The sequence below is a fragment of the Camarhynchus parvulus genome, chromosome 1, assembly GCF_901933205.1.
Source record: "Camarhynchus parvulus chromosome 1, STF_HiC, whole genome shotgun sequence".
NCBI lineage: Eukaryota > Metazoa > Chordata > Aves > Passeriformes > Thraupidae > Camarhynchus > Camarhynchus parvulus.
The window spans coordinates 110,982,957-111,050,979 of NC_044571.1; the positions used below are offsets into that span (position 1 = coordinate 110,982,957).

Sequence of the window (68,023 nt, forward strand, 5' to 3'; positions counted from 1 at the left end):
AGGGCAGGTTTTGTATGGAATGAAGCTGTTTGTCAGTCACAGTAACTATAGACTTTTACACTGAGACTTAGAAAGCTGATACAGAAAGAGTACAGTAAAAATTTGAAATATTACAAAGCACTTGTCAGAGAGGTACTGTCTTGTGGAAGTCTTATAACTTGTCCAGAAGGATTTGAGTTTCTGACTTTTCTCTTCCAGCTGTGTTTTTTCTTGAGGTACAGAATGACAGGCATTTTCCAAATGCTGTAGTGTTTCTTAAACTTCGGTTCCTTGCAGCAGGAAAGAGAAGCCATTTCCTTCACAGGCATTGCCATTTCTAAATAACAAATATTCACTTTACATGCTGAGCAATTGCTGGACTAGGAACATATCCAGAGGTTTATTTTCCTGTGTTAATCAAGGAAAAATGGATGTGCTTTTTAGTAGATGTTTCCTTTACAAGATGCAGTAATTGGTGTTTCACTTGCTGAGTGTTTAAACTCTGTAGCCAATATGAAGCAGATACAACCTCTTTCTCGTGGCCAGCTGTGCAAGTTGCTATGGGAACTCGGTGGGGACTATCTGCAGATTACTGCTCTGGGGACCACACCTGGCTTATTTGCATTCAATTTAAGTTGGGGAAAATTCAAAAGAAGAAAAGAGGAGTGTAGACTCGCTGGTAGGCAGGCAAAAAAGGGCTTGTCATTTTGAGACTGTGACATTGGATGGAAAAGATGCTCGTATTCACACTTCTTGCAGGCTCATGCAGGGCTCTGAATTTTGTAACCTTTTTACATGCATTTCACCAGTGTTGGGAGGCTTGTTGGAACTGGAATGCCACAGAGGATTTTTTTTTTAATTGCCTCTGACTTAGTTAAATCCCATAGAATTTGCTAACTTTCTCTGCATTTATGCATTAATGAGTAATCTCTCTGTGGTGGTGAGGGATTGTGAAAGCAATGTGGAATACAGGTCCTTCTTTTAAAATGGCATGTTAGATCAACTCAGTGCAGTATTAAAATGTCAGTGCAATATTGAGTGTTGCTGGAGAGCTTAGCTTGAGGGGGTTTTTCTGAATACTGAATTGCTCTTCTTTCAGTGGTGACTGACTTCCTAAGAAGGCTGGGGAATGATTTTCATTCAAGTCAGCAGCGGTGGTCAGTTGGCAGCTCTTGGGCTGTTCATGGCTGGATTTTTGGGGATGATGGTATCCTGGCACTTAGGGGCTTTACTTTTTTTCTTGCTTGTTCATCTTCACTACAGCAACTTGCCTTTTGATCAAGATTGGACAAAAGTGATGAAAACAGCACTGTATGCTGACTTGCTCTTTATGTTATTTCTTCCACTGGGTTGGCACTGTTGTGGTACCTTTCTGCAGGAAAACAATATGTAAACTGTTTTCTGAAGAATAGGCTTAGAAGCTTTGAGAAATATGATATCACTACCTTATTTTAAAAAAACCCTAATATAAACATATTATATATATACTGTTTATAATATAGTATACATGTTTTATATAAAACATAAAATATGCATAAGTAAAAATGTATGTATGTTTATAGATCATATTCATATATACATACATATATATATACATATATACACACACATATATATACACATATATGCACATATATATATATATATTAAAAATTCTGAGGGTTATTGTGTGGCTGCTTGTAAACAGCTTCAGTTCTGATCTGTTGTTAATGTCACAGAGCTGTGGTGTCCCTTGAGAATTCCAGTTTTCAGCCTGGCTTGATGCTCTAGATCAGCCTACAGGGGTTTTATACAGAGGTCTCAGACATTTATGAGGTGTACTTGTTTAATTTCTGTAGATTGGTCTACTATGACATCTTAGAATTATTAGTAGTTATTTTTAAATTCTTATGTGAGCAGTTCCTTGAATTTGGGATTTAGTGCTCTGAGATGTGTCTGTGCTAAACTACTTACTTGTATAATTGTATTTGTTACTCTGCTGCTGCTTCTGTCAGTCAACAACTCCCCATTTTCTTTACTTTCAAAACCTTGCAATTCTAATGCCTTCTTCAATGCATCTGATGAAAATAAGTGATGCTGTAGTTAAATTTTATGGTGTAGGAATTACATTTCCATTTTTGAGCATGTAAATGGCCTGTGTGAGACCAGAAATCAGAGTATTCTCCACAGTGGCATTGGTGGGGTATGTGCATATGTAAGTGTATTTGATAAAAGTTGTCAGCATTAGTGCTGAAAGTCAGTGTCCCAAAGAGGAAATAAGTAGTTGTTGTGAGATTTTAATTTTTAATTTCTTCTGTTTGTCACACAATTTGCGTGACAGAATTCATAAGATGGATGTGTAACACAGGAGTGGACTGAAGCTGTAGACAGTGGAAGTTTTAAGGCAATATTCCTGCTGGAACCATCTTTCCCATTTGTTTGTTTCTGTGACCTTGCTGCCTTTGTGTTTCACTGGGGTAAACATTTCTCCCTTTAGGATTAAAAACCAGATTTGGGTTAGTATTTCTCCTTGCAGTTGGAGTAGTTTTAAGGCAGACCAAGTCTCTTGTGTAGCTGTGAAAGAGGCAGCAGGGCAGCAATGCTGCTTTTTGCTGCCTCGGCATTCATGGCCCATGGTTGTGGTACTGACAGGGCCCTAAATTCAGTGTCCTGGTTTTAATTTTTTATTTCTCTGTAGGAAAAAAAAGGAAATATGCATATATGAGACTTGTGTTTTATTGAGGAATTGGAAACTAAGAATTTAAGTATTCTGTGCATCACTTTTGAAAATTTTTAGTTAGGTCTTTTGACCTAATTTTTTCAATCATCTTCTTTTACTCTGTAATTTTTAAGTAGATCATGATTTTTTTTCTCTTGTGAGAGGATTCTGCACCTGTCAAACTAATAATTCCAATCCAAATAAATTACAAAAAGTGAGGCAGTGTGCAAAAGTTTACCTCTTCTCTGATTTGCTGGAGAAATAAACAAGACATTCCTGCCTTCAGTGGTGTGTCCGTGGGCCTGCAAATCCAGTGTGCATGTCTTCCCAGTAAATCCTCTGCAAACACAGCCACAGGTGTCAGTCATGCCACCCTTCAGCATTGTTTCTAGTAAACCCGTCTTGTGGTTATTTCATGGAAAAGCTGATCAATGCTTTTTCTGCTTTAGCGCAGTATAGGTGTTAAAATGGGCAAAACCAGGCTTGTGAACATCTCGTGGAAAAGCTCATGTGGGTCATACTTTATGTGTGTAGTCATCCTGTGGTTCTCACTTTCTGCTGTTCCTAAATTATTGGAAATTAAAGACCCAGATGCCCAAGCACTCTGTATTATTTTTTTCCCTGGCTGATAGCAAATACAGTTTTATGTTAGCTCTGAGCAGCCAAAATGATAGATTCTTGGATATGTGTGCTGATGGATGGAATCAGTGTCTGCACTGTGAATAACTCTGTTTCTTTCTTCAGATCTTGCATCTGGCAATTTTTTGTTCAATTTGTAACATACAAAGCAGCTTGTCTGGAATTTGGCCTTTTCCTCTTTTGAGATCAAATAATTTAAGCTTCAGAAAGAAGCATTCTCATGACATGTCTTGTGGTTCCTACAGGTGTTAATAGTGTCTGGATCAGTGTGCTGAGGGCATTAAAGCAATATCCTTCCTTGGATTTGAGATAGTTATTAAGGAAGAGAGAGCAAAAGCAGTTCCTGCAAAGCGTGGGCACAACAGCCGTGCAACTTCAATTCATAGGATGAACTGCAGAGATTTTGCATGTGCTTTTTGCTATTAATTTGTTTGTCAAACACTCTAATTAGCTAAGTAGAGCTAAATACTATCAGGGCTGTTGGTATTGATGAATCCAGTTGGCTCCAGCAGGACTCATTGCAAGCTTAAACCCGTGACTTTGATTTATGTATTTTGAGAGTGACCTGTAGTGTAGTTAATGACAAGTGGTGTGGAGGCTCTGGGTTTTGAGCAGCACTGTGTGGTTAAGTCATACACTGAATTAGTCTCTTCTTTGTAGAGCCCCTGTTCATCAAGCTAGACTAGTAATTGCTACTTTGGCAAAGTGGAGAGCAGGGAAACAGCGTGTTGGCATAAGGCATTATGTTTTGATTTACAGGTGAGTTTGAAAATAATGTTTTTAAGCTTTGAGGACCTGTCCCTGTTATGTGAGTGGACACAGGGAGGCAAAATTAATGCTTTTGGAATGCACATATAGTGATGCTTCCAGGCTGTAATAATTCATACAGCTGCTAAAATAAATATTTCTGTTCAATATTTGAGCTTGGCATAAGTACTCTTCTGTGTCAAGGCAAGTCAGTTGTGTTGTGATTTGCATATTAGATAATATTTATTTTTCTGAAATATTTGGTATATTTAGTGTGTATTGCAAAAACAATTTGAAACTACCTTCATTGCTTGGTGCTTTGGCAGTATGAACTGCATTTACCTTTCCCATTCAAATGTGTGCATGATTTCAATAGAATAGTGGGGAAGACACATTCCCATAAATGTCATTTGTGGGAACAAATGACCCACCTTAGGTCCTGGAGGTACCTGAGGATTGGCTGGTGTTCCCTGCCAGGGGAAATTTGGGGTCACCCCATTCCTCATGGGCCTGGTACCTGATGGTGCTCCAGGTTCTCCAGCTGCCCCAAGGTGTGCCATCCATAAAAGCTTGCAAGCTTTTCATGAGGTTGAGTTTTGTTTGGGGGAGGGGGGAGCTGGGGAGGAGGGGGAAGTAATATGGCCTCTTTTTTTCTTCAGTACTACTATAGCATAGACATGCACCCTTAAATCCCTTTTTTCCTAATTCTGATAAATGTTGAAGTTTTACTGATCTTGTTCTCCAGCCCTCCCTTGTGTTTTGTTCATGCAACTTCACATCAGTGTTCTTTTCAGACTTCATTTTGTCCTGCAGTCCTTTTTTGAAAAGCAACATGAGGCATGCAAATCCTGTGAGTGTAATAAAATACAAGAGGTGTTAACTAATAGACAAAATATACCTGCCCAAGGTGCTTAGTACTTGTCAGTGTGGAATATTTTGGATTTGACAAACCAATAATTTTAAAGGAGAATGAGACCCACATAAGTGGATAAAAATTCAAAACAGGTGTTTCCCATGGCCACATTTTAAGAAATTTTTGTGTGTGTGTTTTTTAAAACTCCTGCTTAAGTTTGCATATTACTTTTCAAATACAAGTTTACTAGAACAATGAATATGTAGTGGTATTGCACCATACCTGAAGTGTGGAGGAATCAGCATGATTTGTTCATTTTCTATGCTAACTTCAAGTTAAATTGGAAGGAGGTGAATGCCCTGAAGACAATCAAATGTGCTAATGTGCAACAGCTCTGTGGCAGGTGGAACATGGTAGTTAAACACAAATTGGTTTTCAAAGGTGTGGCACTTCAGGTTGGTTTTTGAATTTAGTTCCTGGACTCAGTGCTTATGACGCATGTAAATAAACAAAAAAACCCACTGAAAACAACATGAAAGAAAAAGTTTCAAGCCATTATGAAATAGTCATGAAAACCATGAAAACATAATGAGTAGAACAGGAGAGCTTAATTCAGGACATGTAAAGACCTAACATTTACTGCTCTTCAAAATATTCCATAATTTCTAAGTAAATGTTATGACAATAACATTTACTTAGATAACAAGGTTTGACTGCACTGAATTTGTATCCTTTGCTATTGAAAAGAAAGCATTCAACAGGATGGAAGAAAAACTTTAATGTAAATATAATATGGATGCTTTCTTACGTGCCATGGCTTGTAGGCAGTCAGGGTATGGCAAAGTGTTCAGGTGATACACCTGAGTGGCAGAATTAGCTGTGAGTTTCAAATAAGGTTGTTTGCTTGTGGACATTATAATTCTGTATTTTTTGAATAAGGGTATTTATTTTATTTCTCTCATCATATCTCTGCCCCCCTTTCTTCTTCCCTCCTTGTGTGGTGATATTGTAAATTTGTCATCAACACAGTTTTCTTTCTATGAAAAAAAAGACTTAATCCATGGTAGTTGCTACCTTCTGTGGACAAAAATAAGTTGCATTAAAAACCAAACCCACAAACAAACCCTTTTATATTAATGTATCAGGTGCTTACAAGTATCCGCTGTCCTGCACTGATAAGATAAATTAGCATTCCTGCTTAGCTCTCCATGTGCTTAATTTCCTTCAAAAATGTACACAAAGGAATTTTGAAAGGCATTTTGTGTGGTTGAAAGTTTTAAAGGATAGTTATGATTTGAGTTTGTGGGAAGTAAAATTAGATATAGACTAAAATTCCAGTTCACAGCAATTGCCTAATGACTGGTAAGTCTAAACCAGGCCAATTTTATTTGACTTCTCCAGACAACTGCTCTTTCTGGCTTTCAGAGCAAACTTACCAATTTTCAGATAAAATCAATTCTGTTAGCCACAGTCAAAGGTGGTGGCTAAAATTAGAGTTAGCTTGCAGCTCTAGCTATGAACAGACTGCTGTCTGTCCATAATTACTCTAAGAGGATTGTGCCAACTTTAATAATGGCTTATTTTGTTGAAATATGTGATTTTACTTTTTTTTTTAATAACACATTGGAGTTCTGCTTGTTGAAATTTTTGTTAGGTTTCATTTGGGTTGTGGGATGGAGACTTGGAAATGTCTTGAGTTACAATGTAGTACCTTCAAGGTAAAATATCTTAAGCATTGATACACTAATGAAAGCAGCATGCTAATGTTGCAGTTATTTCCTTTCCCTGTGTTTTGTACTCCATTTGTATGTGTTCCTTTGCACTCCAAGTACACTGTTGATAGGGGAAATAATGAGTTGGCTTATTGGGTAATCTCATCAGAAAGTGCAGCCCTGAAGTTTGCAAAGGTCATGCTTGTCACTGAGCTGGATAGGGGCAGAAATTTCTTAGCTGTCATGGAGGGCATGTAGTAAATGACATTTCAGTAATATAGGGAAACACATCCATATTAAAAAAGCAAGAGTTGCATAGTCTACAGGTAAAAATGATGTTCCCTGTCCAAAACCAGAGTTCTTAAGGAATCAGATATTGTCATTACAACTGAATAAAGAAAGTGACATACTTGTGGGGCAGACTGCAAAAGGAAGACATTCATTTGAAATGGTATGGTGTGGAATATTTGTACAAAGAGACAAAAAGAAGTGAACGGGGTAGAAAGAGTCTCTGAAACGTTATCTGCAGGTTCTGAAGTGTCTGGCTGAAGAAAGTCCACCTTTGTCATACCTGGCTCTGTGTTAGTTCCTTTGGTTTTAAGGAAGAGTTTGAATAGGATTATGGGGGACAAATCATTAATGTAAAAACTGTACAATTGGCTAAAGAGGAGAGACACATTTTTCGAGATATCTGTAGTTTCATGGGATGTGGCAAGCTTTTTACTTATCACAAAGTGCAGTATTTTCTCTTCAAGAGGTGCCTTTGGAGGAAAAATAAAACTGTGAGCAAGGCTCACAGTGCTGTTTTGCTTAAACATGAGTACCAGAAGTATGTCCTTAGTTCAGGGTGTTAAGTAACTTTTAATAAGTAGCCAGAAAGAATGGGCAGTGTTGTGGCAGAATCTAAAGAGAACATTAAACTAATATATTCCACCACTGGTTTTGGAGCAGAATGATAGGCACCATTCCTCCCCAGACATTTTCTTTCTCTACTAGAGCAGAGATTAAAAGACTGTCAATGGTAAATTTAAACAAACAAACACAAAAAAAACCAAACCCCAGAGCAAAACAAAAAGTGGATGCCCCATCCCTTGTGGGGGGTGTTCATGGCCAGGCTGGATGGGGCTTTAAGCAACCTGGTCTAGTGAAAGGTGTCCTTGCCCATGGCAGGGGGCTGGAGCTGCCTGATCATTAAGGTCCCTTCAAACCCAAAACATTCTATGTTTCTATGAGCTTAGATAAAAGGTAAGATAATAAAATTGTCATAGAATGAAGTGGTCACTGAAAGAACCATTTGGTTTGGGTTTTTTTGTGGCGTTTGGTTTTGGTTGGCTGGTTGGTTTGGGCTTTTGTTTATTTGTCTTCTTTTTTTTTGGCCAACTGTTAGTTTGACAGGTCAACACAACAATAATTTTTGACTCCAGTTAGGCTGTTAGTGGATGTTACAGCTCCAGTGAAGGTTTGTGTGGGGGTTGATGTTTGTGAGGCAGATCAGCCATGGCCGCACGCGTGCCCGGTTCTAACGGTCACTTCCTGCACCCTCGGGGCTGCACCTGTGCTCCACCACCCAACACCCTCTGCTTTGAGGAGAGCACTGCTGTCCTGCTCCGCTGCTGCCTCAGGTCAGCCACTTGCTTTGTCAGCTGCTTGGTTTCTTACACCATTGGTGTCCAGGCTCTTCAATAAAGCAAAGGGGTTCCAAAAGTATGTATGCAGGAATGAAGTTTACTGAAGGTCTGTGAACCATGAATGTGTCCCTCAGAGGACTCAGTGGGACACGTGAGTGAGTAGAAAACCAGGTATTAGGAAAACCTATTCAGCACATGTAGTTGTCTCCCTGTAGTAGGGAGCACCTTCTCCCTGTCTTCTTGCAATCTTTTTCAAGTGTAGATCACTCATGTTAAATATATAGCTGGGAACATCTTGTGTTAAGTAGAGATATGAACCTGAACAGAAGAAGAGGTCAAGCGTGGAAATAAATTCCAGTCAGTACTGGATGATTGAGAAGTCCCTTTTCTCTCACTCCCTCTTGTTTGTAGAGGTGGTGCTTGAATTCACTTGAGAAATGAGAAGAAGAAAAGTACAGCTATGGTATTTTTAAAGAAAAAAAAAAAAAACCCTTACTCTTTAAATTCACATTAGCACCTGGAAATGAGTGGCTCAGCCCTGTAATCATCTGCATCATCATATGGTCTTTCCCTGACCAGAATATGGAGTAATAAATTTTGTGATGGCCACATCATACTTGAATTTTTATATAAATGTTCTTACTGTTTAGGACACGAGTTCTTGAGTGGCAAACAAACTATTTGAAATGGTTTAATAGAGCCTCATAGTTAGTCCACGTACTCCTGTGGACCACTTTTGGAAAAGAAGATTGATTTCTCCATAGACCAAAGCCTCTTCTCAGTTCTCCAGTGTACTTTGTGGTCACAGCAGCAAGCGCGTTCTGGTTATCACTGAGTGGTTCAAAGATGCAACGTGGGTGTGACGTGCCCCTTTGAAAAACCATAGCTCTGCAAATAAGCTTTCTTTAGCCATATTGTGTACATGCTTGAAGGGATTAGTAATAGATTTTTGGGTTTTTTCTTGCAAGTCATTGGAAAGCAAAAGAATAAATCTATTTTGATTTCACTCGGGATAGATTAATGGGTGTCAAATGTTACACAATACTTGACATATCCACTGCTGCTAAGTTGGCCGTGGCAAAGGGATTACCCGATAATGAATCACCAAGCTCTTTAGCCATTTAAAGGGAATCGTGCCACTTCCTTGCCCTGGCAGGACTCTCTTCCCTGCCTGGGACCTTGCTGAGACAGTGCGTGTTCGCGTGTGGAAAACTCCACACAGATGTGCAAGGCTTGACAGCTTTGTGTTCAGCTTCTACCTTGCTAATTGTTTTCGTGGGATTATTTGGATTGTGTGGAAAGCTTTTTCCAAATCCCCTTTATTACTGATGTTATTGTTGCCAGCAGGAATAAGATTAAAGGTGCTTAAGTCTGTAGAGTTGTTTCTAATTTGTACGTGTCATTTCAGTGGCATTTGAACAGAACTCTGTCTCTTCCCCTCCCTGATCCCCTGTGGTACTGTGCTTGAGTTAGGGCTGAGAAGCCAAGCTATTGGAAGAAAATTCATTTTGTTCCCTAATTATTATGCTGGCACTCGGGAGATAATTTTTCCCTTCATGCACTGCCAATTAATATGCAAATGAGCTGATAAATATTTATACCGTGATTTAAATTATGCAGGGAGCGCTTTCAGTGTACTCTGCAAATGAATTGTTCATGGACTTCAAAGTGCTGGCTGCTGTGCTAACGAGAGGAGATTTGCATAAGGCCCTAATCAGGCGCATACTGATTAAGCTTCATTATGGAAACTGCCAGCTGCAATCTTTGTTTCTATTTTATTACAAAAAGGGGAACTTTTCACGCTTCAGTCGCCTTGACAATGTCAGACACAGCTAGTAGGAGAGACTAAAACTCCACACAGCAACTGAAGTTTCCCTGTTCAGTTGAAGATTGCTATGGTGTAACTGAAGTTGTATTTCTCCCCCCACCTCCCCACTCCCTTTCATGTTCAGTCAGAGCAGTAGTGTAGATTTGATAGAAATTGCCATTCTCCCGTTCCTTGGACTATCTGAACCTGTAGAGGATACCACAGCAATGCTGGACTGCAGCGACTACGTTCTAGGTGGGTACCAGCTCAGCTCTTTCTTGTGGACACCGAGGCTGGGAGATTGACTATGCATAGAGGCTTAATCACATATGCAGAAGGTATTTGTGGGGCTGAAGCTCACCAGTGAATCGGCAGCAAATAGCTGCCTGCTAGATGGATAGCTCGGTCTGTACCAGGGAAATACATGCTTTGGTTGGTTTGTTCATTCGTTTGTTTGTTTTCCTTCTTTTCCCTGGCTCCAGGAGAATTTGTTTCCTTTGCACAGACTTGGGTGATATTAATACAGACCTTTTGCTTTTAGGATTTCAGTCTGAAAAGCATTTGCCTTCTAACAAACACTGGGCTTGACTTGCATATCTGTGTGTTATGCATTTTAAAGCATTAAAATGAATGAGAGGGAGCCTAAGTGTTGAAGGAATTTAGTAACTGTATTGAGCCATTCCACAACAGAATGTATGTTATGTCTGTGTGTTTTTAATATAGCAAGGTTCTTCGTGTGTAATAGAAAATAAGGGGGAGTGCACAGTGGTTGCCATTGATACCGTTGCGAGCTGTGCTTAAGGTTACTGGGATAATATATTTCCTGTGCTGAGATTCCATCAGGACTGCAGAGCAGACATGCCATAATTCCTTCTTCGTGTCTTTTAAAGTTATTTATAGTAATGGATCATCTCAATTTTACAATAGGCTTTATTTATTTTCAAGGCTTTTCCCCCAAAGCTCAATGTGTATATATATACATATATATATATTTTTTAATTATTATTCTTTTCATTCTATCATATAAGTTCATGTTAGAACTTATATCTCTAAGTAAAAGAATATTTTTTGAATGGTAAATTTTAAAGCAGACGTTTGAGTATGTTTGTTTCTGAATATGATGTGGTTTTTGAAAATGAATTTCTAAATAATTCTTGTCATGTTTTCACTCACATTGAACTTTGTTTTTCCCATGCACATAAATGAATCATTGTTGCTGGTGCAAATGGAATATTAGGCAGTTCCACTTTAATGGATGAAAGGAAACGGTTAATGTTATATACCATGTTAAGATTTTCTTTGCTTTGCCAGCTGTGTGCAGTCTTTATAGTGCTTCAGGTTGGTCCGGTGTCCACTGCTTCTTTCTCCTGAATGCCTTTGGAAATGTTCCTGAGGGTGTGTGAAAGGCTGGCACAGCACTGCCTGGCGACACCTCAGCCCTGCTAGCAGAGTAGCAGCATGGAATGTATTCACTCCTGAGAGTTTGATTTCAATCATGCACCTGCTGCTTTCGATCCTTCCTTCTGGGGAGTTTGTTTTTAGATAATGTTGGCAGAAGTTGTAGCCCGGGGCCTTTATTTAAAACCCAAGGAAGATCTAAAGGAAGAAAAAAAGGTGAAGGCATTAAGGCTTGGGGTTTTTTTAGCCCACTTCATTTGTTTATTCTTTTAAGTTTGAAGCAGAAATTGCATGAGCACATATAAACCAAGTAGCCTTTTTATTCGACACAGAATGGATCGGTAGGTTGAGTATCCCGCGGATATGAGCCTGTTTTGCTGGTAGCAGTTTTGTGCTTCAGATGGATGTCATACCATTTGCAATGGAAATAGCTGCATTGTTCTTGATGCTTTACATGCAGAAGGCCCACAGATTGAACAAGAAATAGTCAGCTGGTGAAATAATGGATGCTATCCTTCGCTTGAACCTGAGCACAACCAGAAAGATGTTTCTTCTCCCAACTTGCTGCTTTTTTCGATAGCAATGTTTGAGGTCTTTGTTAAGGATGGATCTTTACAATAAAATATTCTTCATTTAGACAAGCTTTTGGTAGTTAAGTAAACTTTGTGTATGTCTAGTACTAAAAAACCTATTCTAGAAGGATGTATTTTGCAGCATAGCCTTACAGAAAAACATGTCCTGGCTTGCTTTTTGGAAAGAGATCTGTACAGTTATAACTTCATGTGACTGAGCAAACTTGCTCATCATGTAGGAAGGCTTCTTGTGTGAGCTTCCTCATGGGACAGAACAGTGACTGCCTTGCTTGAGTTCTGCGCACAGGACAGCTGTGTCCCCTCTCTGGGTTTAGTTTGTTTGGCTTTTTCCATCATTAGTAGCCTGCACCTTGGCTCGAATATTTCAATTCCTGCAACAAACTAGCAACAGGAGGGCCTCTCTTGTTTTTCTAGCATGAATTTTCTGAAGTGATTCAGCAAATGGATTCTGTGTTTCTAAGACAGCTTTCTCAACCTGTACTCTTCCCTTTTGTGGTCAGTTGTATCTTGAGTTCAAGCTATTCTTCTGCTCTGGGCTTAAAAATTACATTCTATGTCCAGCAGCCTCTTGAGTTAGCCTGGTTTCCACAATCAAATGTATTTGACTTATAAGAACTCTTTACTCATTTTCCTGTTGGATGAGGACTCTTCATATTTATGTCCAAAGCAAAGGACTCCCATTTGTTGTTCTCCAGAGTGAAATTTCAGTAGCCACCTGTGTGTAAAGGAATGCTGCTTATCAAATGCTTGTTGCCTATAATCATTCTAAACAAATGTGCTGTTGCCACAGCAATAAACTCGATTTAAGATATATACAATGTCTAGATAGAAGCATAGATCTCTCACCAGAGAGGGCCAAGTCAACAGCAGACATTTCTGTATAGTCAGTGGAACCCATGTTCTGTTTCTAGAGTGTGAATCATGCTATCCAGATGTGGAAAATGACAAAATAAGGAGTCTAGAAGCAATAGGTTCTGTACCTGCAACCTTAGCAGAACTTTTGTTTCTCAAGACTCTGAATTTGTAGCTTGAATGTGCTAAGGAGAGGTTGTGAAAAACAGGGCAAAACTTGCTGAAGTGTGCGCCAACAGCACTCAGCTGCAAAGTTTCTCCTCATTCCCTCCCCCTTTCACAAAGGAATTTAACACATCTGCCTTTATACTAAGGGTAACCCTGATAGTCCAGATCTCTTTTACACGTAGCTGAATATTTGAAAGATTTGAAGGAATAGGCATAGGAACTTTCTGAGGAGAGTTGAGGCTCTGGAGATGTTGTATTAGCCTGTCAGGGGAAGTTTTGTGGTTGTTAAGAGTCCTCTGAATTTTCAAGGCTCTGTTGGGTTCAACTGCCACAGTTGTTCATGTGGAAAATATATTAGTTTTAAAAATATTGATCACAGAATCATTGAATGGTTTGGTTTGGGAGGGACCTTAAAGATTATCCAGTTTCAACCCTCCCTCCAAACCCCCTGCCATGGGCAGGGATACTTTGCTCTAGATCAGGTTGCTCAGAACCCCATCCAAACTGGCCTTAAAAATTTTCAGGATGGAGCATCCACCACATCTGTGGGCAACCTGTTCCAGTGTCTCACCACCCTCACAGTAAGAATTTCTTACTAATATCCAGTCCAAACTTGCCCTCTTTCAGTTTAAAGCCATTCTCCTCTGTCAGTACATGCCCTTCTAAAAATTCCCTCTCCAGCTCTCTTGCAGGCTTCTTTAGGTACTGGAAGGCTGCTGTAAAGCCTTCATGGAGTCTTCTCCAGGCAACGCCCCAAGTCTCTCAGCCTTTCCCCATGGCTGAGGTGCTGCAGCCCTCAGATCACCTTCCTGGCCTCTGAACTCACTCCAACAGGTCCCTGTTTTTCCTGTGCACTGGTAGGAGCAGGTGATGGCACATGGCAGTAGTCCATCTTCTCATTTCCAGCTTTCATGGACTGCCAGGCAGTCTGGGCATTCTTGGAACTGTCTGGGGGAAAGATGCAGCACAGTTAATGCTGCTGCTGTATTCTTCTTCAGCCTATTGGTATTTTGGAAATCACTGCTTTGATGAAAGTACATGACAGAGGTAACCTTTTAAGCACCTAGCGAGAGAATATCCTGGAGTAAAGAGTTCATTTTAAGCTCATTGAAGTTGCTTTTAGCTCATTATGGGAATGGAAGAGTGTGCTCAAGGATTTGCTTACACTTCATTTTATGAGCTGTTCTGTCTTGAGATTCTTTTTGTAATTTTGGTTTGTGATAATGTGGCACACTGGGGTCGGTGGCAAGGAATGAGGAGGTAATAAGCTGGAAAGCTGATGCTGTACACAGAACATCTGTATAGATTCCTATATAAGGAAACTATATTCTCTGTCTGCCATCTGGAGAGGCCCTCTGCATTGCACTGTATTCAGCTGACAGGCTTTGAAACCAGGAACAGACTTTTCAATGCATTCATCCAGAGGGAGAAAGAAGAGGAATTATTTTATGTTTGTATGGTTTTGCCTGAATATATAGGAAATATAAAATAACTTAATGTCTGTCACATTCCAGTAAAATAGAAATGCAGTATTTGGAAAATGGCATCCGTTTAATTATAATGACTGAATTTCCTTTCTTTTGTTGGGGTGGGGCAGGGGGAACAAACACAAGAATAATGTAGGCCATGATGGTCAGACTTAATGTTTTTGAATCTTGGTGTAATCATTGTTCCTTCTTCCCCTCCTCCTTTTTTTTCTCCTATGACTTTCATTGTATTGAAAATTAAGTTTCTACCTATCATTGCCCTCCAGCATGCTGTCTTTTATTCCCTTAATACCATGTTTTCACATATGGGAATAATGTCATAGAAATTTTTGAAATAATATTTATCTGGAAGATTCAGTATCGTGTTCTGATTTTGGTTGTTCTTTTTTTTTGTGTTATAAATCTGAATTAGGGTAAAGTACATAGCAAATTTGTGCTGTTCTGTACTTCCCTTGAACAAAAAGGTATGAACAGATTTGGGGATTTTTTGCTGTATTGCTTTATCTTTCTTTCTGTTTTAATGCAGACTCAAGAATGAACAATCCGTCAGAAACCAGTAAACCATCGATGGAGAGTGGGGACGGGAACACAGGTAGGAAATGATCAATTGGTGCAGATGTATTCTGGTGGAATTGAATGGATATTAAAAGCAAAATTTCTTCACCTATTTAGTGGGATTTTAAAAACCCACAAAACGAAACAAATAAAAAGCTACACCCTTTGATTTCAGAGACCTGGGAATACTTTTGTCATTAACTGTACTGCATACAGGGCATTATTCATACCTACTTTATTGGAGCACCATCCACACTTTTTATATAAGATTTCCCTTCCCCATTTTTTAATCTGTAATGTTTCTGGTACTACCAAAGCTCTGGTGGCACTAGCTCTCCATAAATAGTCTCATTTTTTCCTGGCAGAGCATACCTTTGGCACTTCTAACTTCATCGTTTATTTTTGGGTTGAAATTTTCCCTGGCAGATGTGGGCCACTGCCTGATCCTGTTTCCATTTTAGATTTCATTCAAGCTGTCACAACAGTTCTCAAGAACAAGTCAAGCAGAGAAAGCATAATATATCAATTTAAAAAAAAAAATTAGCCAGCTTTATTGTAATTTCTTAGTGTGTTAGAACAGAACCTTGAAATTTGGTGGGGAAGAACAGATTTTGTGTCAGGGCCATTCCGCCTTTTGGCGCACTTTTAAGATGTGACCAAATTCTAAGCCATTGAAGAAGCTCATTGAGCCACTATAACTTGATCATGCTATCTCATGCTTTAGTTTCTTTCTGGAGATAATATAATGCTCATTCTGAATCTAAGAGAAATGACAGTTCTGAATGGAAAGTAAGTAGTTTAACCTAGCTCAGAATCTTTTCTCAGCTCAGAATAGCATTTGGGAAGAGAAAATTCTGATGAGAGGGAACTTGTTGCTTTGAGAGAAGTCTGGTTACCTTGTATGAGGAAAACAAGTTTTCTTCTTCATGGTTTGATAATAAGAGCTTTATTTTAAACTCTGGAGTTGTGATGAAGTTAACATTATTTAATTTTCTTTTTCTGAGAGGTTGGATTATTTCTGCCAATATATGGGTTCAGTGAAAAGGAATTCTGCCTGCTTATTACTGTGTGTTTTGTTGCTGGCATTTCAGGTTTTATAATTGTCATTGTATTTTAATGGGAGTGGTATCAATTTTTTTTCTGCACAGAAGTGTTTTATTATGTATTTAAGGGTCTAAGATTATATTAAACATTATTTCAAAAACATATGGGCTGTAAATATTTCATGATCATAAACAGCATCGAGGGAACAGTGGTTTTAAATATCCCTGTGGACTCCTTGTAGCTGGGGGTTGTGTGTAAACTTCTGAAAAAATTCAGATTTCCTCCCCTGTGTGGCCACAGTTCCCTGCATGTGCTTTCTCCAGAGCACATTCCCAATGCACTTATTTTAGTGCAACTTTAGCAGTTTCACCTCAAGTGAGCTGGTAAGGAGGAGGATTTGTTTTATTCAAAGGTAATCAGTCAATTATCACAGGAGCATTGCATTTACTTCAGCAGAACTCTGCTCTCTTAGGCAAATATTTCATCATTGTGAAGGTGGGGGTCATGACATAAAATGGATGGATTGTAAAGCTGCTTGTAGGTCCTTTCATATTAAAAGGGGATACAATGACTGTATTTTTTTATACTCTTAACATTATGTTAAAATTTTAACATTATGTTAAAATTAGTTATCAAAAAAGTTTGATTCTGACTGGTGTTTAAAACTTTTGGAATTTTGCTTCTTTAGTTTAAATGTTTCCAGTCTTTCCTTCCAGTTTTGTATCCTGATTTTTAAATTACATGAGCTAAAGTAATCTAGAATTTTTGAGGACTCTCTGTTCTGCAGTCATTGCTTTGTTTTAAAACGTGGTACTCTTAAACCCCTGGAGATAGTGATTGATGGCATTTGTGATGTTCTTTGGGAGCTCAAGCATCAGTTGTATTAGTCAACTTGGCAGATATTAGGCTCTGAAAGGAATACTCAAAGAATGTAATTTTAGGCTTCTGATCGGGGTACTTAGATTATGGTTCTGGGCTCAGTGCATACTTGAGTGAAAAGAAGTCAGCTTTCAGCTCGGATGCTGAGGAACTGGAAGTGCCATTGATTTTCTGTCAGTGCTTGTGCTCCCCAGATAATTCCTGATGATGATTTTTATAAACACTCGGAGTTCTTATTTTTGTTACTTTCTCTAACTGTCTGCTTTCCAGTGACATTTGTAAATCACTTGAGTCTGCTGTGTAAACACTAATAGTCTATCTTTTAAACTTCAGTGGATGCTTGTTTGGGTCATTCCTGTTTTAAACTGTAGTGAGATAATGTGTCTTGAAAATGTTAAGAGAAATTACCGTGGAACGTGAATTTACATTTGGCAGAGCTGGTGTTCTCAGGAAAAAAAAAAAGTTACCATTGGTTGAAGATGACAAAATCAGTAGTTTTCTGAACTATCAGCTAAGTTTCATGGAAGTTAATAAACTTGGGTTTTTTATTTTGAGCTCTGAGTATTTAAGAAACGTCATAAAGTCCCCTAATTATATTGGTCACAATACAGTGCCTGAAATATACTATGACTTTAAATTTTTTGTGGTAACTGCACTTTGCTTTTAAGCATCTGAAAAACAAACCCATATTTCAGACCAATTAAAAACAACAACCAAAACATATGAGTACAGGAGCTGTTGGATGGCTGTTTTCTTAAGAACATGTATTGACCAACTGGTCATCAGTATTGCACAGTAAGAGAAATCTTTTCCAAGCTTCAGTTGTGGGCAGACAGTCTACATAGTATCTGCTGGAGAAAAGAGAAGTAAGAAAAATATCTTACCTTACAGTAAAACCCTTTTGATCTCCTTTTTATAGGCAGCATAAAATTTTCCAAAACATCTCAACCTTTGTTTGTTTAATACATCTTCTCTTGTAAGAGCTGTGTGAATGCAGAACTGTGAAAGCCAAGGTTATAATGACTATGGAAACTGTACTATTATGACATTTGTTGACATAGCAGCAAAACAATAATTATTGTAAGTGTAGTATTTGGAAGGATTCTAAGGATACTTGTTTGCATTGTTTCATTTCCAAAGATTGATTTTTCCACTTTCCATAAGAAGGAAGTCTGTAGAAGAGAGACCATGAGCTATTCTTCAACTGCTAAAATCAGGCAATTATCAATGCTGAACTTGGTATCAGGAAATGTGGATAGGGAAACAACAATTTCTGAGTATTGGGGGTATCTCTCTCTCTTTCAGCAGAAGTGGAGAGAGAGAGGTGACTTGGGAAAATACGGTGATGGTGCTGGGAGATATCTCCCAGAGCACAGTGCAGATACTCCAGCTGGTTTTGAAATCATCCTTCTCCTTGGCTGCCTTCTCTTCCTGAGTTCTTTCTTGCATCTTATTCCACATGTACCCTGATCTGGAGTTCCTCACTCCCTTTCTAATGCAGTTTACAAACTCAGGCTGAAGTCTGATGATTATAATCTGGAATTTTGAGAGTAAGTTGTTCTCCTGACTGCAGGTGCAATGTTACCTTGCCTGCTCTACTTTGTCATGCCTTTACCCTCTGCAGGTACAATTCCAAAATGCCATAAAATAATCAGTGTTCAGTTCTGTTCCTTTCCCTGGAGTAGCACTGTATTAGTCTTCATCCAAACCAACTCTGTGCAGTAGCTGAGCACATGGCTGACTTTATGCCAGAATTTAAACATGCTTGGGTTACACTGGACATCAACTGTAAGGGTGAGATTCCATCCCATAGCTGGCTGGGGGTGGAGCACCCAGACCAAAACAAACTGGTGGACTACCAGAAGGGTCAGAACAGGGAGCTGTCCAAGATGGAGCTGGAACCAAGAAGAAAGGAGAGATGGAACACGGAGAGTTCCTACTCTTTTGGGCTGTTTTTGGTGTTAGTGAGCTCTAGCAGTTAGGGAAGTTGGGATGAAGATGGAAAATAGATTAATACCCTGGACTGTTAAAGTCATGATACATGTGATTGTATCTGCCGTGTCTGTTAACCATCACAGGGTTTTGTATTTAACTCTTACCTTGAGCAAAAGTGGCATTCTGGTCCTTTCTGTCCTTACAATATGCTGACCTTCTGCTTCTGACAGCTTCGGTATCCAGCTCCATATCAGATTTCTTGGATTCTGTGGGAGTGGTGCCACATCCTTCTGGGCACCTTAAAAGCAAGGCCTCTCATACGCTGGACTCACTTCATTTTCCTTGCTCTTCTTCAAAAGACATGGACATCCTGTGATAAATGCAAGCAGCCAGTGTAGCATTCCTTACAAAATTAAGGCTGCATCCAGAAGGGAAGAGACATTGTGCTTCCAGACACCAAAGAGAGTTTAAGATGCAAGTAGTAGAACAGAGAGTAAGCAGGTGTGATGTGGATTTTTTTCACCCTGAGTTTGGTTTTGGGAGGCCTGGGGAGAGGGAGTTGATGTCTTTCAATTTAAATTGATTTAAATTTCAATTTAAACTGATCTCTTTAAATTTAAAGAAAATGTTGTTTTCTCTCAGTGCCTAAGTTGCTTGTTGGAAGCCATTAAGATTTTAAGCTCAGTCTTGGAGCTTGTTTTGTTCTAAACTATCACCTAAGAGGCTTTTTACAGATTTCCATATTAAGAGACAGCAGAACTCCTAACTGGAGCATTTCTTCTGCACACTTGCACAGTAGTTCTCTTTTAACATGGTATCATGATTTTTGAGGCTCTTTGTGGAAGATAGTTAACTAGAACAGCTTCACCTATTTACCTAAGGTGAGGCCTGCAGCTGGTTCTCTCAGAAAGATACATTTTTTAACCCCCACAAGTTTCCTATTGGAATGAGGAGTATTTGCCCTCCAGTAGATTTTCTTATCTGTATTTTTTTCACTCCCTGACCATTGAAAAGCAATTCAAAACCTTTGATTAAATGAGGTGGTAGGTTGTTTCCTTTGACTTTTGGTAGCTATTTCTCAGGAATTATTTTTATATATTTAGCCAACTGCTTTTTCATTCCCTTTGCATTTCTGCATGGAGAGAATTCTGAAGTTTATTGGAAAGAATGAAGATAGATGAGATTCTTCTGGTTCTTTCCAGCAGACCTTCTTATATACCATTCTTTGGAGAAAGGCAACCAAGTTGCATTCCTTCAGGAGCAATTCAGACCAGTGAGAGTCCCTATATGCACTTTGAATTGGAATGTTAGACTAATGTAGCAAAATAATTTGATGCAGTTTAAAACTGGAGTATTTTTAACCCATCTGTGGATCTTTGGCTGCATGTATGTCTCTTAAGTTTGTAAACCTTGGCCCAAAGCATAGAATTGAAAACTTGGGAGTCAACCAAATCTTCCCACACAGAACCCCCACCAAAGATGCATCAGAGGGCCACCTTAGGTATACTTTACATGGATGGTAGAAAGTTTGATATTATGTCAATGTTTAATTGAACAGTGGCTCAGTCTTTGGAAATGTGACCCATATAAGCTGTTTGCAGGTCAAAATAGCAGTGTGAGGTATTGGACAGTCTATTTTACTAATCACATTTTATGCCTGCTTGCTTTTGCAGATGTTTCCAAGGAATAGCAACCACCTGTTGTTGTTCAACAACGGTGACTTTTGCTCAGTAGATAACCTAGGTTTTTATGGCAAAGAATGTAGATGATGGAAGGAATTTTGAAGTAGGAGTTACTATGCACACCTGCCTGTGGGCACTGAACAAAATCTGATTGTCATGATGAATAAACATGCAAGTCTAAAGCTGGTTTAGCTTCATTTCAGTCACACAATTTTAAAGATTGCATCATCTGTTCTAGAGATTCCCTGCAGCCTAACACACATGGAGTCTCCCTTCCTGTGGGTAGTAATAAAAAAAACCACCACTTGTTTTTTTCTTTTTCTTCTCACTCTCAAATTATTTTGTGATAATTGTGTCTTCTGAGCAGTTTAGGGAAAGATTGCAAAAATGTAGGAAAATAACCAGGTTTTAGTTACATGAGAGGAAGTGAAGAAGCAGAAGCAAGCCAAGGCAGTTATCTTATCTAATGAGACCTCTGAACAAACTTTAACAGAAATGTAGAGGAGTCATTTCTGGAAAGAGTAAAACTGTGGCCCACTAGTGCTGTATATAGATGGGACTTCTGTTTTCATCAGGTGTTATTTTACGTGTCCTTTAGGAGAGGTGGCTTTTATATGAACCTTGCTGTTGGCACTTTCTGCATTTGTAGTTAATCTTCAGCTGTTGGATAGGGGGTGCATGGAGAATGGAAACACAGTTTAATCACAGCAGCAAGCGCCCATTTGGTTCTCAAATGGTGTAGAGTGTGATGGGATAGTAGAGTACATAGAAACACGGGTCATAGAATTGTTTAGGTTGGAGAAGACCTATAAGATCATCAAGCCCAACTGTTAATGCTGCCAAGTCCCCCTTTAAACCATGTCCCTAAGTGCCACATCTACACATCTTTTAAATATCTTCAGGGTACACAAATAGATGATGGAAGCTAAAGAAAGTATGATGTTGATTTTGTTCAGCTGACAAATGCTCTATTACTGAAGCCTTGACTCTGCTTCCCACCCCACTTTCATTAAAAAAATGCAATTCTTGTTACTCTCAGAGTGGTTTTTCACTATATAATGTTGAGAGAATAGCAGGAAAGTTGGGTATTGATTGTTATTCCACTTACTAAAAGCAGTAATTAATAGTTTTCAATATCTCTCTTTCTCCAGGCACGCAAACAAACGGCCTGGACTTTCAAAAGCAGCCTGTGCCTGTCGGAGGAGCAATCTCTACAGCCCAGGCCCAGGCCTTCCTTGGGCACCTTCATCAGGTAAGAGAAGAGACATTTCAAACAGAGGAGACTCAGCTGCCCACGTTCTCTTTTTCTGTGAATGATGGAGAGTCATTTATTGGAACATAAATCTGGGTACACCACCTGGTTAACGAGCACGGATCGGAAAAGTCCTAATTGTGGCATTCACTTCATTGCATTAGGGTGCAGAACATGTCAAGATAGGGTGAGACCTCTTTGAGAGAACTACAAATCACGTTTTTGGGGATTTGAGAATTTCTAAATGTTGTGGTGTGGTTTTGAGCAGCTTATTGTTTGTTTGCTTTGTTGTTGTTGTTTTAACCTTAATGGAGATGCCACATTGAAAGGCAAGAAAAAATTTAAATTTTTTAGGAAAGGATTGTATTGGCCCAATGTCTACCAAGGTTCCAAAACTGTCACTTGTCTAGTTAAAAACACTCTTACAGATTAACTAGAAAGAAAGTTGATTGTACTTACTAAGCATATATGGCTTGTGAGGTTTTCTTTTTTTACAAAAAATTTATTTCAGTGACCTGTTTGTCAGATGATATTCAGACTTCTAATACTATCCCTCTGTTCTGCTGCTGCTGTGTTTAGGGAATCAAAGCTGAACTTCAGATGCAAGCTGAAGCAAAATGGGGCATCCCTAGGTGAAGAGAAGTATAAGGGGCATTTTTTTGTAGTTTTTTTTTATCTGCTCGCACTTGATGTATGAAAACAAATGTCCTAATTTCTTTCCCTTCCTCTGCACCAAGTTAAACTTTAAAATACTGTACCTAATTGGATGACCTTGAATGTTTGAGGTCTGAGGTTGCACAGTTATTGTGGTATAATTGAAGTACTGAAGCTTTTATGCCCTCTTTTAAGAGCTCTGAACTGCCGTTTTATTGTATGGAACATTCCACACGTCTTGTCACATAATTGCAATTTTCCTAGCAGATTGGTTTATATAGGACTAAGGGAGTGCCACTGTTTGAATTTGCTGAACCAATAGGCTGTTGTAGGCTGCCTTTATGTGGAGAGAAGCTGACTAGTTTTTATGGCTTGCCAGTGTGTGTTTAACATGGAGAGAGATACAGCTGTTCTGCAGAATTCTGTGTGTTTGTTTTAGTCTTTGTTTTGTTCTATAGATTGACCCAGGACAGTAATTGGGTTTTGCACAGTCCTTTATCCTGCTTTGGAAATTTATTTATTTAAACAGTTGTCAGGATCTTTATAACTTCATGTTTGATAAAGTGTGATTCATTTCTTGAAACTGGTTCAAAGGAAAATCTCAGGTATTCTTTTATTCACCTGCAGGTGTGTGGGAATCTATTGTCAATCTGTCCTCTGGTAGTGAGGCTGCTGTTAGTGGGGTGTTATTCAACCTTAACACACAGTGCTTTGCTCTAGACTAATGCAAAGTACTGGGCTGTAGGCAGCATTCAGCATTTCTAATTTGGAAATGTTGGCTGTGTGGTGAAAGGGATGTCCAAATTGCATTCACAGAGATTTTCAGGAATGTGCTGGCTGTACCTGGGCAATCAATATGTATTTGTAGTCTTTTATGTGGTGTTTGTGTAATTTTAAAGTATTATTTGGAGTATATCGTTTGGATGTCAGGGTGCTGTTATTTAGGCTATTCTCTGCTGTTAATCCATGGTAAAAGCACAGATTATATCGACTGTGTCAAACTGTATTTTGCTTCTGATGTGGAGGGGCTTTTCTGGGAGTGTTTGCTTTGATGTAGATCATGCTTAGTATGTCTAGTACCTTTATCTAAAGCAGTAGGAAATATTTCCAAGGTGACTCTTCCAAGGTTGGTTGTTCAAAATATTCAGTTATTAATTTAATGTACTGCAGTTTTTCCTGTGCCTGAAAATACGTGGACTTTTCTATGTGGGGACCATATAGAGGTCCTCCATCTAGAGGCAAGAGTGCTACATTTTGCTTTGCTTTATTGTATCCTTACATGTCACCTGGTTTTCAAATGAGCAGTGGTTTTCAAACATGTCCGGAGATGGAATTCTCTACAGGCTGTTACTCTGACCTTTGAAAGTGTTGGTAATTAATTACAGAACATTCCTTCTTTATAACTAGGGGTGCTGGTAGAAACTAGGCGAGACTGATTCAAGTGGGTTTCGGTAAATGAAAAGATAGCATTTTTTGTACATTTTCCTCATTAGAGATAAAAAAGCACTCCAAAAATCTCACTTTCCGAATCATCCATTTTTCCTTGCTGCTCACCCACAAGACCACCTTTGGGCCTGTTAATAACAAAATCAAATTCAAGTTTTAAGTATACCTGAATCAATACAGCTTTTGTAAAGTGTCTCTGGTGCTCTGCATTGAGATCTTCTTTTCAGTGGCTGAGGGCTGCAAATACTTGAATGGGTTAATTTGAGGGAGTGTGGTCATACTCAGGGTTCTGTGCTGTGTATGTGCTTGCTCATATCAGAAAGCTGGTGAATGGAGTGTTGGGCTGAGACCCATTCTGAAATGGGAGTAGGATGACAATGAGTAGACCCTAATGCCCTGCCCTGGAGCCTGGATTTTTCCAGCAGGAATAGGACTAGTTGGCCTATCCAGTTCAATATGCTCTGTTTCAACGCCGTCCATACTATCTACATCCTTAGGCAGGGATACCTTCAGTAAGAGGTAGATAAACAACGTTGTGAAAGTCTTATACATCTGTTTCAGCCTGGAGTACAGCCCCTGTTCCACTGATTCAGGTGTTAGAGGGGCATGCACTGTTCTCGGGGGAGTTTTTTTGGAATGCGGGTGGGGAGATTGTTCTTTTTACATTATTAGTTTTCTGTGGATTCTACATTTTTTCATTTCCATTTTTGCACTGTTGTAGGTCCAGCTCGCTGGAACAAGTTTACAGGCTGCTGCTCAGTCCTTAAATGTACAGGTAAAGACAGTTACCTTCTGCTGCTCATCCTTCTCTCATCCCAAACAGCATCAGTAGAGATAGTTCTTAACCTATGATACCTTACTCAGTTTTTTCAGTCTGTCTGGTTTGGCAAGTGATAGGTATGAAGGAATAACACTTCTACAGCTGTAAATCAGGTTCAGGATTTGTAAGCATTCAGGCTTTGGAGTTGTTTAAAACATGGAGTGACCGTAAGTTAATGCTGAATTTTAGTCAGGCGTGGTATCATGCAAACCTTAAAACTCCAGGAATATTTCATGTTCTTCTGTTATTAACTTGCTTTAAACACATAGTGAGTATTACTTAGCAATTTGTCCTTACTTCTAGTAACTGTATAATAGGAATATAACGTAGCATTAACTATATAATATGGCTAGTTCAGACTGCTTGTGTAAATAACACACAGCGATTTCAAAGTCAGAGTAATTGTTGTTTAATAATGTACGTGAGGCAGCAAAGCTTTCAAACTTTCCTATGATGCTGAACACTTCAGTTTATCTGTTAACATTCTACTTCCACTCTGTACTATATTAAGGGGCAAGGGATGCAGTTTTATTGAAAACTGATTTCAGTATTGCATGTTATTTAAGAACGTAGGTAGTGCATTACATGAAATGCAATAGAATGTGGACCCACTTATACATAATAACAATTTGGAAAGAAGAGGAGGTATAGTGACCTTCCTTTCTAAGAGGAAGGAGGCAGAAAATTGCCTTGGTTGCCATGGTAAACTTCCATCCCTGAGAGAGATGTTGGCAAACAGGCTGTATCTCCAGTGCAGAATGTTTACAGTCCTGTGCTGTAATTATCGCTCAATGACTGGCAGAATTAATCAGAGCCTTTATGTTAATTAGCCCGCTCTGCAGTCCCCAAAACAGGTGGTGGAAAATATGCAAATCTATGCAGAATTGTAATGTTCTGCATAACCAGTTTTAATTATCATAAAACTCTCTCCCCCTCTTCATGCACTTGAATTTCCTCCCTCTTGTCTTCACAATTTCTTCTTTAAAAATAACCAAACAACCAAACCACAAAAATAAATCAAAATAAACTTGAATCTTTTAAAATAAAGCAGTATTCAATTAAATAAATGCATTGAGTATTTAAAAGCACTGTGTATATTATATATCTTGCTGTAGGTAGAGAAACCTGTGAGGATTTTTGAAAAAAGGTTCTGTATAAGCCAACAGTATGATGACTTAGAGGTACAGGATGGAGATAGAGAAAATGGAAACACAATCTCCTTTCCCTCGTTCCATTGTTCAGGATTTTAGGCAATGAATAATTTTAACAACCTTCTCTTTCTTCATGGTGAAAGGTAGCATCAGCTTCAGTTGCACGGTGTAAAATGAAGTGAGACCTGAAAATAATGTCAGAGAGTTACAGGAGACCAGAGAGTCTCTTTGTTTTGTTTAAGCTGCATTACCTACAGACGTGTTTCAGCAGTCGTAGCTGAGATGGTGGGCACACAGAGCCATTGCTTAAACACACTCTTAAAATAAACCCAAGGGCTTTTCGTATGCAGATGAAAGATCTTTATTGTGCAGTGTTGAGATAGCAGCGTCATACATTAACATCTGTTTTACACTATAAAGAGTTGTATTTTTTTTTGACTAGTCTAAATCTAATGAAGAATCTGGGGACTCTCAGCAGCCAAGCCAGCCTTCCCAGCAGCCTTCAGTGCAGGCGGCCATACCCCAGACCCAGCTCATGCTGGCCGGAGGACAGATCACCGGGGTAAGAGTTACCCAGGGATGCTGCAGTCCCACACAGGTATCATTGAGGGGCATTGCAACTGCCTTTAATAATAGTATGAATTTCAGTGGAAGGGGCAACAGGAAATATTTGGCTAGAAAAATAAGCAGACTGTAATATTTGGGGTTTGTCGCTCAGTATTTGCTTCTGAACATCAACAACAAAGAATTCTTTCTCTCTGTTCTCAGTATCCCTTTTGACCCTGCAATGAAATTAAAACCTGTTGTTTTACAACGGTTACAAATGAGACAGTCACTGATGTCATAAAGAGAAATTATTTTTTTTTCAAGATTAAAACAAGGCATGGGAGACCAAGACTGAATCTTATAGCTGGGCGAAGAACAAAAATTATGGGAATTGTTAATTTTTCCTCTTCTCAAACACATTTCTTTTTAAGTAACTCTATTAGTACTTTCCTTAAGCCTGTTGAACCCTTTTGTTCTAACCTACTGATTTTGAGGGGTTTTTAATTGCAGCAGTTTGGGAATATATATGGGATAATTGTTGTTTTAGACTTTCTGGTGTTTCTGAATTGTTGTAAAGGCTTTCAGTCATTTCAAAAAAGCAAGTTTTGTGAATGGGCTGGTTAAAGAATTTGCTTCCCCATAATCAGTTTTGCAGTATAAGAGTTTGTGTGTTAATAAGCTTAGGGCAGTTGCTCCGACAATATATTTATGATTTGAAGTGTTAGGTTAGATCATCCTTACGCTTGCATGAAATGACTTCTTAATCTCAGGCTCAATTGTTAAATCTTCTCCTATGTTACTATGTAAATAAACATCCTATTTAGTTTTCAGTTAGGCATTGAAAGTTTTAAAAGTGAGACTGTTTCGATGTGTTGTTAAAACCTGGCGTATTTTATTATTTTTTGTATTCTCAGAAAATACTGGTTTGTTTTAATTCATGATTGTCTGCTGTAGTGAAACATTCAAAACTCCAGGCCTATGCAGATACGGGTTGTAGTAAATATGGGCATCAAGATTCATTTACATGTAAAGGAGAGACTGCTGCCACCTGTTCCACAGAGATAATGTGTGCTTGGGAAAGGGAAGGGATGTAAAGTTGCCAACTCTATTCTATTAAAAAAAAAAAGGCAGATGGGGAGACTTGGAAAGAAACAAATGGAGCTCATGTTCTTTACTTATATCTTAGGGCATAATGGAAATGATGGAATATGGCAGGGATTCATGCTAATGTGAAGCAGCTGGGGCGTTATCAGTTTGTTCAGTAGCCATAGCCAGCATTCCTGCTTCACATTCATCTGGCTAATCACTTGCTGTTCTGCTGGGTGTAAATTTCCTTTCAAATCCTGGCAATACTGATTCTTTTCTTTTGCTTGCTACTTAATTGCTTTTCCCCTGAAACTCCTGGTAGAGTTGTGAGGAAAACTTCGGAGCAGAGTTAGGTTCTGTAGGTTCCAGGAAGTGCAAATGTTGGTGGTGGTGGTGCAGTTTGATTTGTGTCAGGCCTGTGGTAGGTTGGTTCCCACATTGTATTGAGTAGCCAGCTGTCCTTCCTTACGGCCAGAGCCCTTGGCCAGTTAGTGGAATAGCCCTAGGACTGCCTGGTTAACATAAGTAGTACTGAGCTATCTAATGACTTTGTAGCTGAAGTGGCTCTTCCCATGATTAATGGCTGTGTTTTCTAATTGTTTATAGCTCACGTTGACGCCAGCCCAGCAACAGTTATTGCTCCAACAGGCGCAGGCCCAGTTGCTGGCGGCTGCAGTGCAGCACTCAGCCAGCCAGCAGCACAGCGCTGCTGGTGCCACCATCTCGGCCTCTGCTGCGACGCCGATGACGCAGATCCCTCTATCTCAGCCAATACAGATTGCACAGGTGAGCCTTGAGGCTTGAGAGGGTGGAAAACAAAGGAGGTTTTTGACTGATTGCACCATTCGAATGAAATTTGTTGTTCCTCGCTCAGTGAGTCGCTAGAGTCCTCGAGTGTTGTTAGTCTTTCCTCGTGCATCCTTGGATGGTGAGGTTGAAGTTTGATAGTCTTAGTGAGCAATGTGTGCCAGCTGCTCCTCAGTTCCGCTAGGCTTCTGAGTTTGTACCAGAGTCTGAGTAGATGCTGTGTTTTCTGAATTTTCCTCCTTGTAGTTAGGGTGAGAAAGGAGAAAAAAGGGTATGGAAAGATGCCTGCAGAAGTTGCACTTGTTGAGATCTGCATGGATGGGAAGTGATGCCTTTGTATCAAAAAGGATGCCTGTCAGACCCAAATGATGCTTGTTAGAAGCAAAATGATAAAGCTGAAGAATGGCAGTTTGACTTGACCCGTTTGTGTGCTATTTTGGCTTGGTGTTTAATGCTGCAGGTTCCATGACCAAGAATGGGCAGTCTTGTGTGTCTGGAGAGAAACTTGGGGAATGAGTCTGGTGTTGGAATCTGTCCAGTCTTATGGTCTGGTACTAAAGACTTGTCAGTTCTGAAGAACTGCTCTCTGTGGATGTTCTGCTTACTAGAAGCAGGAAGGAACCTCCTGGGTCTTCCAGGACTGGCTTAATTCAGTGTGGAGATTGCAGTGGCACTAACTCTGTGCTGTGTGTATGTAGTGTGGAAAATCCTTAGACCTGTGGACAAGGATAATCAAATGTGCAGCTTAGACATCTTGAATACTATGAGTAGGTGATTGTCTTGCTCATGCTGAGGTCCATCTTTCCATAGATTAAAGCTCTTGGTACATAATATCTGTTTTCTTAGTCTAGCTGTGCAAAGTGTGTGGGGTATATAATCTTCTAAGTTGCTGCTTCATAGAGTGACCGAGTTCTTTGAGACTGTCTGATGCTTTCTGTTCAGGTTATTTTCTCTTGCATTCAACTGGGATGAAGTGTCCAAAAAGTGAACATAAGGTCTGATTAAGGACAAGAATGGAAATGTTGCAATTGTCTGTGAAGTCCGGTGGTGAAATGTTCAGTCCTTTACTGTGCTGGTCCACTAGCTGAATAACAACTGCCTGGCTGTGGTATCAGGTTTTCATTAGCTGAAGTGACAAACTTTTGTGGTGTTGGTCTAGAAGTTCTGCCCTCTCTGGCTGTCCTTAGAGAGGCCAGAGTGGTGCCATTCTGTTTTTAAAAGGTGAGTGCTGATATTGCTGTGTTGGTGAGATTCCTCCCGCTGAAGCTCTTGTTGCACTGGGGGAAGTCACATCACCAAGTAATACCTTTTTTAGGAAAGGAATCCACTTCACTGGCATGATGTAGAGATGACTGAAGGATGTAGCATTCAAGGAAACTTGTAATTCTCAAGATCATATCTCAGTTTTGTTTCTTCCTACTTCCTACTGTCTGTAAGCAATAATACAGACAGATTTCAAGAAGAGGATGGGCAATGTCCTTGTCAAGGAAGTTGTTGGTTATAGCTTTTGACATCTTTCCATGCACCTGTCATGGAAGTTCCCACTTGATGGGATGTGAGTCTTTTAACATATATGTAAGCAATCCATAGGTGTGCCTCTTTTCTTCCAGGTGTGCAGCTTAAGATAGCAAGGTCTGCTTCACTGAAGTGTGGTGGGCTAAAATTTCCTATTTACAAAATCTGTATCTTGAACTGTCTGGCCTTAGGTTTGTCAAAAGGCCACCAAAGCAGTGGATACCAGTGTGGTGCGTGTGTGAGATGTTTCTAATCCTGCTCTCCCACCTCAGTGCAAAGCTCTGAAAATGTGTGAAGCATTTACAATTGTTAGTTTTGTACTGGCTTTTCCTCCAGAACTTAAAAAAATGTTCAGAGAAGTGTTTGAGAGGAGTTTAAAATATCAGGCATGTGCTGTCAAATAAGAGTTTCTGAAGGCAGCATTGTCTGATTTGTGCACAGTGAGCTAAAGGCTCTCTGAAAAATAGTGTGTGATCTTGTAGCTGCCACATGCAGAACAAATTAAGGTTGTGCTTGTTTTCTGACGTTTCTAATTACTTAAATGTTTGACTTTACAATTAATGTCTTTTAGGATAGGTTATTTTGATACATAAATGAGCTTGCTTGAATCTTGTTAACTGGTCCTTATGATGAAAGAGGAGGGCATAAATTGTGCAGGTGTTGGATATAATTTGTGGTACTTACGGAAAACATCTACCATCTAGGTTCATGGGTAGATAGCACCATGCTTTTTGATCCATCTTGGCAAGGATTTGTAAGCAGTGCTCAGCTTTGTTTGTGTTGCTATTGTAAATATATAGCTGATTATACAAATAGCTGAATGTTTGTTTTAATTGATGGGTTTTGAATAATTGATTAACTGGCAGGTCTCTGCAGCAGGGGAATTACCATATTTATTTTAATTAACTAATTGCAAAAGCATGACTTCTTTAATGTGCATTGCAGTTCACGTAAGGTATCTGCTGCAGCAGCCTGGTGAGGAGCTTGTGCTGCTCCTGGAATGACACTAAACAGTTGTGTTTCAACTTTTGGGGTTTTTTATAGACTTCCTTGTTTTCAGGATCTATGCTCTGTATTTATGTGATGTAAATCTCAGAATGATTCAGGTGCTTAAGTTTGTGCTGAAGCTGTAATTGGAAATAATGGTATTGAATTTAGAAATTTAGAAATTTTTTTAAAACAAAAAATCTTCCTCACAGCAAGACATAGCACTTGGCAGATTATTCTGCTGAGGTAGGATTTGGATTGTTTTGATCTTTCTAAATTGCTAGGCAGCACCAGAAGACATGCATGTCTCCCTGAAAGTCTTCCCATCTCTTTCTATGTGCTTGTGCTAGCATACAGATTTTAACACTGAGGAAAAAAAGATCAGTATAGGAAAACAGTGTCAGGTTTGTTTGTGTGTTTGCTATTGGGAGATTTATTGTAATAGTATAATTAACTAAATAAAAAAACTTTCCCAAGGTGGAAATAAAGTTGAATTTCAAATGCATTTGAGAGGCTGGTAGGGCTATTTAGGAGTGATTAGCCTTGGAGGTATCATTTTCATTTTGTGTTGCAGAATTATATTTCTGTATTTAAACAAGACTTAGCCAACATACCATTTACCAAGGCAGATGCACAGAATAAGATTGCTTATATCAGTTCTCCCTGAGGCCTCAATTTAAAAACAGTTTTCTCATATTAAAGTGTAAGAGCCTGATGATAAGAGCTGTCATGTCTTGGCTGGGTAGCCAGTGTTATGAATACCATAGTCTTAAACAAAAAGCTCTCCTCCTTTGATCTTACAGATACACTGCCACTGTTTCTTTGTATTCTTTCTTGCATGTAACTCCATCTCCTGTGGGGGTGCTTCAAATCATCTGAGATCTTCTTGGTCATCTGGGGTGATTTCATTTGTTTGCTTTTGATTGGGAGAGGTCCTTAACCTGTCTTTCCATTGATACTTTGTTCTTCCACAGTGTCTTCCCAACTCTTCCTTTTGTGTTTATGGGTTTTTTTCTCTTATCTACCTGTATTTTCATCCTGCAGCCTCTCTTTATTTCCTTTTCTTCTGCCCAGTGTTCACAACCTGAGTCAGCTTGCCCAGCTCTTTACATTTCTGTTTTCAACTCTGCATCCAGTCCTTACATCCATTCCAGTATGAGCCCCCTCTGAGCTGGAGGGTCACCACAATCTGCAACCAGCTGAGCATTGAAAATCAGTGAATAAAGGAGTGGAGATCCATGTTGTGTTGAGCTCAAGAAGTAAGAGGTTTGGTAGCAGTTCTGACCAATGTGATATTAGGATGTGAAGTCATAAGAAACATGGAGTTCCAGGATAGAGCTGGAGTAATTATTGGTCTCTTTCAAGAAGGAATTTTGCCTTGATTTCTTTGCAGTAGTTGCATTATTTCTGCAATTTTCTGTAAGCAAACAATATTATTGACTTTAAAAACACTTTTTTGCTCATGGGCACTTTTTAAAATTTTAGCATTCTCTTATAAAATGGAAGTTTCCATTTCTTAAAGAGCGTTGCTTGATCAATCCATCTGGTGTCTGTCTACCATATTATTACACTGCATGCTTTTGACTTAACAGGGCTAAGTAGCCCAAGTGATTGATGACCAGTGTCTGTGTAATGCAGGTTAAGTAGTCGTTTTCTTATAAAGCCTGTCTATGGTCTCATAAATCAGTGGACTCCCTATTTTTTCCCCTCCCTAGTCTTCCTTTCTGACATTCCCCACCCCTCATCTCCTGAAGGAGATTGTTGCAACTTCCAAGTTAGAGTTTTAACAGATTTAAAATAATGTATTGTCACAGATAACAGCATTGTGTAAGAAAGAAGTTATCTTTGTGAGTCTGTCTTGACTTCTAATCCACTGCTGGCAGTGAATGGCCTGTCCCGTCCTCTGGTTAAGCAGGTTGTGGGAATGCTCAGTAACCTGTATCAGCCCAAGGGGCAGCTTAAGGAGCAGCTCTTTGTTCCTCTGGTTCACTTGAACTCAGGTGTGTTTGGGGCTGTGGGAAGATGAGCAGCTCCAAGCAGCCACACCGGGCACTGCTGCAGCTGAGCACAGTTTCTCTGCAAACAGGGACCTGAGTGGCTGCCCTGAAACAGAGCTTTGGGGGAGTCTTCTTGTCTGCTTGGTTTGGTTTGTGTAATGGGAGTTTGCAAGTGTGGGAAGTATTTCATTCAGGCCTTTTTCCACCTGTTTGGTGAGTATTTTGAAATAGATTCTTCCTGGAAGGATGGAAAAATCCAATAAGTGTGTTTAGATCGTTTTCATGGATTACCACTGTTATGTTGGCTGACTTCACAGTGTGTTTTTTAAATTTCAGTTGCTCTTGTTATTGTGTTGTTTGGAGATGAAAAGAAAAAGGCTGTTTAGGGGGAACGATTTTTAAGCAGTTCTCTGTTTTCATTCTCCAGCTAAATGTCAGGTTGAAGCATTTTTCTTGAAAACTCAGTTTCTCAGAGATTAATATTTTACATTGAGACCTGTCATTTAATTATAGATAATTAATAGTCCTGAATGATTTAAGTACATAAAAGTAGGGTTCTTCAATAATGCAGTGTTTTGGATTATTCCTTTTAACCTTTCATTATAGTCCTATCTATTAAGCTTATTGTAATTTGTTTCAGAACAAATGAAATATATTTACTAATTGAGTTAGCTACTTTCTGAAATTTGAACCAAACAACCAGAGTGCAAACAAGGAATCTCTAATATTTTGCTTCCTTGTTGTTGATTCAAATGGTAATTGCAGACTGTTGTTACAAAAAAAAATAGCTCCCAGCTAATATGCTTGATTTGTAACAGAGTTCCATCCTCAAAAAATAAGTTTGAGAGATCTTTGTGTTGGGAAGTTTAATGTATTTGAAAACTCCTGAATTTGTGGGGAAAGAAGATTGATTTGTTTGTTTGTGGTTTGTTTTTAAAGCAGAACAGTTCTGGATATACTTTGCTGGGTTATTTAGTAAATAACTTCGGTTTTATGAATGAAAGTGAAATTCAAATTGCCATTTTAAAGGATATTCAGTAGCAAGACTTCTGTGTTTGACATATTTTTTCTCTCAATGTTAGAGTATAGCTGGCTGATAGGAAATCTTATATTGGGAATTATTACTGACTTACATGTCTAACACACAGCTCTTTCTTTTCTTTATTTTTTTTCTTTTTTTCTTTTTTTTCCCCTTTTTCTTTTTACTTTTTTTTTTCTTTTTTGTCTTCTGTCTTTTTTTTTTTTTTTTTCCTGGTTTTTTTTGGTCTTCTTTTTTTTTTCCCCTTCCCGTTTCCTTAAGGATTTGCAGCACTTGCAGCAGCTTCAGCAGCAGAATCTCAACCTGCAACAGTTTGTGTTGGTGCATCCAACAACCAACTTGCAGCCAGCACAGTTCATCATCTCACAAACGCCGCAGGGGCAGCAGGGTAAGTGCTCCTTGCCACAAAAGCAAATCATACACAGCGGTTTTTTAGGGGAGAAAGTGAAACTCAGGTGGTTCATACCAGTGCCCAGCCTTCTCCTAGACAGTGGCTCCCAGCTGGCCTTTTCCCCTAGGTTTATATCCTGAGTATGAGACTGGGTGGTGTGGAATATCTTTGGCCAGTTTGGGTCAGCTGCCGTGGCTCTGGCCCCTCCCAGTCTGCTTGCTGGTGAGATGTGTGAGAAGCTGAAAATTCTCCTTCACTCTAAATACTGCTTGGCAATAACTAAAACATCAGTGTGTTATCAACATTGTTCTCATCCAAAATCCAAACCACAGCACTGTACCAGCTATTAAGAAGAAAATTAACTCTATCTCAGTCAAAGGCAGGACAGACTGGGAAAAGATTACAAAATCAAAAGTCCTTGTGGGAGTCTGGAAAAGTACTTAAGCCTAAAGAGCATACAATGAATTTTGTCATAAACTGAACTAATAATTAACACCTTGGGAAAAGAACTAGAATGCTGGATTTGTGTAACAGCTCTTATAATAATATTTTGGCAATGCACTGGGTATGACTTACATGCCAAAGACAGACAAGGCAGTGGTAGGTGGTGCTGTGTCAGAGCACTTAAGTTGTTGTACAGTAGCTTTGTTCTGAGGACTGATGTGTTCAGGCTGCAATGCATCACAGTGCTGATTGCACCCCATTTGTTGATGCCCACGGAAAACTGCATTTAGCCATGGCTTCTTATGCTGATATACTCCAATGGCCTTTTTTCCCCCCTTTCTCTTCTACATGAACTCTACTCAGTTGTTCAGGTCTGGTAATCCAAAGATTCTTGCTCAGAAGGCAAATCCTGTTATGCTTGAAGAGTCCTGCAGAGCCTGGCTGTCCTATAAAGCAGCTCTTTGCACCTCATTTTTTTGTGTTCTTTTCAATTTTTTCATGCATCATTCCTTCTTACATACTATGACTTGGATAGAACTGGCTTTCCATTACGCTGAAGGGCTCTTGCTGTCTGAATGCTCTCACATTTGAATAAAGAGTTAGTCAAAATTACCTTCCTTTTAATAGGACTTGATTTAGGAGAGATTTTATACCAGCACTGGAAGAAAATGGCTGAAAGGCTATTCATGAGAGCATTTAGTGATGTACGGCTTTCTTAAAATGAAGCAGAACTTGTAAACTTAACATACTCTACTAGAAGAAATCAAACCACTGAAATTTAGTTCAAAAATCCTTCAAAATAGGTGCTTGGGGTTTTTTTTTGTTTTGTTTTTAATAAATTCTTCTAAGAAAACAGCAAGCACAAAAGCATTGTTTTGAAAAACTCATTGGTATTGTTGTCTGCCTACATTTTCCAGCTAATTCTGCTGGTTTTATAAAATACCTTTGAAGATGCTTTACAGAAAGGAAAACTAAGAGAAGCACATTGTATTCATCCCCCAAAATGAGTTGTTTGAATTATAGAAGGGAAGGCTTTCTTGTTTGCTTAAAATCTTCTGAAGTAGAATAAGTATAAGATGAGATTTTCACAGTGCCTTTTCCAGAGGCCATCTCTGAAAAATCATTTCTTCACTACAATTTAAGACCTGCATATTGCTGTCATCACTGACGCAGTGCAGGTAGAGACATCATGTTTTACTGGTAATGTGCAGCCTGGACAACTGAATAGCTCAAAAATGTAGGAAGATTTATATGCTGAATTCTGACCATAGGCCATTAGTGTGTGACAACCTTCCAAACTGAAATGCTTGAATAGATCTCATTTCCTTTATAAGCACTCAATGATAAAGCAACATGTATGTCATAATACCCCTTATATCACTTTTTGATATGTTTTTCTTGCAGTGTTTCATGGTTATTGTTAGAAGATCTCAAACACTACATTATTATTTATGAGAAAGATTGAGAAAGTGTGTATTTTTATTTTGTTATTTCTTGTTGTATCTGACTTTTCCATGTTGTTCATGTCCTATTGCTCCATTACTCAGCTTCATAAAATAATAAATATTCTAAAGAAACTAGCATAGAATTTTCTTCAAAACCAATGGCATTCTTTTTTTTTTTTGATGCTTCATTGGTATTGCGTGGAGCTTTATATATGTACACATTTAATAATGAACATAAAAATTCAGATTTGTGTATAGATTATGTATTCTGGAAGAAATTTGCTTTACAGACTATGCTACATATTTTGTGTATGCCATATAGTCATGTAAATGAGAAACACTGTTTTTAAATGAGAAGAGTTTTGAGGGAAATAAGTGAAGAATTGTGTAGCTAAACAAGATTATATCAGATGTAAACATTTGGTGAAGAAAAATGTTTTACTTGAAGAGGCAAAGGGTACAGAGAAATGGAGTTATCAGCAATTGTATTTAGATTGTTGAAGGGGTTTAACATTGTGAGCCGAGATCCAACTTTTGAAAAAATTTAGGAAATTCAATACCTAAAATATTAATCAATAATCAGGATGTTATTCTGCTATCTTTCTTCAACACACACATTATAGCTCCCAGCAGCAGATAGGAAATTTTCCCCATAAATCCACTGCTGTATGTCTAATGTAGTCACTTCCTTTTCCACATGATTTCTGGCTATTTAGGGGCTTATATGAAACAAATTTTAAAGTTCCCATTTTTCATGGCTGGTAATTGATAACATTATAACTGAAAGAATTGTTTCAAACCTCAGCAGATATGGAGAAGATTGAATGGAAATAGAAATTTGGAACATTTTCTTATTCAGTGCCACTGTTGTTCATATTATTGTTAAAGTCACCAGCAGGAATGTAGCACCTTGTAATACCTTTATATCTCTTGTATCTGTTCTTGTATCTAATAGAGCTGTCTCTAAAATAATCAATTTAACATCCCTTACTACAATTAGAGCTGCTTCTTAAAAATATTACCCTCATCAGGTGACTGTTCACCTTTTTACTTGTGAGGTATTGCTAATACAAGTCGTATCAGTAAAAATCTGAACAGAGGGGGAAATGGTGCTGTGTTTAATATAAATTAATCTTGCAAATAGGAGTTGTTGAGATCTAAGCAAAGACTGTATCACAGTGAAATTTAGAAGTAGTACTTACAAAGAAAATATCTAGAAATGAAAATGTGGTAGACAAGCTACTAATTAACTATAGACATTGAAACTGGATCCTACCTAGTTTCAAGTTATTGCTATTTATTATGAAAGACTGCCTTTATGATTTTTTTATTGTAGAGTTGCCTGGGCCAAATCCTATCCTGTTTTCTTCTTTCGTATGTGTTCTACAGATTTTGAGACCTCACTCATGTGGAAGTCCTTGTAATGGCTTTGTCTTGAAAGCTAACTTTCAGTGAGAGGATGAACAGCTTTGGGAAAGATAAAGCAGTCAAGTTCTTACATGAAAAAATTCACTCTTTTGGGAGATCAGTTTGGGATGAATTATGCATTATGCTTCTGGGCCAACTTTTTAAAAATTATGCTGAAAAAGTCTGTGCTTGAATGTTTGTTTTATCTTTTGTTTAATTTTAGATAGAACTGACCCCCAGATCAGTCCTAAGGGACTCCTGGCTGGCAGGAAGAGTTTTTTGGCTTGGACCATTATTCATGCTGCTCTTAGACATTACAGGAAAAATCCTTAATGACAATAGATCTATTTACTATAACTATTAAAAAACCAAAAAAAACTCTAACTAAACTATCATACTTCTGCATAGATCCTTATCTGCCTCCATGCAGTCATTCTTTTAGAGTGACACATATGTGATTTGTGTGCCATATTTAATGCAATAATACCACTAGACTCTTAAAACCCAGGACAGAGGGTTAGGAGTATGATCTATGTAAAGTATACAAGTACAACAGCAGCTTTTATAGGTTCAAAAAAATCGTGTGGGTTGGAAGGGGCCTCTAGAGACCTGGAAAAATTGTTCAAAGCAGGTCCAATTACAGCAGCTATTCAGCACCTCAGCCAGTTGAATTGAACATGTCCAAGAATGGAGTTCCTGCAGCATTCTCAAGTACCTTCCCCAAGAGTTGACTGCTGTCATGGTAAAAAAAAATTAAAATTGTTTTCCTATATCCAGTTGGAGTTTTCCATGTTCTGATAGCCATTGAATCTCATTACAGTGTACCCTCGAGCAGAGTCCATTTCTATCTTTGAAGAAAGCAGTAGGATCTCACCTTAGTCTTCTCATCAAGCTAAAAAACCAGCTCACTTACCTATTCCATCCTGTTGCCCACCTGTTTGTCCAGCTAGTCTAGACCCTGGCTTCTGGCCTGTTGACCGCTTCTCCATCTTTGGTATTGTCCACAGACCTGCTGAGAATATATTTTGTCCCATCAGCCTACTTGGTAATAAAGATGTTAAGCAGTACTGGTGGCACTATGGGTCTTTAAGGAAACAGCAGTGTCTGAAATGCCAGGATCTCAGCAGGTGCCTAAAAGATGTGTGTGTACTTAGAAAAAGCAGTGCTATGTGCTCTGTGAGTTCCGTCACTGAAGTTACTTTGGACCTCAGTGATTTCAAAAGTAATGAAAGAGAAGCTCAGACTGGTTCAAGTCATGTCTTAAAATGGCACAACTGCAGCTGCCCACCTGTGAGAGCCAAGGAGTGCCCGGTGTGTGCCTGTAAAGGTTGTGATCGGGGGAGAGATCAGGGGATATATTTCCAAAATATTCCAGCTGCTTTCCCCATCCCCTTCAGTCAGATGCAGGTTGAATTGACTTGTTCTGTCTCCAGTTTCTGCCTGTGACACCTTGTGTCAGCACCTCTTACATAGGATAAAATTGTGTAAAAACCGAGTAGATTAAATGTGTTCCGATTATTTTATACTGGTAATTCCATTATAATTACTTCAGACCATGTGAGTGAGAATAAAATTAGGAAGAGTGTAGTCATCTTGTGCTCTTTAGCAAAATTGATAATGCTAGAAAAACATCCTCTGGGATTTCTCTGGGGACAGAAAGTCACAAAAGGCCAGTCCTAATGACTCTGATTGCAGTCATAAGACAAGTCAGTAACTTGTAATCGATGGTGTTACCAGTGGACTAGAACTCAAATGTCATCACTGGCGGCTGCCTGGTTTTCATTTGTTTGTTTACTGCCCCTCTGCAGTGACAGTGTGATGGGTTTGCCCCTTTCTCTTTCAAGCTGTCAGTTTAAAATTCACTGACACTGAATTAAGGTAAAAAACTCTGCACTTAGAGGTGACTGTTTACTAATTAATATTTAGATTTGGGCAACTAAAATCATCTTTCAAGTGAACAAATATTTGCATTGTATAAAGCAATGTGTAGCTGTAGTAGGTGGCTCTCTTGGAAGTTCCTTGAGCAGCTCTGTTCCCTCACTGTGGTTTTTGAACAACACAGCTGGAACACGTTGATTATGTGGTGCAGAACAAACTCACATCGTTGTCTGTGGTGTGCTATTATGTTACATAAGCAGCTGGCTGTATTCTGTAGGTCCTGAGCATCTTGATAGCAACAAGATTGTTTAACATACATATTTAGCTCTTTGTTAAGCAAAAATCAAGTATTGCTGTCCGATGATAATTCTTCTATGCTTGTGTATCCCTTACTGAGGATACATTTTTCTCCTTCTGAACCATAGTAATCCCTCTTTCCATGTCTCTTATGGCATTAACCTTGCATAAAACATCCAGTTCTTCACTTGGTATTTATCAAGTCCTAAATTCTGTTTCCCCTGCCTTTATTCTGCTAAGAGGTAGATCAGGCAGCTGATGATGTTGAATTTAAGTGCTACATAGTTGATGGTGGCATAGCTGTTCATCCATCTGTTGTTCCCCCTGGGTTTTAGGGACTAGATATATTGAAGTGTAAGTTTCATTAGTTGGGTTCTTAATTATTATAGTGGAAATTGATAGTTGTAGCCAGGGGGTACCTAAAAAATAACAGTTAGCATTTTTCAATGTAAAATGGAGGGATTTGACTAACTGTAGGTATATTTTTGTCAAGATTCTGTCCCTTAAAAATAGATACTTTTTGCATTAGAGATGGAAAAAAAATTTGATAGTTTCTAGTTAAAGTATTTAGAGGTGCAGGTATCTCAATTTCCTCAGAGATTTAATGAACTGTACAATTAGTGGACTGTAAGGGAATTTATTTGTAGATTGACAGTATATTATACATACTGGTTTATCAGTTGCAACTGTTCTTTGATGTTGGCACTTTTGCATAGTAGTAGGGGTTTTCTATATTCATTGTAGTGTTTATTCTATTTGTTAAAATTGAGCAGTGTTCAGTATCTTACCTAAACTTTAATTCCAATTACTTTTCCAAAAGATTCCTACTTTATTTGACCCAGGAGGGAGTTTTCTAGGTCTTCTGGTGTGGTGTGCTTAAGTCTGCCAGAAAGCTTCCTTCTTGTTAGGCAGCTGGCATAGGGTGATTTTGAGAGGAATGAGGGTGATCAAGAAGCCAGATTTGTGATTTTAATTAGTATTCAGTTGTTGAATTTGATCTCATTAGTGCTCAGTATTTTAAATGGCTCCACAATTCATGGCCAGCTCTTGGTTACCAGAAGAGGTGTATCCGAACTCTGCATACTGAAAGGAACAGTAAGTGATTCCTGCACACGGAACTGGGATGACCTAGATCATTACCAACTCTTTCTGCAGAGGGCACTTACACACACTTCCCCCTCCTTCCCTTCCATCACCACTTACACTTCAGGGAAGTGCAAGGGGATTTGGGGCTGAAAACTACAAAGTCTGAACATATATATGAAACAGAAGCTCACATCTCAATTTTTTTAAACTTTCCATCATTTGGCAAGAGCCTTGTTTTATCTCATTTCATGTTTTAGTGTTTTTGAATGACAAACCAAACACTCCCTTTTCTCTCTGCAGGTCTCCTGCAAGCGCAGAATCTCTTAACGCAACTACCTCAGCAAAGCCAAGCCAACCTCCTGCAGTCTCAGCCAAGCATCACCCTTGCCTCGCAGGTCAGGCTTTTCCCCACACTTCTTGACTTGCTTTGAGGGGATTTAAACCATGGCAAGTGAATGGACCCTTTGTATTAGTTACCTGAATAGGTGTTGTAGCTGTAACTGTGCATTTGTCTTTCTAGCTATAACAGTGCATTTGTAGCTCCCACCTCAATGTGGCTCTTTCAGACTTTAACATTCTAAAGTGGATTTTTAGCTGGAAATTTTCATGATTGGTACCTTGAGTTAATGGCCCTAGAGCATCGTTTGATTTCCTGTAAGGTTTTCTTGAAAATTCAGAGGAGCAAGGTGTGAGCTCCCTCAAAAGCTCCAAAAGGGGTTCACTGACAAACCTCTTTCTGAAGCTTGCAGTGGTAATCTATCTTTATTTTAGTGTAGTTATTTTGCAATCACTGCTAAGTCACTGACAGTCTTATCAGTTAGCATCTGTGAAACTGAAGAGATTGTTAGAAATGAAATATTCGAATATTCTGATAGATGTATATTAAAATATTAGAGCTCTGTGATTAAGTTTTCAGACTATAAGAAAAGCAATTTTAAGGTTGCATGTGCCTGCAAATTTAGTTGTGCTTGGCTCTGGGTTTTGCTGTGCAGTTTAGTTTCATGGCTGCATGCTGTTTCTCAAATACCATGTAATATCACACAGTATCTTCCTGCCACCTCGGTTACATACAAGAATTTTCTAGTCTGCAATAACGTGCCTGAGTCTATCAGAGTCTTAGAAAACTACATTTTCTATTATACCACCTCTAGTCGTTTTCATGGACCATGTGGAAAATGGAATTTGTCTCACCTCTAGCTCATACCTCAGCTTGCAGGATGATTCCACACTAAAGATTATTCTTTGATTTAAAAAAAATATTAAAACCACTAAGAAAGAATAAATTATGTAAAGTGGGTGAAATCAGTGAAGACATATTGCAGTAATTACCCACTATGATTAATATAAATTAAAAAATATTAAAAACCTTTATGTGTGAGACATGTATCTGCAATCCTAGAAAGATCATATATGATTACATTATTTCTCAAGTAATGGAATTATAGTTCTTGACCTCCCTCTACCATCTGCTGTGCACTGCAAAACACCGCACTAACCCAGAAGGAAAACAACATAAGGAGTTATGTAAAGACTGAGCTATATGTAGGCCATTTCTTTTAGAAGAGCCTTTTCTGAACCTTTGCATAGACTTTGCATAATACTCTAGTGCTGCCTGGACTTGAGGCTGTTCTTGTTAGCCCTGAAGGAGTCCAGAGTTTCAGAACCAGGTGTAGGACACAGAGGCATGAAGTCGCCTTTACTGAAGAGCCCCAGCTAAACTGACTAGAGTTTAACTGGAGTAGATGATTTGTCTCTGCATCTCACCTGATCATGGCATGTAAGGAGGTAGAGCTATGCACTCAAAACATGTTTCCAGTGTTCTTGTTGCACATAAAGCCTGAACTGTGCAATACCAGATCTAAATATATTTTGTTCACCTGTGAACATTTTCCAAGATGATCATTTTTTTCAGATGTTTATTGTAGTTGCATTGCAAAATGCTTTAGTATGCCAATATTCAGGAATAGTGAACCTTCCACAGACTTCCTAGAAAATTACCTTTTATGTAGAAGAAAAGTGTGACCTAAAATGAATAATTTTCTGCAGATTGCCTTTGCTTAATTTCTTGTGTCACCAGTATGTTCATTTTATTGTTGCAACTGTCGACAGAAGGGTTAGAGGTAAACCTAGTCTTTCTTTCCTCAACAGTTGAGTCAGTCACAAAAGATGGCATTGGAGGAAACTTGCCATGTTTGCTGCGTCTGTATCTGCTCACTCTTCCAGGATTAAATAGGGGATTTGAATCTTTTGGGCTGATGACAATCTGCCACCTCACAAGACCAGTAGATCCAATTATAATTATTTTCAAAAGGGATGAATGCCAAGGTGTCTATAAGTGATAGGCTGAACACACTCTATTTGATATACACCTTTCTTTGAGCAGCTTCTGCAGCAAGTGAAAGTTGTTGGTTACCATTGAATATCTCTTACGACAGAACCATTCAAAGCCTGTCATACTATTGTAGTTTTCTGGACTGTATTTGCTTGTTCTGGAGAGGAATGTTAATAAATGGAGGAACTTCCAGATTTCAGGAAACATCCAATCCACTGACCTATCTCAGAAGAACACCACATAACTTTTAGGAATTTAATTTCTGTTGATTATCCTCTTAAGTCTGATTTTCATCCTTTCCTTCCTGTCTCAATAGCCAGCAACCCCAACACGCACAATAGCAGCGACCCCCATTCAGCCACTTCCACAGAGCCAGTCAACACCAAAGCGAATCGACACTCCCAGCTTGGAGGAGCCCAGTGACCTTGAGGAGCTTGAGCAGTTTGCCAAGACTTTCAAACAAAGACGGATCAAACTTGGATTCACTCAGGTGAGACTGCGTACCTTAGTGCCTGCCAGTGTGGAACCTGAGGTCTCATCTTTCAAGTCTGGGGGGAGACTACAATTCCATCATTTCCTAGGAGAACCTGCTTAAATAGGGTTATGCTCTGGCCTTTATGTGGGGGATTTCTAAGAAATAACAGAAAAAGCCATACATCCATCTTACTTCCCTGTTGGTTTTAAAGCATAGCCATTTTCCCAGCAGGGGAAAACGTGCATTTACCAGCTCCAGATGTCATTGCATGTGCACTATTCATTCCATGGGATGTGACATGAATGGGACAAAGCACTTTAAAGCTGCCTTCAGAAGTACAAAGTTCCAAAAATCATACAGTACAATTAACTGCTCTGTGTGTTTAAAAAGTGTATCACATCTGTGCAGTTGCTTTGGATGTCAAAGGGTTTTTATCTCTCAAGCGTATTTTCCTATTAAACATCAATGATTTCTGTATTTAATGCTTTAGCTAAGGTTCCTAAACAAAACCTGAAAGGACTGTCACCTTTGAAGTTTTCTCCTTACAAGGGTGAACTGGAGTTGTGGTTTGTTTTGGTTTGTTTAAAAGCTCAGAAATACCCATAGAGCAGAAGAAAAATAATCTTGAACATAGTGAAGGTGGTTGAATGAAGACCACAATTAAAAGTACAAAGTGCATTTATATGTTCCATTATTCTGTTGAAAAGAACTTGGTTCCAAGAGTCCTTTCTTATTAATATCAAAATTATTTTTCCCCCCTGCAAAATTAAAAAATCTCCCCAGGTAAACAATTAGTTTTGGCAGGAGTCCATGGTTAAGCATAAGCATGATTTTACTAGAAGAAAGAGCATGTAAAAATCAAAGTATTTAAAAGTCCCAGCTCAGAGCAGTCAGTCCAACGTATGTGATGGAATAGAATAAGTAAATCTACTCTAGCTGAAAGTATGTGCTGAAGTCAGATTTATTTTTCTGGCAAAGTCCTAAATTGAAAAATCAAAGTTGATAATGAGAGTTCCTGGCAGCATCTTAATTATAAGTCAAGAACAGAATGTTCTTAGTCAAATGAAGTGCATTTTGCTGGCATGTGTGTCTCCTTCCCTCCCTTCTTTCCACTAGAGGGAGGCACAGAAATACAAGTGATGGACACACACAAAAGCTCGAATAGAGCAGCACAGAATAGGGTAAAATACAATAGCTTCCCTATAGCCTAACAGAGGAGGTTCGTGTAGATCTCTCATTATTATGTTTAATCTGCCCTGCTGTGAGATGATTATAAAAGCTCAACTAGACTTTTTAAGCTATGTGTTAACCTTTCTTTATTGACCTGGTTATGAATTTTCATGGTGAGGAAAAATGAACACAACTGCTCAGGCTTACATTTCAGTATTTGCTTTTCAGATTAAAAAAGGGGAATCTTGAGAATGTGATAAAATTGCATTCGGTCATTCCTATCCTGCTCTGAGTTTGTATGTGTGTAATTAGGCTGTTCTAATAACTTTAACCTAATTGCATAATTGAATGATAATTAGAGACCCTGATTACTTTGGTGTCCTATAGTTGGATAAATAGACTGCCTTTCAGAGGATAAAAGAAATTTATTTCCAGCAGTACTGTAAGCTTTTTCAGACTCACCCCACCCCTGCCTTTCAAAAATAATTGTAAGATTTAGTTTGCATTGCAAACTAATCACTTACTGCATTCTGTCATGTGAACAATAAAACAGGTTTTGAATTTCAGCAGTTCTGCTTCTTCTCCCACCCTGAAATGTGGGTGATGCATTTAAATCCCTTTGTTTGTTTTCCTTAAAAATACCTCCATGTTTGACACACAGGGACACAGTGAGCCAACTGCACCTTAGCATCATTGCGGGCCTGGGACTAATTGCTCAGTACAGATTCAAGAGACATGAGTGAACATTTTAGACAATGTTATTTTTATTCTGTGAAAGGTATTGCCTCTGCTAGACCATCTGAGCTTCTTAACAGACCAGTACACACAACATTGATGTACCTTATAATCAGTTGCAGTTCATTACCAGAGCTTCAGTCAGCCTACAGAGTAGATCAGATGTGTATAAAGTGCCTTTATACTCTGTTCCAACCTATCTGTGGGCCATCCCAATATATAAAATTCTCATCCCAATATGTAAATTCCTTTGCCTGGAGCTCAAATGCTGCCACCTTTTGGCATTGACAAAGAAATGGTTAACTATTCATTTTAAATCAGAAGGCAAATGTTTGTAAGAACAACATAAGTCCAGAATTAAATTTAGTTGAGGAACTGGAGCAAATTTCATAACTCTTTCCTGCCAAGACATAAATCAACTTATCTCTAAAATGGTTTACATAGCCAGGTTTTCTTCTTCATAAACCTAGAAGAGCATCCACGCTACTCCTCTTGGAATGATTTATGAGTTTTAAAATGCACAGAATCCTGGCATATGAGTAGAGGCATAAATGTGAGTTCCCACGTGTTTCCTCTGATTGAAGGGCACACAAACCAATTGTTCTGGTCCTTTTCTAGGAAGGAAATTGTTTTCTTTGCTCAACCTGCACAATTTACTAAGCTTCCCAAAGGTTGTTTTCTTCCTGGCTTGTGTGTGGCCACTCTGCATGCTGTCAGTGTACTCATACCCAGCTGTGGTTGTGCAGCTGACCTCAGAGAAAAGCGAGCTTTATGCCCAGCCCAACTAACCCATTCGCAATTAAACTCCACTAACTGTGCTCCAGCTTTTCAGCCTCTTCTTCCACACTTCTCATACTTCGTTTTGTGCTTAAAAAAATAAAAATCTAAATAAAGCTGCTTTAGACCAAATAGTATACTTGAAATATAAGTGCATTTTTTTTCCAAAGGGCAGGATCTTCCAGCTTTAAAGCAAAGCATGAAAATACTACGGTGTTTTTAATGGCCACAGTCAAGAATGGATTGATTTCTTTTTTTTTAAACGCCACTTTCCAAGTGTCTACTTACATAGCTATATAATAAATACACAAATATTAGGATAAGCAGAATGTCTGCTAGCAGAATAGCTAGCTAAAACTGAGTTTAAAAAGCAATAACAGATGTAAAGAGATGATAATCTGCCTGTAAATCTCCTGGATAGCTTTCTGGCAGATGGGTAATGATAGTCAAGACTGCAGTTAATCATTACTTGAAATGGTTCAACTTCTTATCTGCTTTAAAATTTGTATCTGTTGGGGAGAAATTTGGTTTGAACCTCAGAAGATACTTGCAGTTCAGATAAGAATATTTCTGCATCTATTTAAATGTGATGTATGTTTGCAGACATCTTGTCCTGAGTATTTTCTACAAATTTGGGGAAGTAAATTCATTGCATTTTTGCTTATTTGAACTTCCAGTGTGAAATATGCAGAAAAACTTAAATCTGCTCCCAAAGAGAGCTTGGCCTTTACTTATTTTAAAAAACTAAGAAAAAATTTCCAAGTTAACATTTAGTGGAATGTGCTGCTCAGTGATAATGCTAAGAAGACAAAGCATCAGGGATTTCCTGGAAAGAGTTGCAAGGTTAAACTGACTGAGGTTTGACATTTCTTTATGATTATTGCTTTAGCATGAATCTTGGTAGTGCTGAGAAAGCCTCTGTGAAACTGAAATCCCACACAGCAAAGGTGTCACTAAGAGAACACCAGAATGTGACAGGATTCCTTGCTTTGGAAGTGCCTATGTCAGTGAATCCCTTTTTTCTCTTTCTTTGTCCAGGGTGATGTTGGGCTCGCTATGGGCAAACTCTATGGAAATGACTTCAGCCAAACTACCATCTCTCGCTTTGAAGCCTTGAACCTCAGCTTTAAGAACATGTGCAAGTTAAAGCCACTTCTGGAAAAGTGGCTCAATGATGCAGGTGAATGAGTCTGTGTATTTCTTCACCTACCAGCCTACCAAAATCAGTAGGATCCTGAAAAGCTGCTTCGTTTGTGCCCTTATGGTTTTATGAAGCTACCAGCCTTTGTAGCTGCCCATGGGACAAATGAGGGTGTAGAAATAAGGGTCCACAGTTCCCTTTCCATGTGCCTGTATGCATCCAAAATAGTTCCTGTATGAACTTTCAGAAGTGTGTTCTCTAGACAGCTGAACCATTGCATGGGATGAGGTACAATATGTGTCATGGTTTTCCTCCTTCGTGTATGTTAATGCATATAACTTCTAATCCTCTTCTAGCTTTCTTTTTCAGATGTGTAGTAAAGGGAGCGTTGCATGATTTGTTGTTTCAGTAGGCAGAGCTTATTGCATCCATCTCCTTCCATACCCCTGTGTGCATTCCTTTTATCTCTCTCCAGTGGTTCAGATAAATAATATTTTTCCCTGTAGGAAAATTTTTTTGTGGGTTAGGTTTTGCTTTTTCCCCTCCCGTATTAGTTTTTTTCCTGGGATACAAGTTACTCACTATGCCAATGTTGGTAGCGTTCTTTTTTTTTTTTTTTTATTTCCCACCAGCAAAAGGAGCTTGTTTGGTGGCACTAGGTGTGAGGAGAGAAAGTATTTGAGAGTGCTGTCAGCCAGATTTTTCTTCCAAGTATGCAATTGTGAATAGCGTAAAACTGATGGATATGTTAAGCAGATGGCAGGGATGGTGTGTGCCTTCCTATTTTTACCAAAATGGAGAGAGCTTTATGCTGGCACCTACAGCATTCTCTGAAATTTCAAAAGTAATTTCATACAGTGTTGAAAATTTGTCCTGCATTGAGAAAAGGAAGTGTCATTCTGTTGTGCTGACAGGAGTTATCATTAGTTGTTGTAGGTCTGTGATAGAAAACATAAATACCTCCACACTGAGTGCTCAAGTCCACAGGACAGTGATCCCCAAACCTTCCAGCAACATTGGATGAGTCCAGTGCTGCAAGGAGTGTCATAGGGGTTATTTTTCCTGCTAGCCTGAAGAAATACTTGTAGTTGTCTCTCTGAAGTTGAGTGAACAGTGTCGTGGTTCTTCACATCCTGCAAGCCATTGTCTTTGGCTCTGACTCAGTTCCATGAAAATCTTTGGAAGAAAGATTCAGGTGACTTCAGAAGCTTCTGTTTTACTTTTAGGTAAAAGTAGGCAGGAGAAGCTTACCAATGGTCCCAGAATTTATTGCCATGGAACTCAGCTGGTTCTCAGTGAAATTTTCTGTATGAGGAAGTTTCCACATATTTACAGGTGCCATTAACTATTTTAAAAAATCTAGAAAATACTTGCCCATTTGAGTCTATCAGAATAATCATGGACATTGTGAACTTTGACACCTGCTTATCACCCACAAACCCCAGTGCAATGAAGGAACTCCAGCCACAATTAATAATTTTGTTTAAATTCCCTGCTGAAAATTGCCATTTGGTTAGATTGCTCTTCCTGCTGCGAAGTGGGGTTAAATGTTCTCTCTTTGCTCCTCTGTGAAGCCAGAAAGACAGGATTAGGGGTTAAGAGCCCTGGTGAAGTTAAGAAGGGGGAGCTGCTTGCTGTGTGGAGTGGTTGGTAGCCCTGAGTGTCTGCTGAGATGTCCAGAGAGAAGAGACTGAACACTGTGGAGCTGGTTATGAACTTCTCTTCCTCAAGTGTTTTGTAGAGTGGGTAAAAGAAATTTCAGGCTCCTTAGACTTTTTTCATAACTGCCTGTGACTATGGCCCATGGATATCAAGTGCTCCTTTTTCCTTTGAACTGGGGCTAGCAGTGAGCCAGTAGGGAGTAGAATGAGATATGGGAGACAAACTCTGTATAGTTACTATAGAAGGGATGCTGTGGTAGCATACAGGAGCAGAGGGCATCCTCTGGGCTTATTTGTAGCTTTTTAGTTTCAGGTATATGTTGCAGTTTGTAAATATAGTGATTAATGCATGCGATCTTCATAAACCTCTATGTGTTTGGAATAGATACAGAGCAGGTCTTAACATACCTTGCACAGGTGAAGAACACTTGCATTAGACTGCACTGCAATCAGATGAAATCTCCTGATTTGTATTACTTTCTTCTTTTTCAGAAAACCTCTCATCTGATTCAACTCTCTCCAGCCCAAGTGCCCTGAATTCTCCAGGGCAAGGGATCGAAGGCTTGAACCGTAGGAGGAAGAAACGCACCAGCATAGAGACCAACATACGTGTGGCCTTAGAGAAGAGTTTCCTGGAGGTCAGTGCTCCTGCTGCTCTGCTCTGCCTATGAAAAAATGGAGAAACTTCACTTAACAATTATATGTCTTAGAGTGAACCCGTTACTGTGCTGTTTAGGAAAGTGCTAGTATTAAACAAGGGGAATGCAAAAGCCGTGCCAAGAAATGTGCATCAACATCTGTTTCACTTTAGAAACAAACACAAATCCCCTCAGAAAAACTCACTGGTTCTTGCACTTCACTGACTCTGTGATTTTGCATTCCAGTATACTCAGACATAGGTTGAAACAGTACCCTTCATGAGGATGGATAAATGAGGCCATAATCTAAGCACGCATAATTTGAGGTTTTTAGATGGAGGGCAGAAGCATCTGCTGTGGTTTGTCTCCACAGTACCACTGACCAGATTCTGGATCTAAATCACCAATTCAGATTTCGGCCTACTGGAGAAGAAGCTATGATGCAAAACTTCAGGAGGGAATTTCAGAGCTTTTCAAATCTCATTTTCTTTTGTCAGAACCAAAAGCCTACCTCGGATGAGATCGCCATGATAGCTGACCAGCTAAACATGGAGAAGGAGGTGATCCGCGTTTGGTTCTGTAACCGGCGCCAGAAGGAGAAAAGGATCAACCCACCCAGCAGTGGTGGAACCAGCAGCTCGCCCATCAAAGCAATTTTCCCTTGTCCAACCTCACTGGTAAGAGTCAAGAGCTGTGTTGACAAAGATCACTGGTGGAGGTAGTTCTGCTGTGCTCACTGTGGAAGCTACACGTGCTGCACCTTCTTTGTACAGCAGACTTGTTCTCATATATTTATGTTTACTGGCATTTTGAGTGTTCCACCTGGATACTGTCTAAGAGAGATAATGCTTACAGATCCAGGCACTAGTCAGCCCTGCAGTGAGAGTGTTTTATTTAGTCAGCTCATGAACAAATATTCTGACTACCAAATTTGCACCTGGGGTTATTGCTTTGAACTTACTTCAGATAATGCCTCCAGTTTATATCTGGACTTTGCTTCTTTTACCCGATTTTTTTTTTATAAAATAATAGTAATTTCTTTGAAGAGCTTATTAGCTCTCCCCACCACCTCTTATTTTAGCAGCTCTGGTCAGTAAATGAGCAGCAGTAAAATGTGTCATGCACTGGAACAGATTGCCCAGAGAGGCTGTGGAGTCTCCCTCACTGGAGATACTCAAGAACCATCTGGATTCAATTCTGTGCCATGTGCTCTAGGGGTGACCCTGCAGGGAGGTTGGACCCGAGGACCCGCTGTGGTCCCTTCCAGTTTTACCCATCCTTTGATTCTGTATCATTTGGAGACTTAGGTCACACATATCCAATGATACCATTGTTGTTACTTCTGGTCAGAAATGATTTATATAAAAGAAAGGCATGGAAGAGAAGAACAGTTTAGCTAATACTCATGTAATTAATTTCCCACACTTGTATTTACCTCAGGTAAACACAAACTTCATGAAAATAAGAGTAACAAAACACATGCATCAAGGTTCCTTCATCACCTTTGCTACCAATGCCCATGGAGGTCTGTTTTCATAAATAGAAACAGTAGCTATTAGATTTCATAGTAGCTATGCTAATAGGAATGTGGTGGAATTTATGTAGCCTATAGCTGTCCTTTTGTAGTATTTATTCCACCCTCATCACCGTAGTAGCTAATATCTTCCAGTACTTCATTAAACCATTAATTTTGGTGACGTGTTATTCTCTCCCCTCATCCTTGTCTCAGGGTGTGTGCATGCAACCTTTTGTTTCAGGGGAAGGGCTGTGTTAAGTGTACTTAGTCCTTGTTATTCTTATTTTGGTTTGGGTTTTGTTTTTTTTTTTTTTGCCCAGTTTCAAAGCAAGGTTGCATGCCTTGCTACCAAAGCAGAATATAGTGAGATTTATGATAGTATGTTTTAGTAACTGTGCAAGTTCCCTCAGACTGCAACTTAAAGGAGCTTTCCTAGGGAAATTTTCCTGTTGCTATAATCTGCCATTGTATGTAAGAAATTGAGGTGTTAACCACAGTCTCCCTGTCATCAGTGAAGTTTCACTAGTGTTTTCACTCATTCTAAGCTTCTCTTAAGACTCTGCTGTTACTCAAATAGATGTTCCAGCCCTGCTGCCACCAGCCTTCACTGACTGTGTGCTTTGTTGATTCCTTGTGTCAGCTCTGGTGATTGTGTCCATAGGATGCTTGGGCTTACTTTAGTAGTTTGACTGCAAATTAGCCATGTGAGGAACAATGATGAATTTTCAGTGTGGTTAGATAACCAGTGTGACTTGCAGCCTGGCTGCACGAGGGCGAGGGCTCTGCAGCAGGATTGGAGGGGAAGGCTCCTTTTGGGGGCAGCCTCCTTTTGCATTGGCTGGAGTCACTCACTGTAACCACGGGGGTGAGCTGTAATAATTCCAGGTCATTCTCTGCCCTGAAAAAGGGATGGTGACCTTGGCCTTAACTGCTTGCTGGACAGATGACAGATGTGGTGGCTGGGCTGCATTAGTGGGAGGTGTACTGTGCATCCAGCTCCTCTTAATTTCATACACTATTTGAGATGGGCAGAAAGCTTTCAGATCTGTCCCAGTTGCCCCAGTCTTGTTTAAAATGCGTGAAGCATTTGACTCCCTCTAAGAGGCAGGAGAGATATTTCTCTGATAATAGACTTAAGGTAAGAGAGTGGAAAGGAGGAATGTTTAGCCTATATCCTTGGCTATGTTCTCTTGGGCAATTCTAAAGGATTCATTTCTCTCATTGATGTATAACAGCCTTCAAATATTACTGCTGGACACCATTTCTTGTCCATAAAAAGTCCTTTCCTTATATTTCATTTTTCCTCATAAGCTAGTTTCTCCAGACTTAAATCTTTGGTGTTTATCTGTAATGTCTTCAGTTTATTGTAGCTTTCTTGTAATAAGCCATCCACAGTTGAAAACTCCATTTGTATGTTTTAAAATTCAGAGAACCTTCCTCTGGCACAAGGAAGCTTATCAAAGTGAAGTTTCTAGTTTGGTTGAATAAAAGTGAAATGTTATTCTACTTTTCCATATAAACACACTACTCTAAATACCTTTATTAATGCAGGGGCATTTACATAATTTTATCAGAGAAAGAGATTTGGGGCTGAAAAGATGTTTAAACAAGAAAAAAAAGTAGAAATAATATATTCTGTATCTCTTTCTTAAGAGTGTCTATTAAAACAAGGTGCTGTCTTTGTGGGGTGGCAGAGAGGGCTAACTTGCAGTCTTGAGACAATATGGATAGGGATGTATCTTCTCATCAATAAAGATATTGCTGGTAATTACAAAAGATGCTATGGTTGTTTCACTGAGTGATAAAGTAACCAAATTACAAAAAATTTAGTTTATATGCAGTGTTTTCGCTGATAACTTCCTCAGCTGAGGGTGGAAAGAAAGCAATCCAGGTCTAGTGTGTTACTTTGAACAGCTGAGCAGTTTTATTCATTTTTGACCTCCAGGTGGCAACCACGCCAAGCCTTGTGACTAGCAGTGCAGCTACAACCCTGACTGTCAACCCTGTGCTCCCTCTGGCCAGTCCTGCTGTCACCAGTCTGTCAGTCACAGGTAAGGGCTGATCTCTGCTGCCACCACATCAACCCCTGCCGTTTGTCCCTTTTGAATTCTTAAAAGAGACATTCACTATTGGTCACTGGTATCCCAGGACATTCCTGTCATCATTCCTTGTTGCTGCACTAAGCTTCAGTTTTTGTGACCACTGAGTTGACTTTTCCAGGAATAAAATCACAGGTGGTGCTGAAACAAAATGTACTGTATTTCATTGCTGGCTTGTGGAGCTCCTCAGCCCCCCGCATTGGGAAATGTAATTTCATTTTTTTGTTTGAATTCTTGGTGCTTCTTGGTACTACAGAAATGTGTGCTTGTGCCCCTTTGAGCTGGACATGCAGTTGAGATCAGGTGGGCAGGGCTTTCTGTTGTCTGGTATCCCTGTTTTGTACTGATCTGACCAGAACCATTCTTCCAGGCACAACAGAAACCACCTCCAACAACACGGCAACAGTGATTTCAACAGCACCTCCAGCTTCTTCAGCAGTGACATCACCCTCCCCGAGCCCTTCCCCTTCTGCCTCAGCCTCCACTTCCGAGGCCTCCAGTGCCAGTGAGACCAGCACAACACAGACAACCTCCACCCCCTTGTCCTCCCCTCTCGGGACCAGCCAGGTGATGGTAACGGCATCAGGGTTGCAAACGGCGGCAGCGGCCGCCTTACAAGGAGCTGCACAGTTGCCTGCAAATGCAAGTCTTGCTGCCATGGCTGCTGCAGCAGGACTAAACCCAGGCTTGATGGCATCCTCGCAGTTTGCAGCTGGGTAAGGATCCATTTTGCACACCCTTTTAGGAAGAGTGAAGGGAAATTTTTGGGATGAATTACTTTTATGTATCGCTGTCATTTATCTCAGATTCTGAAGGTTTACTCATAGATGGCAATGGACCATTCCCATCACAGTACACAAATACTGTGTTCGTTTTAAAGGTGAAAAAGCTGTGTTTCAGTGATGTTGTTTGATAAATCATTCATCCCACTGCAGAGCTTGACTTAAAAACTGCAACTTACCACTGAACCATAGAATCTGTCCTGTTAATTGTAAAATGGAGAGGTAGCCTAGACCCACTTTACACCTCTGTATTCATTTTTCCATCATGAGCAAGAAGTTCTCAAAAATGCAAAATGATGTATTGTTGAAGTTATAGTTTTAGAAATGTTGCTCAGATGGAGGTTTCTTTAATTCCTCTTGATTTACATATTTCTTATCTGCATTTGGGAGAGGATGATAGTTCTCTAACAATTGACAGTTTTCCCCAAATACTTTGCAAAAATATTTTACACCAACAATCAATGCAAGTCATGTATTTACAGTGTGTGTACTGCAGGCATGTCATGAACCCCTCATGGAGCTAAAAGTAAAATAATCCAAAAATAGCCCTTGATCTCTGGTCTTTCCTCCTCCTTGCCCTTCTCCCTTTTTTAAAAATATGATGGTGTACTTTTGAACAGTGACAACCTTTTCTTAAAAGTAACACTCTTTCTCTTTCCCACTTCTTCCATGATCTTGCTGCAGAGGTGCCTTACTCAGTCTCAATCCAGGGACATTAGGTGGTGCTCTCAGCCCGGCCCTGATGAGCAACAGTACACTGGCAACTATTCAAGGTCAGTAGTGTTCCTTTTAATGCATCTCCATCTCACAACTTCAGTTTATGCACTCTGGTTTTGTCTACCAGAGAGCACTGACTCCTCAGCACTGGGCATAAATTGTGTAGGAGTAAAGGCTTTACAAAATTAACTGTGTAAATACATTTTGTGGATCACAGAGATAGGAGCAGGTACAACTTCAGATGGGGAATCAGAGCTGTGTATGATTTAAAAGAGGCATTTAAGATACTGAATATAATCTGGAATTTATTTCATTGTCCTTGCCTCATTGGCCTGTATCTTTAGCAGGTTAGAGATTTGCTTTTTATAGTTCTTCTGTAGTCTGCTTGAGCAGACTTACACCATTCTGAGGTCTCTTGGAAGGGCAGTTCTGAGCAAGTCTTGATCCTGAATTCATGTCTTCCTATGTATTAGAAAAGAAACATCCTGCTTCCTAAAATCCTTATGTAGAACTTGAAGTACATAAATCCACATTCAGAAGAGTAGATATTTATTTGTTTTGGAAGTAGCACAAAGCCAAAAGTTACCACTGGCTTCAGCAAGAGTTGTTCATAGTTTGCCACTCGTAAAAACTGGGTGGTACAAGTGTCTAAAGAGCTAGGTAAAACCTATGTGTTCAAATATCCTCTAAACTAGCTGAAAAAATCTTGTTTCTAGGTTGCAAGAAAGAACCATTTCATAAAGTGTCACAGATAAATTTAGGAGATCATAATCTAAGGCAGACTGAACGCTGTAGACCCCTGAGAGTAAGTTGTAGCAGTGGTTGGTTATATGTCAACATTTAAAATGTTACGCTCAAGGTTACATGACCTTCTCCATCTTGTGATAGCTGTCATTTCGCGTGAACCCTCATCTCAACCCTTCCCTAGTGCAAGTTGCCTGGATGCACAGGCTCTCTGTGGCAGAAAACATAGACCAGCATTGTGCTGAAAGAGCTGAGGAAAGGCACAGTGTAATTAGTTTAGCAGCAAATGAAAGACGCGTTTTAGTATCTGCAAGATCTTGTCCGATGGTTATTTGGAAAGAAAACCCAAACAAGCGATTTAGAGAGCACACACATCAGAGAAAGGCAAATGCAGAGACCCCTTGCTTTTAGGCACTTTTTGCATTGTTGCTCACTGCTAATGTTATCTCCTCCCTGCTGAACTTTCCCTATTTTTAGCTCTTGCATCCGGTGGCTCTCTTCCAATAACATCACTGGATGCAACTGGAAACTTGGTGTTTGCCAATGCTGGAGGTACCCCTAACATCGTCACTGCCCCTCTGTTCCTGAACCCTCAGAACCTTTCTCTGCTCACCAGCAACCCAGTTAGCTTGGTCTCTGCAGCTGCAGCCTCCGCAGGGGCCTCTGGACCAGTCGCCAGCCTTCACGCCACCTCCACCTCAGCCGAGTCCATCCAGAACTCTCTCCTCACAGTGGCCTCTGCCAGCGGGGCCACGTCCACCACCACTACTGCCTCCAAGGCACAGTGAGCCGGGCTGGGCTCTGCTCCAGCAGCCTGGGTCACTGTGCGCTGGGATCGGCTGCCAGCCCGGTCGATGGACTGAAAATGCCGTGGGCATCCTCTCACCGTGTTGTTGGGGACAAGAGAGAGAGAAAGAGAGAGAGAGAGAAGGAAAAATATTTAAAAAAACAAAACAAAACAAAAAACCAAAAAAAAAAGGAGAAAAAAAAAAAACAAAAGCAAAACAGGAAGGATTTAAAGCTGGGACAGACATTTGCCTAATTTTATAATAAACACTGTCTTTTCAGGATCGCTTCATGGATCGGAGAACTTTCTAACCAAAAATGTAAAAAAAAAAACCACAAAAAAACTAAAAACCGCAAAAACACAAAAAAAGTGAAAGGACTACTTATCATTTCCAGCAGTCACAATGACAAGTTAAGGTGGGTTATCAGTTCAAACATAGGAAGGGGATTTCTTGGTTTTTTTGGTCTAAATATCTTTCTTTTTTAATTATCATTTTATAGGTCTGTTGTACAGGCCATTATGTCATACAAGGTGTTTATAATCGTATCAATCATGTTGGGGGTTCCTTTCTTAACTGGTACAATTTAGGCAGGCCTGTATTACTGGTGTATCTCTATTATTATTATTATGATTATTATTATTATTATTTTTATATATATAGTTTGGACGCGTTTGTCTTTTGCTCCTGGATTATTTTCAGCGAGCTCCCACACCATGGGGGGAGGGTGGGGTGGTGGAGAGGAAGAATGGAGCACAAATAGACTTTCTATCCTAATCTTCTGGAAATGTTCTGAACAGTTTCCTCATCCTTGAATTTGTCTAATGCCTGCTTGTAGGGGTCAGAAGAATTTATGTTCATCATTTGTGCAGGAAGCTCAGTGCAGCAGCAGAGATCATTGTGTGCAAACTTCCAGGCTGGTCTCTGCTTTGTAAGCAGAGGTAGGAATTTGCTCCAAACTGCCATTCTTCTCCTCTCAAATATTTAGACAAAACAGCCAAATTCTGCTCTTAGCTTTTTGTGCTTGGTTCCTTTTACTCCAGAGAGTGGGATGTGACCTCCCGAGTGTGGATTGTGTGACAATACTGATGGCTCTTCTGTTCCATAGATTTCATTTTGCTGTGCAAAAGCACACACAAATACTTAAAAACCATCATAACCCAGGCTAATTGGCGGAATGTAAAGCAGCATCTCGAGGCCTAGGACACCCTCTAGGTGAGTTGGTACCGGATTTCAGAAGGTCACATTCTCCCCATTCATAGCAATATTCCTTTTCTGATGCTTCCAACACTATTTAGAAGAGCTTCCTAGTAAAAAAAAGTGCTTCTGGCTGCAAAAGACAGGAGCCAGGACTATGAGAACAGAAGGTGCCATTGTTAATGCCAACACAACAGAGCCACTCTGGGGCTTGCACACCCTGGGCTGATCTCGTGTGGTCTCTGAGCTGCGGGGCCATCGCGGGGTGAGCGCGGCAATCGGCGCCTCTGGCCGGCGCCTGGCACTGCAGCTCACTCTTTAAGGGGTGATTCTGATCTGTGGAGCAAAGGATATTTTTGTGGATGAGGAAGGAGTAATGAACTGTACAGAAGTTAGATCCGTATATTCTTAAATATACAATCCAGTGTCTGAACCAAAAAAGAAAAAAGATTTTTAAAGAGAGAAGACTGGATCGCTGCAATGCAGTTCACGTTAAATTTTCCATTCCCGATGGATTTAAAGGTTTCTGCCATGTGTACAAAACTAAATTACTTTTAGCTAGTTGAGGGTATTAGAAGAGTCCCTTTCCCACCCACCCCCTTTTCTTTTGTCACCAGAGTGTCCTAAAATAATGAGCTGATGCAGCTATATTCGTTTTGTTGATGATTCAGGGGGATCCTGGAGCTTCTCATCCAAGATCTGGAAGGCAGCAACTTTAAACTCCACACATGCTTTGGTCTGTGGCCTGAGCATGTGGGAGTTGTGTTTGCACTCAAGTGGCAGAACCCCTTATCTCTCCCCCCACCACCATGGTTTTGCTCTGTTCATCTCTAACTCTCCACCTTCCTGTTTTACTGATATTTAAACCAATTACCCCTAAAACTTCAAAACTAGTGAACTGCAAGCAGGGAAACTAACAAATGTCCGTCCACCGTTTCTTATGTGTTTTTGATTTTTTTATGTTTTATTTTTTTAAAACTAAGCTTGAACCAAAGTCAATTTCTAGCAAGCTGCTGTACTAATGGACTAGTTTGTGTAAGTGCAGTTCAGATGCAGAGAGGCGATAGATGCTACTGACAATTTCTTTTTCATTTGTCTTTTGTTTTTATTAATTTTATATAAAAGTTGCTGCTTGTTTTTAATCTTTTTTTTTTGGTTGGTAATTTGTGTTATCCTTGGGGCAGACTCTTAACTTGATTTTAATTTGTTTTCTTTTATTTGATGTGTAAATAGAATGGCAATGTCAGAGGATTGTTAATCCAAGAGGTCCCACCTTTATCCCCCCAGTATGGATGAATCTCTGTATTTTTGATATGTCTCTACGTCTTCAGGCTGCGCAGGAGACTTTTAGGGCTATGAATAATACTGCAAAAATGGCAATGGCCCACAGTAAAAGCTTCAGAGCAGCAGCAGGTACAGCTGGGTGAGCTTCAGGGAGGTAGGGAAAAAGTAGAAGAGAAGATGCTGGTACCCACTGTGCTGGTCTGGAGGCCACAGCACGGTCTGTAGTTTCTACCAAAGGAATGCAAGTCCTTGGACTTGTTTTGAGTGAAGTAAGAGGATGGGGAAAACCGCAGCTGTAGCGTTTGTTCCTGACTCTGAAAGTCCCTGCTTACTTTCACGCCTGTGCAAAAGTACAATTTATCAGGAAGCTTTTTTTGTTGGGGGGGAGACCACCGGGCTCGTCTCGGATGGATTCCCTCCTCCCGAGGGTTTTGTGGTGGGTGGGGGGCGTGGTCCTTGCAGATATCTAGGAAACACAAAGAAAGGTGGGCCTTAAATCAGTGGAAAATCCTCTCTCCACAGTTCCAGGAGACTGTGCCATTAGCTGTCTGAATGAGTTTTCATGTCCCATTCTTGCTGGTTTGTGGTTGGGAGAGGGTCTTGTTGAGTACATATCTGGAACACTAATGCAGCTTGGATGGTTTATTTATTATAAAAATCTGCTTTTTTTCCTGACTACCTTTGCATTGGTCACATGGCTTTGGTGTGAGCACCTTATACCCCTTTCTTTACCCTCCTCTTCTCTACCCCATCACCCTATCTGGGGCCCAGATTCCAGGGAATTTCTTAGCGAGTTTTTTTCTGAGAGAAACTGGAAACTCAGAGTAGCCACATATCCAAAAAAGCTTGGTTTTGTTTGCAGAAACTGACATAATACCTGAACAGCACATATCCCATGGCATCCATTGCCAGTGTGCTCTGATTCATTGTCCCCTAAAACATCCCTGTGACATCCTCCCTAAAACTGACTGTTGTTCTTGGAGCCTACTTTTCATCCCTATTGGTGTTTTTCCTTATGGATGCTGGCTACCTCCAGTGTTTAGGTGAAAGACAGAAATCAGACTGGCAGTGGGTGTACATCTGCCAAGTTAGAGTGCATGTGCTCCTTCAGAGAATGAAAAGAATATTAGATCATGTACCAGAATTTAGCAGAAGTTTATTTTTTAAATCATCATCATGCTGGCAGCAGAAATTGATGCATCTGAAAAGAAACAATAACAGTTGTGTATAGACCCAGTAAATATGATCACAGGAAGTTTGGTGGTGTGTTGGAAAAGGATAATAGCATCTCTTTTTCAGACTTCCATGTCTCTGTATTTAAAGGTGAGAGGGTTGCTTTTCATAGTTGCAAGCATGTCACAGTACCCAGGCAAGAAAAGATAGGTGAAAAGTTCTTCCTGCAGACAGGCATAGTTCAAAAAGCAAGAGATTTCCAGGAAAACAAACACAGATATGCCCAGAAGGTCAGAAACAATTTAGAGAATGGCTTCAGGAGTTGGTCTTGTAGCTTGGTGATGACATTTTTTTCTGATCTTAAGAAAAACATGTTTTGCTTTAGCACACTTTGGCTTTAGCACTCTTGGTCTCCTTAGAATCCACTCTCCACACTCACCGTGGAAGGATTCGCGAACAGCCCAAAGAAAGTACACACAGGTGTGGCTGCTTACAATTGTTACATCTGCTTAGATTTCCTCCAGAGCATTTATTTTGTTTCTGAGTCACTGTACAACACCTGTTGTAGTCAATCACTGTGAGGTGGTGTGGATGTGACATCTCTCAGAACTGTGACCTCATGTTCCAATGCCACCTCTGTAAGCCTCACACGGGGTGCTTTGACACATTTCATTAGTTGAGTTAGTGAAGGACACAGAAGAGTTAATTCCATAACTCTGTGCACATTCCTGCAAAGCAGCGTTCTTTAAAATGGGAATTCTGTCTTTTTTTGTGTTGTTGCAAATGGAGCGGCACAACCATTACAGCTGGAGCCATACCACAGATACTAAACCAAAGCAACATCTAATTTACCTTAAATATTAATTCATATTTTCTTAGATAAAGAAATATATAAAGATACAAAATTATCTTAAAGAGGCAGGTAGCTTCTCATGGTCATTAGAGTGTTTTAGGAAGGATAACATAATCCATGGTCCAAACTTTCAATGATACTTGCTTTTAAACTGGAAGTTTAAAATGTAAATGTTTTTATTGCCACATTAACTTTACAAAGAGTCACTATTCCCTATTCCTGTTCTGCCTGAAATGGTTAAATGCTGTTTCTCACACCCTGTACCCCAGCAGGGCCTGTCTGTCCCTGTTGGATGTTGCCTAGGGTGGAGTATTACCAAAGGAATAAGCTGGCCTGCTGCTCCCCACTGCATTTATGGTTGTCAGTTCTCACACAACCAACTCAAATCCCTTTCTATTTTTGCAACCAGGACATCTGCCCTCTCCCTCCCAAAGTACTATAGCAATATAGAATTCAAGATACTTACCTTGCACAAGTTCTGCCCTTCTCACTCATTAAATCTCTTGTTGCTGCTTGTGAGTTTCTCTCTTCTTTCCAGAGGGGACTCCCCTAAAATGCTTTAAAGATATTTGACAGGGAAGAATTTGTCAAAAAGCTGTTGGCTCACAATTCACAGTTTCTTAAGATCCTCATATCTTTGTCTCCACGTTGTGAGTGGTACCTGGTTCCCTCTGTGTCAGTGCAAGGAGTTTCAGTGCTTTTGGAACGATGAAAAGCAATTCCTCTATTTGCATATCTTCACAGTAATGCACAAAAAAAAATCCCTTGATTTTTTTCAACTTATCTATCTGCATTTGATCTGTCTACCACTTCTCCCAGGATACTCCAAGTGGGGACATGCTCTGAATTTTTACCCCTGTTGGGATGCTGTTAGGAGGGCATTGGAGAGATTGCACTGAAATGACAAATAGTTTAACTGTGGGAGAAAAGACATCTTTTACTCACGTGGGCAAATAAGGTCAGCATGTAGAACGTATCAGGTACTTCTTTTCTGACCAGATTCCTGAACATGAGGCAGCTACTGAGCTTTGTCTTGGGGCTGCTTTTAGGTCCATCAGTGATGCCCTGCTAAGAACCGTCCGTAACTGGAATAATCTGGGCCCCCTTTCTCCCTCCCTGTCTCCGTCCCTCTGCCTCTTTCCATCCTTGCTCTTTCCCCCTCTTCCCTCAGCGAAAGGTAGCACCATACAGCTCTGAGAACAATACTTGTGGGTAGCAGCTGGCTTCTGGCACCTTCATAAAATACCTCAGCATAGCTTAGCATTGTCGCAGAACTGGTTTTAAACTGAAAAAATCAGAAGAGAAAAGCAAACTTTATAAATAGTGGAGATAATTCTAGCTGTAGAGTTTAGTTGAACTGATGGTTTATTATGATTGATAAACATGATTATGCTGTATGTATTTGAGATCCTGTTTATAGGTTACAACTTTATAGGGTCGGGTGGGGGTGGGTGGATGTTGGGGGCAGAGAAGGGGGTTTGACTGTGTTAGAAGGAAAATGTTTGCTCATAAATTTTTTTCCTTGTATCTGTCTTGCCAAAGGAAACATTTTGTCGCTCCTGGGTTTGGGATTGTTGTTTGGTTGGTTTATCTGTGGTCTAATCTGCAGCACAGCACGTGGTGGCATGCAGGTTACTGATGGGGTTGCTGTTCAGGGTCTTTTCGAGTGTGCACACACTTCCCTCCCTCTCAGCCTTTCCTTGCCCCTCGCTGGGATCTGGAGATGAGGCAACAAATATCGAGGAGGCTCAGGGGAGAGATGGCTGTACTGGGCTGGGATCGACCTCGGGGCTGGAAATCCATTTCGGTTGAGTTGAGTTGCTCCAGAGCTGAACTGGGTCCGCTGTGTTTAACTCCAGGGAGGGACAAGAATGGTTGTCGCATCTTAATCTATCTGGGAGAGCAAAAGTGAAACAGGTTCCTTTTATCCCCCTTGTCTTGTTACTGAATGTAGGGCTTGTAGTGCTTGATAATAGGTGGAAAACTTTTTAAACACTTCCTTTTCTAATAGCAATGCTAATCCTGTCTAGACCAAAAACTATGAAAGAAAAAACCAAACTGAGAGAGGTGAAAGCTAACCTACTCCTAACACCTGGCTGGTCTGCCTGAAAGGGTTGAAATACTGTGAGAAGGTTGTGGGAGAGGAGCTTTGAGGCGTTGTTGGCGAGGGACCAGGTCGTTCTCCTGGCCGATGTCTCAGTGTTGCGGTGGCAGTAGCAGAAGAGCGAGTGGTTCTTGCCTTGGGAGGGTGTTGCAGCCAGCTCCGTGTGGGCTCCAAGGCTCCCTGCCCGTTTCCCCTGGGGCTGCTGGAGCGGGGGAAGAGGGCAGGGTGTGCGTGGGTGGGTGTGTGTGCGAGTGCGTGTGAGCGCCGGCTGCGCGCGGGAGCGAGAGCTGTGTTTCTAAAGGAGCTCCACTCCGCTGGGGAGGGAGAATTCCCAGTGGCCTCGTAGGGAACCAAAGGCACTGATAAGTTGTCAGCTCTGCTGTTCTCAGAGCGGGTAAGAGGAAAAGCTGGGTGGGGGTTTTTTGAGCTTTGGGTCAGTGTCCCTTCCTCTAAGGACCTCATCTCTTGCGGGTACTCCCACCTTTTCTGCATGGAGTTGCATCGGCTCTGTGAAGACAAACGGTGTCTGGGGTTTGCCCAGTGCTGCAGGTCTTAGGCTGATGTTGGGATACAGTCAGGGAAAACTGTTTCTTTCCTTCAAATGTGGAAGCAGTGTAGTCCAAGGTCAGAGTCTGTTCAACGGCTTTTGCAGATGGTCTTTCTCTTAAGGGAGGGACCTTGAAGACTCCTTTCTTTGCTCCCCAAAGTAGCCTTGTACATGTTCATGTATCGTGCTATTGGGCTGAGCTGTTTTATCAGTGAACTTGGTGAGCTCTTGTGAAGAAAGGGAGGGAGGAAGGGGGAGAGCGGGTTGTCCAGCTACTCTTCCTCCGGACACCAATCGGGTTGCAGAACTTCACTGAAAGCTTTACTAATAGAATTGTTGTTCTGACATTATGTAAAAGTGGTATTAATATTGTGTGACTTTTCAAAGAGCTAGTTAGATTTATAGATAGGTAATAGGGATATTGAAGAAATGACTTCTCAAAGAAAAGAGCACTTGGAACAAAAGAAGTGGAAAACAAGGTGTGCTTTATGGAAAACAAATCTGAGGAAGGAAATGAAACAGCTTGTGGGAGGCGAGGGAAGATGATACCTTTGGCGTTCCTTAGTGCTGCTGAGGCTCAGCCCCAGAACTGGAACATACCCCCTCTGCCTTATTTCATCTCTCTACCAAACAGGACATTGTCAAGTAGCTCAGACCAAAACGCTGATCTGTCTTAAAACTGTGTCAGTCTGCTGGGGGATATTCTCTGGCAGAGCTTTACATAATACCGTAAGATACTTAATTTATCACGTTAGCTTCCCCTTCCCTCCCAAAATTGTCTTATCTGTCGTAGGCCCCACTTCAGGATTCACACTGCCTTTGGGGAATTCTGTGGCAGCAGCTACGGAGGCCCTGTTCCCTGAATGTCATAACTTCGTGTGCGTTCCAAGCCGGCACGTTGCGGTGCTATAAAACCCTGAGATTATTTAAAAGTAGGAATCCTAAGACCTTAGGGAATGGCATGCCAAGGGGCAACTCGTGGAGATCGCACAACCCCCTTGAGAAACGATTTAGGAACAAGAGCACCCGTGACAGTGTCCTGAGAACAAGGCAGTTGAGACAAAACCTTTAGTTCTTCCCCCATTCACTCTCCATGTGTCGGCCTCTGTGACCCCGGTGCTCCCTGTGCCCGAGCGAGTCCGAGGGGAAAACGCAAAGAGAAAGACTTGGAGCTCCGGGCCGCCCCCGGGAGTTCCCTGCCGGGGAGCCGGGCCGCGCCTCCCCGCAGCGCGGGGAAGGGAAGGCAGCGCTGCGGGGCAGGGCTGGAGCAGCTCCGGCCCCGAGTGCCCCCGAGTGCCCGGGCAGGAGCTCCTGCTGTGTCCCCGCCGTGCCGTTGTTCCATTTCCTTCCTCTGTGGTAGTATCTAAGGCTAGGTGTGAGTAGGTGTGGGGTGTTTATCCGCCACAGGTACAGGAGCTGTCGTATACCTCATTTCTAACTCGTAACTGAGTAACTTGCTTTAACTTTCTCCAAACCCCACAGAGTTGCCAAGTCTGCCCTCCCTCCTTTGATTAACACTGAACTCTGGCCTATAGCACCCCGTGACCTGCAACTGGGGAGAAGACCCCCTAACGCCTCTGAATGTCGCTGCTTAAAAGCTACTGCAAAGTGAGGGCAAATTGCAATCTTATCTTATTTCCTTTGGTTACAAGGGGTCCTCTTGATTAGTCTGTGAATATCCACCCCCTCCCCTCCACTCTCCATGGAAAAGGGCCACCCACGCTGCCTTTTCCCACCCCAGAGCCACGCTGAGCTCCAGGGCCAGGAGCCGCTCTCAGCCCAGTGCTGCATACACGCTACTCACTTTTTAACACTACCAAAAAAAACAAAAAAAAAAAAAAAAAAAAAAAATAGTAACCTCCAAATACTTAATTTTCTTCTTTATTATTTGACAATCCTGTATCCCTTCCCCACTCCCCAACCTGGCCAGAAGCTGCATCCTTAACCCGGTCCATCTTTATTTGAATGTAGTTCCCCTACCCCCATGGGAAAGAGAAGCTTTGTCAGGTCACGGTGGCTGCTATAAGTCGGGAGGGGGCGGTTTCTTTGTTTTGTTTTGTTCTTTTAAAATTTCCAGCCAAAACCAAAGATTTCCTAATGATTGTATAAACTCAAAACAAACAAACAAACCAAAGACAAAGGGCGTCTTCAGCACCAAGCCCACCTGTGAGGCCGGCCTGGCCTGGGGCTCCAGAACGGCCTGGGCAGCAACTCCCGGCCCCAGGGTGAGATCTGGGGCACAGGCTGGGAAGGGAGGCCGGGGCTTCGCAGGTGGGTTGAGGAGCTGAAGACTTGGGTGCAGGATTGGCTGCTCTGCTGGGTGCTTTAACCCTCTGGGGGCTGGGTGATGTTGATTAATACACGCTGAGGTGCACTTCTGAGCTTCCCCCCCCTTCACTGCTTGGAAGAGGCTGTCCTGTTGTGAGAAATCCCTGAAAGAAGAAGAAGCAGCTTTTCATTTCTCCTCTAGTTCCTTTTTTCTAGATTTCTTTTATTTTTGCAGCACCACTGTGCAACTATGCATTGTATTTCTCAACCTTTTATGCTAGGTAGATGCCTGTGACTTTTTAACTTTTGGGGGGGGATTGCAAATGGAGGAACTTTTTACATGGATCTTTTTAATCTCAGTTGATTGGGGGGTGTTTGGTTCTAGGGTCAGACAAGCTCTATCCCAAAGCAAAATCCAAATGTTAATATTATTAGCCTGATGCAGATACCAAAGATAATTTCTTTCCTGCAGAACCTTAGACTTGTGTATTAAGTACGATTACCCAGCACTTGCATTAGTCTAACCTCAGTAATTCCAAAGCTTAGATGTATATTTTGGTATATTTCTGGGATATTAAAAAATTGTCGTTTAAATTCTTGTTTGTTTCAGTGTAATGCTCTTAAAGTCATAGCATGGAGATAACTGAACTTGTCCTATTCTTAGTAGTTTGAAATAATAGTATTTTTGTATGTTTTGGGTGTGTCTATGTATGTATTAACATAACGGTTTTCACTGCCTAGGTGTTCATAAATAATAATAAAAGAAAAACCAACTACAAAGGGTTTTTAAACTGTACATAATATTCCGTGAGGAATTTCCACCAGACCGCCAATTTGGATTGCATTTTCACTGATGGCCGCTCCCAACTGGGATTCTTTCTTTCTTTTTAAAGAGACAGCATGTTCTTTTGTTTTCCCCACTGACCTGAGGTTCTTTCTCAGTGCAAAGGGGGTTTCACTGTTTTTAAGGGGTGGGCCAAAGAGGAAGTAGCTCAAATTTTGTTTTAAAAATGTATTTACAGTGTTATTTTGAAAACTACCCCTTTGTATGAAGAATTGGGAGTGGAAAACCAAGCCCTTTCTTCTAAATCTGTTCATAATTTTTCAAAATGAGGATTTGTGAATGTTTGTAGTGTCTGGGCAGTCCCTTTTTGCTTTTTTTTTCTAAATAAGACAAGTTTGTGGTCCTAATGGTTTCACTGCTCTGTGCAACTGCCTGCTTACACTGGCTGGGAGGTTTTTTTTCCCTTGGCCTTCCTCATACACTGCATTTATACACTTGAGATCAGCAGAACACTTGAAATCAAGGGCCATTGTGGGAGTACCCTACCCAAACGCAACCCAAGCTTTTCTGGAGGCTGAAATGTGAGAGTCCCACACATTTCAAAACCTTGCTGATCACACTAAGGGTGAGGAGGAAGGCGAAATGCTGTCTCTTTAAAGATGTCCTTTATTATTATATTATTATTATTATTATTATTTTCCCAGTGGTTGCCTACAGATAGCTGTAGGCATTGAGAGATTGTGTAGATTACAGTAAATCAGAATGAAAAGGTAGATTTTGTGTAGATGCATTTGTCTGCTGTAATTTTTTATATATATTAAACTTACTGTAATTGTACAGTTCATTTCTGTTGTAAACATCATTAAACCATTTTCCAAGTGTTTTAACATGTATGCACTTGTTTGTAGTTTTTAAATGTGTCGGGGGGGCCGATTGCCCTTCCCCTATGGGTGAGACTGGGCCAGAAGATTGATCTGGTGCCCTTTGTCTTGTCAAACTGGAGGAGAGCCTGGGTTTTATGCACTCTGCTTGAAGCTTTTGTTCTAATTCTGTATTTATCAGCTCCTCTCCCAAAAGCAGAAACAGCTTCAGTCGCTTCCTGAAGGCAAAGAGAGGACTCAGCTCAGCCCCACAGTGAGTGGCCCCAAAACCAGCGTTGGATGCTTTTTGAAATCAAGGTATCCATTGATATATAAAGAGCATAAAGGTGATTTTTTTCCCCTCCCCCCAAAGAATTTCATTCCTATTGTTTGGTGGTTGGTATTTCACACTGCCAAAGCTTGTGACTTCCACATCTTGCAGATACAGTTATGGTGATTTAAAAAGAGAAAGCTGTT

The 68,023-nt window shown here is 40.2% G+C and overlaps 1 protein-coding gene across 8 annotated transcripts; it reads left to right on the forward strand.

Annotated features, from left to right (window-relative positions):
- Positions 1-10,082: 10,082 nt before the first annotated feature.
- POU2F1 (POU class 2 homeobox 1) lies at positions 10,083-56,810 on the forward strand. 8 transcript variants are annotated; one of them, XM_030959540.1, is made up of 16 exons: positions 10,083-10,318; positions 15,088-15,153; positions 21,808-21,908; positions 24,730-24,783; positions 26,422-26,577; positions 28,218-28,397; positions 34,218-34,344; positions 41,205-41,299; positions 43,553-43,726; positions 47,432-47,573; positions 49,688-49,833; positions 50,331-50,510; positions 53,295-53,400; positions 53,819-54,164; positions 54,915-55,003; positions 56,169-56,810. In XM_030959540.1, the coding sequence occupies exons 1-16, from the start codon at positions 10,201-10,203 to the stop codon at positions 56,477-56,479; spliced, it is 2,391 nt and encodes a 796-aa protein (XP_030815400.1). In that variant the 5' UTR covers positions 10,083-10,200; the 3' UTR covers positions 56,480-56,810. The 8 variants fall into 8 exon arrangements, with proteins under 8 accessions (XP_030815400.1, XP_030815411.1, XP_030815420.1 ...); XM_030959551.1 differs by having other exon boundaries at positions 34,227-34,344; XM_030959560.1 differs by having other exon boundaries at positions 26,422-26,541.
- The last annotated feature ends 11,213 nt before the right edge of the window (positions 56,811-68,023 follow it).

Excerpts from the sequence above, each read along its gene's own strand:
- POU2F1 (XM_030959540.1), top strand. The coding sequence starts at position 10,201 with ATGTTCAGTCAGAGCAGTAGTGTAGATTTGATAGAAATTGCCATTCTC. Across the intron at positions 34,345-41,204 it reads AACGCCGCAGGGGCAGCAGG|GTCTCCTGCAAGCGCAGAAT; the intron begins GTAAGTGCTCCT and ends TTCTCTCTGCAG. Across the intron at positions 55,004-56,168 it reads TACACTGGCAACTATTCAAG|CTCTTGCATCCGGTGGCTCT; the intron begins GTCAGTAGTGTT and ends CCCTATTTTTAG.